At 36.2% G+C, this 71547-nt stretch overlaps 7 protein-coding genes and 1 long non-coding RNA gene across 11 annotated transcripts; 6 read left to right on the forward strand and 2 right to left on the reverse strand.

The window, feature by feature from the left end:
• Positions 1 to 2315: 2315 nt before the first annotated feature.
• On the forward strand, positions 2316 to 4193 carry LOC119080563. The gene is made up of 3 exons (XR_005088333.1): positions 2316 to 2472; positions 3730 to 3904; positions 3970 to 4193. It is a non-coding gene; the product is annotated as an uncharacterized LOC119080563 (long non-coding RNA).
• A 5377-nt stretch (positions 4194 to 9570) lies between these two features.
• Positions 9571 to 12777, forward strand: LOC119080441 (cytochrome P450 4d1-like). The gene is made up of 3 exons (XM_037188804.1): positions 9571 to 10240; positions 10472 to 11202; positions 11776 to 12777. Exons 1-3 carry the CDS (start codon positions 9630 to 9632, stop codon positions 11937 to 11939), a joined length of 1506 nt encoding a protein of 501 aa, XP_037044699.1. The 5' UTR covers positions 9571 to 9629; the 3' UTR covers positions 11940 to 12777.
• Positions 12778 to 15085: 2308 nt separating this feature from the next.
• Positions 15086 to 16736, forward strand: LOC119080456. The gene is made up of 2 exons (XM_037188824.1): positions 15086 to 16417; positions 16496 to 16736. The coding sequence occupies exons 1-2, from the start codon at positions 15200 to 15202 to the stop codon at positions 16619 to 16621; spliced, it is 1344 nt and encodes a 447-aa protein (XP_037044719.1). The 5' UTR covers positions 15086 to 15199; the 3' UTR covers positions 16622 to 16736.
• A 10722-nt stretch (positions 16737 to 27458) lies between these two features.
• Positions 27459 to 29316, reverse strand: LOC119080443. Its single transcript, XM_037188808.1, has 2 exons — positions 29190 to 29316; positions 27459 to 29118 (listed from the first exon to the last, which is right to left on the reverse strand). The coding sequence occupies exon 2, from the start codon at positions 29113 to 29115 to the stop codon at positions 27619 to 27621; it is 1497 nt and encodes a 498-aa protein (XP_037044703.1). The 5' UTR covers positions 29116 to 29118; positions 29190 to 29316; the 3' UTR covers positions 27459 to 27618.
• An 8870-nt stretch (positions 29317 to 38186) lies between these two features.
• On the reverse strand, positions 38187 to 67156 carry LOC119080384 (ubiquitin carboxyl-terminal hydrolase 47). Of its 4 annotated transcripts, none has more exons than XM_037188692.1 (15): positions 66661 to 67156; positions 49769 to 49959; positions 47138 to 49697; positions 46879 to 47066; positions 46301 to 46791; positions 45811 to 46234; positions 45588 to 45755; positions 44939 to 45526; positions 44739 to 44871; positions 44027 to 44672; positions 43646 to 43961; positions 43437 to 43563; positions 43296 to 43366; positions 43094 to 43230; positions 38187 to 41111 (listed from the first exon to the last, which is right to left on the reverse strand). In XM_037188692.1, the coding sequence occupies exons 2-15, from the start codon at positions 49955 to 49957 to the stop codon at positions 40970 to 40972; spliced, it is 6180 nt and encodes a 2059-aa protein (XP_037044587.1). In that variant the 5' UTR covers positions 49958 to 49959; positions 66661 to 67156; the 3' UTR covers positions 38187 to 40969. The 4 variants fall into 4 exon arrangements, with proteins under 4 accessions (XP_037044587.1, XP_037044590.1, XP_037044588.1 ...); XM_037188695.1 differs by having other exon boundaries at positions 67080 to 67123; XM_037188693.1 differs by lacking the exon at positions 66661 to 67156 and adding an exon at positions 54512 to 54894.
• LOC119080505 lies at positions 60564 to 62022 on the forward strand. Its single transcript, XM_037188906.1, has 3 exons — positions 60564 to 60875; positions 61379 to 61770; positions 61828 to 62022. The coding sequence occupies exons 1-3, from the start codon at positions 60565 to 60567 to the stop codon at positions 61983 to 61985; spliced, it is 861 nt and encodes a 286-aa protein (XP_037044801.1). The 5' UTR covers position 60564; the 3' UTR covers positions 61986 to 62022.
• Positions 65442 to 66094, forward strand: LOC119080542. Its single transcript, XM_037188955.1, has 2 exons — positions 65442 to 65782; positions 65942 to 66094. The coding sequence occupies exons 1-2, from the start codon at positions 65472 to 65474 to the stop codon at positions 66075 to 66077; spliced, it is 447 nt and encodes a 148-aa protein (XP_037044850.1). The 5' UTR covers positions 65442 to 65471; the 3' UTR covers positions 66078 to 66094.
• A 1223-nt stretch (positions 67157 to 68379) lies between the features above and the next one.
• LOC119080480 (dnaJ protein homolog 1-like) lies at positions 68380 to 71167 on the forward strand. Its single transcript, XM_037188865.1, has 2 exons — positions 68380 to 68668; positions 69555 to 71167. The coding sequence occupies exon 2, from the start codon at positions 69578 to 69580 to the stop codon at positions 70640 to 70642; it is 1065 nt and encodes a 354-aa protein (XP_037044760.1). The 5' UTR covers positions 68380 to 68668; positions 69555 to 69577; the 3' UTR covers positions 70643 to 71167.
• The last annotated feature ends 380 nt before the right edge of the window (positions 71168 to 71547 follow it).

Consider the following 71547-nt stretch of genomic DNA (forward strand, 5'->3'; position numbering starts at 1 on the left):
AATTTAATAAATAATTTCGTCTGTTCGCATGGGTGAAGCCTTTAAACGCTAAGGTATGGTAACTGTAATAGATTGGAAAATCTATTCAGTATATTCATTTCTGCATCTAATTAATGGTAACCTTAACATTTGTTTACGAGGTGTAAGAACGCTGACCCTTTTCGATCTATCACTGCAATGTTTCTATCATATACATTCCTAACATATAGGGGAACACTAGCCAGAGGCCATTGCTTGTTCACTTATCGTCGATGTCGATAGCAGATAAATAGCGAGTTCGAGTTAAAGTTCGAATTACATCATATTGACTTGAAGTGGTCCAACAGTGATCTCAAAATGAGGGTATTGATGCTAAACAAAGATTGAAATGTAAATAGTAGATTACGTCTTTGGAATTTTGTTGTTTTATCAAGTGTGGCTCGAGGGTCAAAAGCGCGAGGGAAATGCCTCAACCGAAGTCTACCTTGTACTTTTGAGTTTTTCTCCAAAAGTGTAAACTTTGGGAAGGGGTCACGCAGATACAGATACTCGAGTGATAACAAAGTATACGACCTTGAGTAAATAAAGCTGAAGAAGGTGCTTCTTTGGTTCTTATCCATTTTTGTCTGTTGGTGGAGGATCTTATGTAAAATTCATGAACGAAAGTGCAAGGTAAATTGTGTGTGCCAAAACAAAAATTTATCGCTGATTTACAGAACTGTTTACAGCGGCTATAATATAGCCGTAAAAGACATTCGAAAGAAGAGAGCTGTCCTCAGAAAATTCATAAATTGGTGGATTACAGTGTCATCGAGTCTGATAATGAGAATGAGTTGTATCAAACGTTCAAACGCAGTTAAATATAGGGTTCTAATTACTAGTAAGTCGTTTGATCTGACGCAAAGCCGGTCGCATGTTCGAAAAGTCTTCATACTTCATCTGCTTTTTGTTTTCAATTGTTGCTTTTCTGAACTTAATTCTTAGAAATGTAAAATGGCATTGTTTGCTACTGTGTAAAGAAATATATGAGTGGTGTATTCACTTTGGTACATACTGTCTAGAATCTAGACTCTAGAAACTAGATACTATAATAATGAATAGAATATGAACCTGGCTAATGAAATGCCAAAGTTGCGAGTTTCTAGTAGCTGATATAGAAATCGAAATTTGCAGATTCGTCCTGAAAATTCCAATCGTGAGAACAATGAATTCTCTCAGACGTATTTTTGTAACGATGATAAACAAGTAATTCAGAACTTTCTGAATCCAATTCAAATAGAATGCAATCTATATGTCAGCTAATACCAGCGGTACTGGAAATTTAGTAAATACAAATGATTTTATTGTGGAATGAATGCCGAAAGTTCGACGTGGTGAGTTTTTAGGTTTACTTATTATGTACAAATTGGACTTGTGAAGTTGTTCGTGGAAATGCAGAGGAAAGGTGGTTGCAACAAGTTACCCTCTGTATGCCAGCATGTAACCGTAGACCGAAAATCTGCAAAGCGAATGGATGTGTGACAATTGTGAAGTATCCTTACTGCAAGAAATTGGATAAGAAGGTCAATTTTTTTCACAAAGCTAATTCGATGTACCAAATTGCACCTATACACCTAAAGCAGCTTTGTAAAAAAGATCAAAATTTTTAGAAACAATTTTTTCCTCAGAATAACGTTTTTATAAAATAAAAAAACGCCGGAAGGCAACAGTTCTGTTTCAACACTTTCTGAAGAATCTTGAAAATGTATGGGAAATGTCGCTATTTTCACAAGTCGACTATGGGGACGGATCTAGTCAAAGACTAAGCAAAGCAGTTTTGAACTCCTTTTTGGGTCCTGGCACTATGATCAGAAGTCATTTTTTGGGTAACCTTCAGAAAAGGGACACCGTGAATGTTATAAAAATCGATCGAAAGCTTGTTATTTAGTTCTCTACTCGTTTTCAAATCACGATACGCTAAAAATCTTCATAATCGATCATTTTAATTTACCCTGCCTTGAAAAAGAAGATTTTTTTTAGGGAAATTGCATTTTTTTGTAAAGAAAGACAACAAATTTTAGGGAAATTGTAGTTTTATGTTAAAAAACGAAAATTTTTAGGGAAATTGCAATTTTGTGTAAAAAAAAGGAGTTTATCTCCCATTTCTCCCATTGTGTTGATTATCATTATCATAATTTCACCAATACAATATATTGATAGCACATTCCGAAAATTATTTTCACCGAAATTTTACGCTGTTAATGACAGTACATGCGCGTATTGATCTAAAAAAAATTCTAGTGGACACTGAGAACGATCGTGCAGCAACTTTGCTTGATGACGTCAGGTCTATATTTTTTCATGCGTTCATTGAACGAATAGCTGTATTGCTGGTAATTCAACAAAACGATGTAATATACAACGTAGTATTCGATAAATCGTTGCTTAGAACTGTTGTGGTTTTGTTGTGTTGAAGTTTGTCTTTTCTCTAAATGTCAGAAACTAATAACACTGGTAAGTACGATCGAAATAACATCTTTGGTTGCATGATGCCGATGCGATTTTGTATAGTCTGCAAGAAAATTTTCAATTAGATTTTTAGGAGAAAAATGATCTGAACAGAAAAGAATCGAAAATATATTTAGAATCAATGCCACAATGCAATGTTTACATAGATTTTATCATTTTTGCCACAAAATGTGTAGTACACATGAAATGTCTCCAATCTGTGGTGATTTCTGTGAATGAATCATTCTTACTTTTTGTTGTTATTTTAATCAGACGAGAATTTTTTACTTGCTCTTTATTTAATACAACACACACACAAAAATGAGAGATCGTCTATTTTTCCATTTAAAAACCCATGTGCACATTATGGCACGTAAACACACTTTTAAGTTTGATTTTATTTGTTTGCTCTTTTTGGATAGTTGTATGTACGTTTAGTTTCTCTCAATAATTTAATGTGGTTCGGCTGTAGAGAATTGATTCTTTTCGAACAATTAGCATAATAGAAACGGCTAGCTAAATCTATCATCGAGAACAACCACATAAAATACTCAACGTGCTCTAGCTAAGACTGTCTTTTATAGCAAAATATGTTAGGACTAATGAAGTAAAAGATTTTACAACAAATAAGACGCAATTAACAAAAGAAGGAACAAAGATTCAATGATCGTACTCTTACCGTTTGTAAGAACTACTCCACCTTGATCCGATACACTATTTTTGTAGTTTTTGTAGTATAAGTTGTTAGAACCCCGGCACGAGCCTGTTGGGTGAATACAGTTCGTTTAAAGGTCGTTTTAACGACCGAACCGATTTTTTTAAGCAAAGCAAAGGTGAAGACCGAGCGTTTAGTTCCCTCTTCCCTCCCGTGGTACAATTTTTCATTTCAAATTTCCAGTCCACAAGCACACTTCCATTCCATAATTAACACTAATATGTACTCTTATGATACGTTGCTGCAGCGTAAAATTAAAAATATTAAATGTTTGGTGACGGTCGTTTACTCGGTCGGTGGTCGCTACGTTTTTGTCCAGTTCTTCAGTTAGTCCAAGAAACAGGTTAGCCTACCCAACATCCCAACAATGCCACACCAGTTTCCCACACCTTCTTTTACTGAACATTCGTTCCCATTCTTAGCATATCAAAAAAAAAAACAGCTTCGAACTTAATATTTGAAGCTGAAACAATGCTTAGATTCCCGATTTCTTTTTAGATTGAAGTTGAAATTGCCAACAATAAAACCTGCAACATATTTCTTTATAGATGTTATAACAGTCGCACCGAAGCCAACGGGTTTCACTTCGTTACCAAGTGCAGAAACTGTTGATGCTGAACGAAAAAAACGTGAGGAGTCAACGCAAGATTGTCTTGCAGAATGTTGTATGGAAATGTGTACCGAGCCATGCGGTCAAATGTGTGCCGAATTGATTCGTTTCTGGTAAATTGGCCACTATAGTGTCGTATACACCGTTCCGGAATAATACAATCTTGAGTTTATTTTAGGTGTTGCCTCAGATGTTGGTCAGATCTATTGGGGGCATCGAGCAGTGATTCCAGTGCATGTTGTTGCTGCTGTGATGGATGTTCTGGAGGAGAGTGTTGCGGAGATTGTGGTGATTGTAGCGGATGTTGCGACCTGTGTAGTGGCGAGTTATGTACGTGTTGTTGTGAATGATAGAAAATTTATTTTTCGAATAAAATATTTTTCAATATATCCGCTGTTAGTGAGTCTACACACAGTATCGTACAAAGGCGCGAGAGTGTGTCCTACGAAGAAAGAAAGAAATTATCTCAGCCACAACGGTAAAGCAGATAATAAAAATTGTTTCGGTTTTCTCTTCACTGTCATTAATTCTTTTTCTCATCTCCCTGCACAGCTCATCTACTCTGTCTTTCACAGAAAGACTGTTTCTATTTAAAACACTTATAAGTGAAGGATATCGAAGGATACATCAACTAGCAAATTATTGATTTTAGTATCACTCAACTAAATCGACCTGAGAGAGCCAGTAATAGCTTCAACTTTGTTAATCTTTTGATCATAGGGTGTTAATGTGTCCCACTTGACGTTCGTCATTTATCCACATATCAATATCCTATTCTTTCCTATTCTTATGGCAATTATGGCATTAATTAATTGCGGTGGATAGCAATTCAATTTCCTCAGTATCGTATTACTGTTTAGTCATAGATTTAGTCGTCTGGTACACTAAAGTCTCATTTTATGCACCTCTCCCTTATCACATTGTTTCAAATTGAAAGCATCCCCAGAGAAGAGAACGGGAAAAAGCAAATTCAAATAACATTCTGAAAAGTGTCGCCCGTAATTATTTATTTATCATTTTCACGTCTTTCACATAAATATTAAGTGAATGCACAAAGAAAACCGTTAAAAAACATCTTATAATTGTTGAGACGTGAGTGATTTTCTTTTGTTGTTGCGACCGCACACGCCATTTGCACAATTCCTTTCGAAATTTATTCAAAACACACCCGTTTTGTAAAGCGATAAAATTTTCCCGAAATAAATTGTATTTTATGGAAAATGCGATAAGAAAATCTTAATTTTTATTGAATCAGATGATACATAACACGAAATAATATTTCGAATAAATTTCAATTATTTTATACTTTTCGCTGTGCCATGGCATATTTGTATTTTTCAAAAAAAAAAAATCTGAATCTTCTACAACAGAAGAAAATTATGATATTCGACGATGATGGTGGAAAAAATGTATGTTTTTGTCGCAAATAATAACCCTCCTAAATATACACAATAAATACATCTCCCAACCGAAATATTCAAAACTTAACCATTTGATTATGCAAATGATACCAAAAAAGACCCTAAAAATATCGAATTGATTTGACTTGGATTCGACATAGTCAACAAGAAAAACTATGATGAACACTTGCGCCGGGATTTTTTTTTCCCTTAGATGAGGCGAAAATGGTGTGTGGTAAGTGTATTTGGAATGGGTTTGGTGTCGAACGAAAAAAATACGAAATATTTACGACCTTATTGCTCAATTTTCGAATGCCGCATGGTTTATGCAAATAAAAAACGAAATTTCTGCAATAACTTTTTATGACGCGAAAGAAAAGAATCGTTTCTGCTTTCCTGAATTATATTTTAGATGAACCAAGTTTTATACTCCAGTTTGTGATTTGTTGATGATTTGAAATAGACGACGATTTTATTTAGAAATAAAAAATTTTGAAATCTTTTCTAGAACATTTGAATACAATGTTATGATTTATTGGATATTTGTATTAGAGCCTATCTGTGGGATTATATTTTAACCTTCCACAAACATAAAGGATATTTGAGTTATATTGCCGTCACTTCATTTGATGTAAATATTTTCAACAGATTGAGACAAAATCTATTACTTCATTATTTTAACAAGTACAAGTTTGCTATAGCACAACAGTGACAGCCAAAGATACAAAGTTTCAGCCATAGAGGCACCTACTGCCGTAATTTGGATAAAAAACAATTTCCATTGGAAATAACAAAAGAATTTCCAGCAAAATGAGCTCCATCGTAAGAAGGTTGTGAAACAGATTTTTGTTCGTAAAAGCTTGAAAAGAAACATTTCTGAAAGCATAAAATTTGTATGCGAAAGATCTATAGGTTTGAGCAACAGAGCAACTCCACAGCAACATAAACATCGAAAAATCTATTAAAAGGTAAGAGAATCTCCGTCTGAGCAATAATTTTTCCAATTCTAATTCGAGATAGCAGCAGGGACCGTTGAAGAAACTGTTCTTGTGTAGGAACGGGGGATGTCAAGGAGAAATATGCGAATTGCATTAACTCCATCAGGACCGTTTACTTCACCGTTTAGTTCGGGCAGGAACGACATAATGCTAATTTGATATTCATGTATTGGAGAGAACATGAGGGGTATTTTGTAAGAAAGAAAATGTTCGAGAGAAAAAATCATGGAAATAGGAACCTCGTTCCACATTGACTGCAAAATCAAATGTTTCTGTGACAAGCTTCGGGTACTAAAAAGCAGTTGCCGAAGCAAGTTGCTCAAAAATACACAAGTTGTTTTGTTTAGTAACTGCCCATGTGAAAGCTGATTTCCACATCAAAAATTTCCAAAATTTCAAAAAAATTGCCAAAAATTTTCAAAAACTGCGAACGTTCAAAAACCGAATTTTTCCATCATTTCGAACTGTTTTGCCAACTCCTGAACTCAGCCTTGCGTATTAGCTGACTCGCAATTATTTTGTTTGATTCTTGACACCACGAGCTTTCAAATGAAGTCGAGCATGATTAATTAATAAGATGAGAGCGTCAATAATCAAACAAAATCATTGAGAGCCGGCTAAAACACAAGACTGAGCTCTGGAGTTGCCAAATCAGTTCGAAATGATGGAAAAATTCGGTTTTTGGACGTTCGCCGTTTTTGGAAATTTTTGGCAATTTTTTGGAAATTTGGAAAAAATTTCCAAAAAAAAATCCAAAAGTAGGCCCTGTTCCACATAGAATAATGAAAATAAAAAAACGAAAATAGTCCATCATGTAATGGATCATTTTCGCAAGGGACGAATTGCTGTGTAATGATCAATTTTCGCATGGGTTAATTGCTTTTTCACGCACACGATGTGTATTGTAACACTCTTTTTACCGGCCTCGAATGACAATCTACAGTCTACACATCTAGTGCTTAAAAAAGCATATATGCAGTCGGTGTTATAATTGAATATTATGATACTGGAGAATATTGCCAGCATTGTATACTCGTGTATATTACACAAAATACGAGTGCAACGAGTATTTGTGTAATATACAACAGAGTATTTTGCGTGCAATATACTTTGGTATCATATATTCTTTTATTGTATTGCGGAAACGACTAACTTATTGACATATTAATGTAGGCTTCAGGGGCGCCGACTTCTAAGGACAAGCGAGGCTCGGGCACCACTACTCGAATGATGAGCACCACTACATCTTTCCAGTTTTACTTGAAAGAGCACCATTACTCCCAGATTCGCTTGTTGTATGAGCACCACTACTCCCAAACACAAGTCGGCGTCCCTGGTAGGCTTATGAACTCTAGGTAATTAATAATCACGCCAGGCATAGCGCAATATATGACAGAATTATTATTCGGTATAATACTCCGAAAAACAGTGTTTAATGTCGATATATTTACCGCAATGCAATAAATAACTATTGCAACATCGAACTATTTTTTTTTAAATTTACATTTTTGACAAAGACCTTCGTCAAAGTTAAATCTTCTTTTTTCTGTCGCTTACACAACTTTTTAACACAACTGAACTGGGGATCATTTATTGACCCTCCACGTACGATATAAAAAAAAAGTTACCCTATTTGTATAATATAAATATTCTCTTCATTTGGATGCTATATTTGCACCTGAGCAATTTGAAACTGCATAAACATTACCATACTTTCGTTACAATAGCCACTGTTTTAGCTTCACATATCAACAATATTTACATCCGTTGTCGCCAACACATGGCTTACATATGTTCTCTCACCTGTTTATAATTTTATTTATCTTCGTTGATTCTATTTATATCAATGACAACAAAAATTCCGCCTAGTCATCATTTATACCTTTTTGGTTTGATAGACCCATACAAACATTTTTAGACCCGTACGAAGTACTGGGGTCTTATAGGTTTACGCATACGTTTGTAACACGTCGAATTGGACTCCCTGAGTAAGGGGAAACCTATTGTGGTTGTCTAGAGATGCCAAATCCGCGAAAAAAAAATGTCCGTCTGTCCGTCTGTCTGTCTGCACGATAACTTGAGTAAAACGCATCCGATTTTGAAAATTCTTTTTTTTCCCGTTTGGTAATGTCAAAAGACAGGCTAAGTTCGAAGATGAGTGATTTTGGATCGACCCCTCCCCAGCTGTGGCCCAATAAGTGCTTTACGGTTTTTCGAAGATATCTCCGGACATTTAAACGTTAAACTTGTAAGTGATACGTCAAATAAAAGGTATTTACAATACCGATCGACAAAAAAAAAGTTAATGGAAATCGGATGACCGACTCGTGAGTTAGACCCCTTGGTGTGGAACAGGCACAGGGCGGCAAGCAGTTTTTGCTTGTAGGTCGGCCACATTTGAACATATTTCGTCTGTTTTAGCTTTATTAGATAGGTATTGACCGTACCAATCAGGGAAAATTTTTTATGAAATTATGTTCTTTGGAGCGTGAGCTAGGTCTCTTGGAGTGAGCTCTTAACTGGCTACTCGGAAGTACAGTGAACGTGGTGTATTTTGACAATATCTCGAGTAAATTTTGACCGAATTTCATGAATTTTTTTTTTGTTTGAAAGGTATTAACGAATGTAAAGCGTCGGTACTATTTCCGGTCTCCTAACAAAATGGCGGCGGCGGCCATATTGGATTTTAGTAAAACGATATAAAGTGGGAAAAATGATGCTTAGAGAGTTTCTGTTAACATGGAAATAATGTGTTAAGTGTGAGGGGTTTCAGGGATTCCATATATGGACATCTATATATACCTATATACAGCTATATTGAGCTATATACAGGCATATAGAGCTATATAATATCATATTTATCTGTGAAATGTTTATTTACAGTGAAATATAGTTAAATATAGCGGTAAATAGCTGTTTAAATAGGAATTTATGAAATTTGTCTTCGTACGGGGCTGTCTATATTGCCTCCGGCAATTTAGTTGTATATGATAACAAGGCAAAGAGTGGATAATGTAAGTGATTTTAAAGGGAGAATAGTTTTTCAGCAGAGAAGAAAATGAAGTAAGAGAAATGAAGAATTTCACATTAAAGGCTTTTGATACGAATAGGTGTTTCGTACGGGTCGGCGTTAGCTATGTTTTCGACGGGTCTTACAAATTTATCACGTCCAAATAAAATATGAACGTTAGCAAATCGTTTCAAAAAGCAAAATCAATATTTGTCCATTACATCGGGTATTCTTTAAATATTTTGAATCGAATCGACTCTCAGAGTTCCACTAATTACCTTAAGGTAATTGCGTCTGCTGATCGTTTTTTTTTTGTTTTCGTATATAGCAGGTTTTTATATTTGGTTTATCAAAATTTATTTTCGGATTTCAGTTGCTCTCTGTTTTACAACGTGTAAGGTCTGTTATAGTGAAAGTTTATTAAAATAAAATGTTTATATACGTTGTCGTTTGTTCATTGTCACTGATGATTTTATGGTACCATTGGAAGTACAAAACACGCAATGATCAATTGGCTCAAATTCCGTCACCATACAAATACCCTTTGATTCATAACACCCTTGAATTTGTTGGAAAATCACCGAAACAAATATTCGATTGGATGGAAGGCATGAGCCGTAAACTGGGTCCAATTTACCAATTCACCTTTGAACCGTTCGACAATTCAACGATGGTTATTTCCGATCCGAAAATTGTTGAACAAATCTTGACGAGCAACAAGCTGATCGACAAAACTATTGATTATGATCTTATGAAATCGTGGCTCGGAACTGGATTGTTGATATCGTCCGGACATAAGTGGCATCAACGAAGAAAAGTCTTGACTTCTGCATTCCATTTCCAAATTCTCGAAAAATTTGTGGAAATTATGGACGAGCAAGGGAATACATTCGTTCGAAATCTCGAAAAATTTGATGGACAGGAAATTAATGTCGCTACAATGGTCAATCTGTATGCATTGGATGTTATCTGTGAATCTGCGATGGGATGTAAAATCAACGCTCAAAATGATACGTCTGAATATGCGAATGCTGTTAAAGAGTAAGATATCATAACCCATAGAAACTCGCAATAGGGAAGAAGTGCCAGCCCACCAGTTCCAGGACCTGTTCCTCTCTCATATATAAGAAAAAGTTTATGAAAGAACAATAGGGTCGACTACTCATACATGCCTGGGGACTGGTACGCTTACCCTACTAACAATATTCTCACATCATGGAAGAGGCCATGGTAGTTCCACATATCATTCAAGGAGAACAATTATTCTTTCAGAATTGCTGAGATCATCTTTCTTCGATCATTTGATCCAATCAGAAGATTCGATTTAATTTACAAATTTACCGAGATGTACCGACGTGAACAAAAGGCTCTACAGATTCTGCATGAATTTACCGACAGCGTAATTCGATCGCGACGAAACGAGCTGTTTAATAGCAAAACGAAGACAGAGAATACAGCCGAGGATATGGTCGGATCGAAGCGAAAAATGGCGTTATTAGATCTACTTCTTCAGTCAACTGTTGACGGAGAACCATTGAGCGACATAGACATACGAGAAGAAGTTGATACGTTTATGTTTGCCGGACATGACACCACTTCTAGTGCAATTTCGTTTGTGCTCTACAATGTGGCAAAGTATCCGGATGTGCAACGGAAAGTCTATGAAGAAGTTGCCAACCATCTTCAAGATGGCGATCACGATGTCTCACTAAAGGATTTGAATAATTTCCGTTACTTGGATCTAGTCATTAAGGAATCACTGAGGATTTATCCGATAGTACCATACTTCGGTCGGAGGCTTTGCGATGATGTGAAAGTAGACGGCCTTACATTGCCACGTTATTCAAACGTTTACATATCGCCATTTATTATGGGCCGAGACGAGAACATTTTTCCCAATCCAATGAAGTTCGACCCTGAACGTTTTGATCTTGAAACAACTACGGACAAGTGGAATCCGTTCTGTTACGTTCCATTTTCGGCAGGTCCGAGAAATTGTATCGGTAAGAAAATTTATCCATTCTATTTAAACGCTTAGGGCGCCGATTCTCGAGCCTTAATTTAAGAATTTGTAACTTGACAGTTGTCGCATTAAAAGTTAAATGAATCGTATGGATCGTACGGTGACATTAAGCATATGGCACACATTGCAGAATAATGCGCACGCTGGAACTTTAGGCTCCCTGGACTTTACTTAAATAGTCTAGGAATACCTCCAAATAAATTTCTAAAAATCAAAAATTAAATTTTAGATTTTTAGAAATTTATTTGGAGGTATTCCTCGACTCCTTTACTACTTCCCAGGGTACCTAAAGTCGACAAGTCACAGTAACCGGCAGAGTGTTAAGGTTAATGTCAAGTAACGAATTCTTAAATTCACGAGAATCGGCGTCCTGTGGTTTCAGTTAGTGGAAAACATATATGCCTGTCTAAGGCGTACAGTCTGAGCTTAGATGCAAAGTTTCACTAAAGTTTTAGAGTCGTCTCCATAGACTCCCTTAATACCACTGCACTGTATAAGTTGAACACTGGATGATATCGGAGACTCAAGCGAACAAAAATTTTTATTTTCGCAGGTCAAAAATTTGCAAGTTACGAAATGAAGTGCATTATATCGAAAATCGTTCGCAATTTTGAGCTGTCTCTCGGCGACCATTCGGAACTGCCAATATATTCAGAACTTGTGCTGAGGTCAGAGAATGGCATAATTTTAAAAGTCAACAAAAGAAAAAGTGTGTAATTTCTCAAATGTTCACTACTACTACCTTAATAAACATGACATGATTTAAAGTCGAGGTTTTAACTGATAACATTTAAAAGAATAGGTACTACTACTTAAAGATAATAAATGAAATAAAAACTGGTGGAGTTTCTGTATATGACACAATTTAAACCGAGACTTTTAAACATTATAAATTCAAACATCTCCTGTATCCTAACCATACATCAGAGAGATTTAAGAATTCGAAAGCAACATGTTTCGTCATTGTTCTCCATTCGATTTGAAATATTTGCATCATGTAAATTTTTACACATAACATCAGAATCACAAGGATAAAGAATGGAATCGAAAGTTCGAAAACTTCCAGCTACTGTGAAAATTATAGAATCAAACTTTATAAAATAGAACGCATATTGGCTACGCCTTTTAATTTTCCACATGTTCAACTATATAAAAGCATAGGCTCCGCCTTTGTTCGGAGCTTTTTTCAAACCCTCTTCGCATTGTATATTTTCCGGAAAATGTGTAAGATTTGAACATTTTCCATGATTACCAATGTGGTAGTATAATTCGTTGAATGAACGGAAAATATGGCGTTTCATGGTTATATATGTAATAATAACGGTACGTAAAACCGTACCTAAACCATAATGTTCTTCTATTATATTTACATCAAAATTTATTAGTATCTGTAAACTTACTGGTTTATACTATTTTGTTCGGTGAATTTTATTCGGTCGAATGTTCCTTATGTCTTAAAATTTTATGCTCGACTTTCGATTAAAATTAATTGCAAACTGTTTCACAGGAGTTGTAATTTAATAAATAGCCACTCAAATCTTTTATTTTTTTAGAAACGGATCATCGACAAAGACGACGAATATAAGTGGTGAGCTGATTCTCTCACATAAGGAAATGTATAAGACTCGGAACAGGTCATGATCCGAAATTGAAATCGATCTGAATATCTGTCTGAACTGAATTTACCTGAAATCTGAAGACCAATAAAAATTCAGGTAAATCAGGCCAGAAACATTTCAGATATACCTACATACACTACATAGCTTAACTAGTGGAAGGAAAACGGTGTCTGTAGGAAGTGTGAAGCAAACAGACATGACGGACGACCCGAAATTCGATGTTGAAGTGTTTTATGCAACGGTGCATTTTTGGACGTTTTTGAACTGTACAGTTGTATATAATTTTCAATCGAAGGCTTGACATCAAATTCACATGTCTGTAACAGGGCCTATTTTAAGTAATTTTAATTACTAAAAATTACCAAAAAAAATGAGTAATTTTTTGGTAATTTTCAATAATTTTAGTAATTTTTGGTAATTTTTAGTAATTAAAATTACTTAAAATAGGCCCTGGTCTGTAATAACTCTCTCTTCACGATACGAAAATACATTAAAATTGCGACCTAAATAAATGACATTTCGTAAAAAGGGCCAACGCGTTGCAGTACATCCTTTCTTCTATGCACTATCGTCACACATCCCAATATCACGCACACACATACGATCCTTACAAATAAGTAAATTAGTTAAACCTATTCAAACTTAACCTTGTGATATTTCACTTGTTGTATAACCACGTGATCTAATAGTTCAATACTATTGGGGAATCTTTAAATTACGGAGTATGATGCAATGATGCACACATAAATGCATGTGCATAATATTTGTGTAGGTCCTTGCCTGCCATCTGGAACCTCTTAAATGTTTTTTTCTTCTACAAATGATCCTGCGTTGTTTTTTTTTTCATAGCCGGATTAGTAGATTACATTGGGTGTTGTGGAAATAATTCATTACATGGTCAGTTTGTGATACTAGGCGAACTCACAAATGCGTTTTAAGCAACAAGGTATGGCAACTGTTATTAGTGTAGAGCCGAAGGCGAGGTCAGCAACTACACGAGTATGCTATTTTAATGCCTGTCCCATGAAAATAGAAAATGGTTGTTACAAGTACACGAGGACTTTGCATGTGCAAAAAATAAGTATTTTACATAAAAACGGAACAAAACAAAATAAATCTGTTGTTACATTAAAACGTTTACAAACAAATCTAGTACACTTACAAAATCGGCTCACACTTCAAAAATATTGATCACATATTGTGACGACGTCACTACTGTAACATCAGTCACTTCTTATTCGCCTAGTCGGTTGGCCTGTAAAGGCGCAACATTTTTTATAGTACTTCATTATCACTGTACTATTTTTGTGTGTAACAACTTCACATTGATTCATTCCCATGAACTGCAGTGAAGTTTGTTCATGAAAAAAAAAATTCAGTGACAGCAGACTTTTGATGAAGAAATATCTGGTTAAAATAAAAAAAACAAATTGAGCTCACGAGCAAACATCCAAAAAAAGAAAAGTGCTAAATTGTAATTGATTTTACACTTAGTTTCTAAACTCCATTCTCCTATGAGTTGGTGTCAAACGTCATATTAATGCTAGATGCAAAATTTGTGTATTTATGATTTTGTTGATTCTGTTTAGTGTAGTGTTGCGAAAAATAGGTGAAAAATACAAAATTTGAATTGTTCGCTCGTGTTCATTCGAAACATTGAAAACATTTTGCTGGAATAAATATGGCAGACAATTCCAATTCTGTGTTCTGTAAATTATTTTATTGCATTGGCGTGTATAAATCGACATAGACCTTTTAAGTTCGAAAAAAGACTAGTCTGGAGGGATGAATTGACAGCTCACAGCTTTCGCATTCGGTTCACCATATAAACTCCACACTCTTCAAAACAACGCACAAGTATGTACTATTGATCGATGGAAGTAATAGAACATATAACAGCTGACAGCTGTCAATTCATACCTCCAGACCACCTGGTTTTTTTTCGAACTTGAAATGTCTATTAAACACTGTTTTTCGAAGTATTTTGTAATATACACGAGTGTAACACTGACAATATTTACCGGTACCTTAATGTACTATATGAAACAAAGTTTTTGAGATGTATGTAATGGCCATTCCCTTTCTAGGTAAGTAATGACCATTACTTATAAGAACTGTCAAATAAATGCCCCTTCATGTAATGAACAATTTCCGAAGGGAGCAGATGTATGTTTAACAACAACTTTCCATATGTGACAGGCATTTAAGTGGTATATATATTGGTATATGTGTACGAACGAGGACAAAGAATTCAGTCACAAATAACTTTTCATTACACATAGTCGATAAGTTTGATTGTACTGTGCGTGTTACTCATTTTGCCGAAATACTTTTGGTGTAATTATAAACATTAAACCAATGGACATCCAACTATCAGACGACGGTTGCGGAGACGACAATTTCTCACTACACAGACTAAACGATGATTGTCTGCTGAAAATATTCAGTTATCTTTGGAAGGAAGACGCAAGACGTTTATCACAGACATCGAAACGATTGAAAAACTTGTGGGGCTACAGGTTCCGGAAATTTACATTCGATTTCTATTCCGATATGTTGAGCAAGACTACCCCAAGTGGTAGAGTTGTCCTTGATGTGATTTTAATGGAATACGGTGCAGACATCCGATCCTGGCAATTGAGCATTCGACGCAGATTCAAAGAGGATGCGTTTGAGTTGTTACGAAGAGTCAGCAAATTCAGTACGAATTTGAAACAATTAAAATTCCAAGGCGTTACCAGCATGAATTTCTTGGACTTGAATTGCCCGGAATTGACTGAATGCCTGGCGAATGTGGAAACATTGAGCTTTGTGTGCTGTGGAAAGATAGATCGCTCGGATTTTTTTCAGCATTTTCGCAGCTTAAAACAATTATATTTTGAGGAGAGTGGCACAACCAGTTGTAATTTGCAGATCTTGTTCAGAAACAATACCCAAATCGAAATGTTCAATTTCAATGAGAGCCGTTCGTTTCTTGGGGACGGTTCACGTGAAGAAACCTTCAGCAACGGGTTTGGATTGTGCGAATTCGGACCGAAATTCAATAGTTTGTGCTTGGGCCTCAGTCAAGATTCGCCCAATGATGATCTGGAAATGTTAAAAATGTTGCGATTGTCAACTTCACATTTGACAAGATTGAAACTTGACTTGCCTTCGGTCAAACATATTGGCACATTTCTAGCTAAACTTGCTGAACAAGATACTTTGGAGGAACTAGAACTTGTACGGATTGAAGTTAGCTTACAAGAATGTATGGTCCTCCAATCTTTTCGAAATTTGCGACTGTTGGTTTTCTACCCTAAACAACCTAAATTTGTCTTATTCAACGAAGAAGACGAAACGGACTGGGCAAACTTGTTCGAAACTTGGCCCTGGTATCCGGTGCGTTTAGGTATCAGAACCAACATTACAATGACATTGTCCTCTTTTACACAAGTAGTAAATCAAATTCATCTGGACCATTTACATTTGGAAAGCATAACGGGCGAAGGACAACTTTATGTCGAAGAATTTTTAAGGTCGCTGCCACCGAATAGTCCGCCTCGAACCTTTAATCTCGTGCTGCATAAGTTTTGTGTGAGTTTTTAATTTTTCATTACATTACGTTCACACACTGGAGCAATAACCAATCTGTTCTCCATTATTTGATTACAGTTCCTGGTCGAGTGCAGAAGAAAAAAAGTTGTGCATTGCGGTACGTTAGCCAGCAAGGACCTATTGAAAATTGATTTCAACATCGCCCCTCTCCATCAACGAAAGGTGAAATCTTTTGCTTACTAAATGTAAACGTAATGACCATAAGCAAATAAATTTGTAATATCCATTTGATACAAGTATATTCAAGTGACTGTGACTTGATGACCAGTGTGATACGTTCGCGAAAAAAATAAAGCTCAAACATTGAAACGTGCAAGGCAATTTACCACATACAGCAAAGAAGTTCAGTTGTAAGTATATACCAAAGCCAATACCACATTTGCTTAACCGAACGTGGAATCCGACCGTCTCCACGACTCTTTCCTGTTACCTCAACCTTTGATTCTTTGGCAGAAACATCCGGAAGTGCTACATCGAACCCTCATTCCGAGCGGTTTTTAATAATTTCTCACAGATTTCCTAGCCTTTCTGAGGCAATAAAACGAAGAACATCTTTGCTATTATAGGGTCTTAACGTAGAGCGAAATGCAAATCTGAAAAATCATTCCCCCACATCAAAAAGTGCATAAATATTAAAGTCCATGAAACAATATTTTCATAAATTAAATTATAAATCTCTACACATTCCCCCAGCAACTCAATTTTCAGTGGAGATAATTTAATTTATTGAAAATGGAATATTGGTGCGGTGTACTATAGCGGAGTTTTCAATATTGATCCAGAATATGTTTAAAATTTCCACATACAAAGCATTATAAATTATAATTGAGCGGCAATAATGTAACATTGTGTATTCATATCTCTAAAGGTATAACCGTATACGTCTGGTATATTTTATAATGTACGGTACATAATAAAGTTTGGATCGGTTCGTGCTGTAATTATAAAAGTTTTAAAATGAATACAATGAGACTATGGTACGATTGAACATTTTGCGATTTTTCGTATAAATGAGGAGGAGTGACAAATTTATTAACACTTCACGACTATCAATCGCTCCATGTAAACGTTTTTCTAATTTGAAGACTAGACAGATGTACAGCTTGGGTATCACCAGTAGATTAAATTAGATTGCAATTTGGGAGGTTTTCCAAAATATGAAATCCAGATCAGATATCCTTTTTTTCAAACACCCAACCCTTACTCATTCTTTTGTCACTGTAAGTTTTCAGCAGGAAGTCGTTCAGGCGTCTTCAATCCAGGGATGGTAGATTCTCATTGTGTAAATCAAAATACCCAAAGGTGCAATGCCTAAGGCCGGAATAAAGAGGACAATTCTGTACTTCTTTTGAACTAGCAAGTCTATGAGTTATATTTTGAGTAACTCTACGAAGTCACACCATAGGACCCGAAAGTACATAAAATTACCTTTCCAAATGACATCCCACACGACCATGTACGTTTCGCGTACCTCAAAAAACGTCTGTAAGAACAGCGTAAGTTCTCAGTCTTTTTCGGTTGAAAACTTTAACGGCACATATTTCAGTGTGGATGAATTTTAAACTCAATAAGTCCCTATTCGGCTCAATCTCCTAAATTACATGTGATTATCTTTCTAATGACACTGTACGACTCGTGTAAATTGAGAAATTTTTGTTAGAAAATTGCAAGTTTTCGGTTTTTGATTAACTTTCACCAGCCACACAAGCTTCGAAGAATTTTTCGAAAGTGGTTTTCGCTTCTAGGGTCATATACCTTTCTAGGCGCATATAAAGTCCACTGGAAAATGCGTCCGATTTCGGTATGCTGTTTTTCAAAAGAATCCGTCAGTAGGAATCTCCCTCGGTGCGAAATTTCTCGATACCTTTGTGGCACAATCTTTATTTCAGACCAGAAATGTCCAAATGACCTATTTTTCATAAGCGATTTTGTTTTTACTTGTTTGGTCCAACTGTACATGATTTCAGAGAATACACGCTGGTTATGCCATAAACGATGAAAATATTTGCAGAAAAAAGTCCACAATAAAAAAATTGGGAACGTTTAACATTGAGAGCATTTTCCATTCGTTACATCGTCACCTTTAAATAACCGAAATAACAAAACCCAATTCGTCTTCGTTTTGTTCTAGCACAATCTTGTTTCCACGCCATTTCATTTAATTACTCCGCTCTTAACTCGCTAAATCGCAACCACATCAAGTTTAATATTATCATCTTATTTAAACGGTTTGTGGTTCTGACAATGCACAAGAAAATACTTCTTCCGTTTTGTTGGTTTTGTTAAAGTATGTTTTCTCTGGTTGGTGGGGTGGTTGAATTTTAAGTGAAAATATAAATGTAAATTGTCGCTGTGTTCTTCTCAGCAGCAATAAAAGCGTACGTAAAGCAGACGAGTTATCTGGCGTGTAATAAAATGTATACGTTCCGCATCGTATGTTACCAGAAGTTTTACAACTAGTGTGTGAATTTAGAACTACTTTGATTGTCCCAGAAAGGAGAAGATGTATTTTGAATATTTTCCGCATTTTCTTGCAAAGAGAAGGAAAAAATTACAGAAAATTTAAAACAAATTTAACGAAAACCCTTCCAATGTTTTTTTCCTTCCTTTTTCGTGGAAAAGCAATAAAGCGAAAACAATTTTACGCCTAAATTTCTTAACTTGATAAGACTGTTTAATATTCAACGCAACAGAAGAAAATTTAATTTCGCGGTGAGATACGTGATAGATAGAAATGCTAAACGGTGGAATATTTCTTAAGATTTTCCATTGCGATTACAAGTTATTTAATGAATTGTGATACTGTGTTGTTAAGACAGGGAATTATTTGGCTTTACTTTTTGTGTTTATCTGTTTCCTTTTTATTAAAATATTTTTTATTATGACTCTGTACGAGCCGTTTCAGGTCATTTAGATGCATGGTACACCTGATGAACAGATCTAGAGAATGATACTTATATCTTTATTCGAATAGCGAATTCTTCAAACGTGTCTTCAATCTAAAAAATATGACAGAAATGGATTCCTTCCTTCTTCGGCGAAACAAAGTTTTCGACGTTTTACTAGATTCTAAAGATTTTCCAACTAATGGGTAAGAGATCGTGAAGATCTATACTCAAAAAATTTCTGAAATGTCAATTCACCAACGGTATCCCAATTGTTATGCTCACTCTGTTCTATGTAGGAAAGTAACTCTCTTGGCCCTGTCGAAAACTATAGCTAAATGCTCATTTCAAAAAAATCAATTCCAGAGTAAACAGAACCAACCCTTGGTCATGCAATTCTGCCACTGTGCTCTGGAACATAAATCTGTGATAATTTTTCACATTTTCTGCAATTCATTTGGGAAATCGTTACCGATGTCGATTACGAAAAATCGAAATAATTCCATTTCGATTAGACGAACAAAACACATGAGACAAAAGGTCAATTGAAAAGACATTCATCATCGTCTTGAGATTGTTTTATACATCATTCCAACGGGCTGTCATGTGTGTTCGTTCAAATACACAAGCAATGAACATCATGTAGCAGTATAGTACGGTATACAACGATTCGTACTTTTATTATGAAACTCACCGATTCTCGATGTTTTTGCCATGGGAAATTTGAAGAAAAGCAATAACAAATTTATTGAACTTATATGACTCCGTTGAAAATAATTGTCCCATTCGGTCCACACTGAGTATCATCCACTTTTACCTCAGAAATATATCGGAAAAGTCATGTTCCATTTCCACAAAAATATTTATTATGATCCGAAAAGAGCAAAATAACAGCAACAACAACACCAACCGAGAAAAAACATTCAATGAGAAAATATAATCATCGTCTAAAAAATATTCATTCAATCTACCCCAAAAACGTATTTCTGGAACAGATGCATTAGAATCTTTATCATACTTAACCTTCTCTCCATTCTACATTTTGACTCCTTAAAGTACACCAAATACACTATATATATTGCCAGACCCAATAAAAAAGTAACGCCTTTTTCATCTAAACCATAACGAGAATGTCATAATAGAAAAATGATGCGAAAATAAATTTCCATCTAAATCTGTGCTCGCTGTTCATATATATAACATACATACCCCAAGTGTATATCTATAACCGCACTGTTTGCCTTTTAATGTGAAAACCTTCCAGCGTTGTGTGTATATACTATGTACAGATGATCGACTACATAACTATATTTTTTGTATGTTATTGTGAAAATCGGCTTTGGGTCATGTTTGGTGTTATCTTTTTTTACCATTCTTTGAGTATTTCGGTCTGGTTCTGTTGTATATGTAATGAAAGAAGAAGAAAAAAAAAGCGAAAAATATCAACATCAATATGGAAGTAAGAAAAGTAGATATGTTGGTAGTCGGTATGAAAACTATATGCTCGATTTTTTATGCTAAATTTATTGCTCCTTATATGCAACCATATACTTCAACCATAATGTCGTAACCTATTCGAAGACTGAACACTTTCGTAGATTTTTTTTATTCCTGCGACTTGTACGTTTCGAGTGTTGGACCGAGTGAGGTGCAGATAAACATAGAAAAAAAACCTTTGGAAATCATTTTAAATTTTTTTAAGAAAATCCAAAATGTTAGTTCGAGTAAATTGCCTAACATTTGATGGAGTCACTTTGCGAAAAATTTGATAAGCTTTCTCCGGACTGAGTAATTTGTGGAAGTATTTTTTTTCTTCAAACACTTTCACCTTAGGTGTGGACCTCTACGAAATCGCATGAATGGAAAATGTTTTTAGTCAATATTCTCCTTACAACTAATCCGATAAATGTAAAATTATGGTCAAATACTAGTCTGAACAAGATATGGTATCGATATGTTCGAAAAAGTTCTGCTGATTGGCTCCTCGAAAAATTTACGATTTTCAAAGAGGTCGGTAGGACGGCGCGATCCGGCTATCTGCAAACTATAGGCGTGGGTTGTTAACACTAGGCACCTAGATTATAACCATATATGAATCGCTTAGAAAAAGTGGTCGCACAGGCAACAATATCACTTTTTCGAGAAAAAAAAAACACTAAAATGGCACCCCGTGAAACTTCAGTCGCTCTAGCTCTGGATCAAACTCTTGTAGTCGTTTATTCTTCCCTGAACTCTAACCTTTCCATTGTTACCTAACCGGAAACGATCTGACGGCGATAAGTGTAATCTGTAGTCACGTTTCGCACTAAACCCAACCTACGACACCTGGAAAAACTTGAATTTATGATCGGCAATAAAATTATGCTTCTATGAGTTGACCACCTAAACTTAGAGCTTAGAGCATCGATACTTCAATAATATACTTTGTGCAGCAAGAGCAAGGTGCACATCTGCATACCACAGTATACTATTGTCACACTCGGCGCCTACAGCTGCGAGTGGCAACTACACAATATATAAGATGGGTATTACCTAACAAAGCATTTCCATTAAAAGTAATCACGAAGTATTTTATTAATTAACGTCAGGTTGTAAATATTGACCGTTTGGAAGACTGCTTCTTTATGACAAAAAAAAAAATAAAAATAAAAATACTAAAAGAATGTCCTCCATGGTAAAATAACTTCCCGAACCAACTTGTTCATCACATTATTCTTCTCTATATATACGCCTCCAAACACATTTCATAAAATCTCTAATAAGTTCAGAGTCGTGGAAAATTAAATAGCGGATTTTTCCGCAGATTATTTATGTTGTTTATTTTCGGCACTCAACCGGAAAAAAATTTTCGTCACCACAATTTAATATGACGAAAAAAAGAGTGGACTATCTCGGTGCGATGATTCTTCGTTTAGTTATGTGGCTGATGGGTGTATTTATTATGTTTATATATGGCACGGCATTAAAACTAAAAAGCAGATTATTTTTTTATAATAATATTTTTCGTACTCATGCTGGATGGATGAATGAGATTTATAATATTTTTTGTGTCGTCGTTTTATTGAACCCAACTCCATTAACCCTCTTGCACCGAATTATATATAACACGGGATACAGATTAATTTGAAAGTAGATTTATTTTGAAACGAGTAAATAATTGAATTTTTCTGATAAAAAAATAAAATAAAAAAAATGATTTTATTGCTGAACCACGACCCATTACTACGACGACTAAGAGGAAAAAAAAACATATTTCTTTGAGAAACATTTTCAATTCCCAAAACATTTTGCAACGTTTCAATTGAATTTTCCAGTCTATATTTTCAGAGATATGACATGATGGGTCACATAATACGATTTACTATCCATCAATCGTCAATAAAATAAAACATTGACACCTTTTCTGGATACATTTAATGCCGTATATGGAAAAAAGAAATGATATTGGGAAAAGGAAGGGTGACACTATCAATTTGTATGTATGTACGTACGTGGATGGATACAGTGAGGGTTTCATAGTTTGTGCAGATTATACTCAAGATGTAAAGATATAAAGAAGGAGAGTTTGCTGTCATCTTTACTGTTATTTGCAGCGTCGATAAACATAAGTAATGAGCTATAGGTAGGTACCGTTTTATATAGTGAAGATTGTGAAGGCTAGTGAAGTAATAGATTTTTTGTAATAATAGATATTATAGATATAAGGAAGTCTCTCCAACGAAACAATTGAAAATCCTGAAATTAAAAGAAATGACGAGTTTTTTCCGTTCCTCAACAAACTGTGCATATATGGATCTTGCAACGATATCATTATTGTAGATTATGTTATTTCATCTGATTTACTAGGAAAAGTACCAGCTCCGCGGCTTTTATTAGTAGATTATGCACCTTTGTCTAAAATGTTTATTCCCTTGACTGTAAGTCATGGGTTTTACGAAAACAAATACGCCGTACATAACACGTTCACTATGATTAAAAATGTATGGAAATGTGATGAAAAAACGTTAAATGTTAAAATTGTGTGCCCTTTGTTAACACGATAACTTGAGTAAATCTCAACCGATTTTCAAAACTTTTTTTTAATCGACGAAGTATTGAAATCCTCAGGCCAAATTCGAAAATGGGCGGTATCGGTTCAACCACCTGGGAGTAGTTCTCGAAGAAGCCTTTTCTGCTTTTTGCTAACACGACAACTGGAGTAATTCTCAACCGATTTTAAAAACAAAATGTTTAATGGAGAATGGAATCAATTCCTGAGGTTAGGTTCTAAGATAGATTATGTTGGTCTAACGAACAAGCTGATATTGCTAACAGAATTTTTGTACCTATTTCAATAGTATTTTTCTTGTTATGTGACTTTGCTTTGTAAACAAAACCGAATAAATAGAACAAAAATTAACGAGTGTGAAGTTTGCGGCCAGAGCGAAGCGAGGGCCGCAAATGACACGAGTTTAACTGTTATTGAAAACATACGTCATTTTTTACCGGGGCATTTTATATACATAGTTTCGAAGAGTTTCAGTGAAACTAAACAGAATTAAATCATCAATGAGAGATTTATTAGACCGTTCTAGTAGTTCTTCTTCTAAATGCGTTTTTGTGGCAATTCAAAATTACATTTCATTGAAATAAATCAATAAATCATTGTCAATAAAAATACTATTGAGAAGTTCAGACAAACAGTCAAGGGATCTAACCCACCCAACAGGTGGGGCCTAGTTACTAATAAAACATTAGTAATAACCATTTAGGACATAGGTGCATACGCTATTTTATCTGCCGAGAACAGATATTGTGGATTTTGTTCGAAATGCTCAAAATGCGACAATAAATTAAGATTGGCTCACCTAGTTTGTGTATATTACGTAGGTGGAAGCACGGGGTTTCAGGGGGTTTCGAACATTTAGTTTTTTCATGTTGCAGATATTGCAGTGTCAAATTCTGTCCAAGATGTGACATATTTGCAAGGTATTGGCCTTTTTCACAAAGTATAATCAGCGTAGCCTTCGTAAAAAGAATCTTGAATCTGACAAGAGCACGTGTGCCAACGTGTAAAAAACAAATGTTCAAAACCCCCTGCTGAACCGTGGCGATCCTCTTGTCAAACGGACAGTACATAAACAAATTCCATCATTTATACATTTCTTTTGCTCTTTCTCTTACTCTTACATCTGTCAAACGGGCGCAAAATTTTTTCGTCGATATATTGATGCCTTTTTTTCGAGGGGTAACCGACTCGGGAAATTGACTACACACCCTCAAAGGAATTGCCGGAGTATCCGGTAAATAATTGGAATTGATGGAATTGACCGGAATTGATCGGAATTGACCGGAATTGATCGGAATTGATCGGAATTGATAGGAATTGACTGAAAATATGTGGAATTGTAAGGAATTGAAAGTAAATGAGAGTAAATGCTGATAAGTGTGATTATCGGAAAGAAGGACCAGCGAATGCAAAACCACTTTATTTCCTTTTTGTTTTAATTTGAAAAGCTCCCGCACAATAAATAACAGTGTACAGTGTTGATCAGTTCCATTTTAGAACAAGTCCAACGTTCTTTTATGTTCAAAATATGCACACTGAAGGATTCTTCTTCAGAGGATTCTTGTGAGTCAGATGCGGAAGAGTTTGAGCCGCAACAAACAAGTGAATATTCGTCGGGGGAATGTTAGGCTGGGGCATTGCCGATGCGAAACCAAATTTACAAAAAAAAAGCATCACCGACAATATCATCTATTCCATCAACTTTTCAAAAGACTAAAATCTTACGATGTTCAAGTGATCGGAACGAAACAAAAAATTGAGTGCTTTGGCTTTTGCTGACGTGTGATGAACAAATCCATTTCCTGTCGAGGTACGAACAACGTTTTGTGCATCGGACAACTGAAATAGACAAAACACAGCAATTTACTTGAAAACATACACACTTCACATTCACCATATTAAATTTAATAAATGTATAGTCGTGGAAAAGATCATGTAATTCCTTTCCCGCACCATAAATCGTAAAGAAATGAAGTTTTTTTCTTGCCTAGGACATAAATTACGGAATTTTTCTCGTAACTTAGGCCCTCAGCATGAAAAGTTGTATACGCATCTGTTGTGGACGGTTTATTTTAGGCACTTTCGCTTGTCGCCCTCACTTCGTTCGCGCTACAATCCGTGAAATTGGCTAAAATATACCGTCCACAACATATACGTAAATAACTATTCCTGCACGATATATAGTTCGGGAAAAACTGACATTTCTTAATGAAAAATCATGGCAAAATATGTCGTATTTCAGTTGTCGGATGCACAAAAGTTTTTCGTCATTTCCTAGCTTGGTACGAAAAATACTATTTATCTAAAATAAACAATGTGTGCGATGTGAAATCATTTTAAACAAAACTGCAGTCAATTGGACGGTTTAATCTAAATTGAAATTGAAAAATCTCTTCTAAAAGTATGAGTAAAAATTAAAGATTCTAACAAAATGAGTCACAAATGTAGGACAACATAGTTGTTCCAGATTTTATCTTGATATAATCTGACGATTCTTTTTCCAAAATGCTTAAGGGTTTAACTTTGACTTTAAATTTATATCTATTTGAAAGTATCGTGCAATTATATCGAAAATTCGTGGAATTGAAGGAATTGATTGAAATTATAGGAATTGAAGGGCGAATCCGGCAAGTAGTGGTGTTAATCCGTTAATTAAAGAAATAAAAGGAATTAAGAGCAAATAAAAGGAATTGACAGGAAGTACCTTTAGAAATTGAAAGGGTATTGAAAGGGAATTGAAAGGAATTGAACGGAATTGAAAGGAATTGAAAGGAAATAGAGCGAATCCGGCAATTAGACGAGTTGGTCCGGTAATTGAGGTAATTAAGCGGAATTGAAACGAATTAGAAATTGATTTGCCACCATTTTGGCCAGTCGGTTACCCCTCGCTTTTTTTGCATTTTAACCCGACGTACTAATATATCGAGATAAACCAATTTGCCCTAGAGGGACAGCATCAAGATTACCGTTCTAGGCAGATAAAAGTACATAAAATGCTCCCTTGACTGTCTGAACTTCTCAATAATTTGTGTATTGGTCATGATTTATTATTTCAATGAAATGTAATTTTCATGGCCATAAAAATATAATTAGAAGAAGAAATTGCTAGAACGGTCTAAATCTCTCATTAATAATTTTAGCTTCATAACTTCATTTTCTGGTACAGGTCTGTTTTTATGCTCGCCTTAAAGTGTTATTATCTATAAAATGCCCCTCATTTGTTTTTTCTGCAATTTAGTGAAGAAGATGATGACATATTTATTCAATTGGTTTTGGAATACGTTGAGCACCATTACGATGACATCGACATTACTTTCGTTCTTGGTGCTGGAGAAGAAATAATGTTCTGCGGAGAACCCTTTATGAAGGTCATTCACGTAACGACAGCCTTAAATGATACAGGTTATTGGTCTTGGTACGCTGCTATCTATCATAATAAAGACAACCAACGGTTTCCTGTTCATCGCTGTGGAAGGACTGTCATCAGTTTGAATTCAATTCTTACAGCAGCGCACTGTGTATCTCGTTATAATGAACCAATGCAACCGAATCAAATCCTAGTCTCTTTGGGACGATTTTTGGATGGTCATGAGAGTCGCGGACAGTACTTTACTGTACGTTCACTAGTTTATCTTTCCAACAGCCACGTTTCGAATGTACTCATGTTCTTAACGATCCCGTAGGTTCCCGAAGTCATAATTCATCCCGACTTTGAATCGCAATCTCGCTATTTCGCGTGGTTTTCTCTTCAGTTTTGATGCAAACCAAATACTATGGCGCCACCTAATTTCTTTCAATTGAAAAAATTAAATTTTTTTGTGAAAAAATGGTGAGATTTTTCCAATCCTCAACAAACTGACTTTTTAAAATAGGAAAGTACGAATCCCACATTTTTTATAAAGCTGTCTGTTAAAATTCTTCGTACAAAAGAAAAATGGTACGGTCATCGACTATTCCATGTGGAAATGAACCTTCTACTTTCAATTAATAACAAGGGTGGTCAGAAGAATACCGTCTTGTGTAGTCATAGAAGCCATACCAGCCCTTCGTTATATGCAATGAAAACACTACTGATCGTTTTCGTAAATCAATTTATCTGAAAACACTTTGCGTTCGTTGACTTCGTTTTTATTGCACACACAAAAATCTATTTACATAAAATACTCCGACTTATTCAATTCACGTCTCATGTATACTCCTTTGCGTCCATGTAGAATAACCTTTTTGGGCTAAAACGATTTTTGAATCTAAAATGTTGCTCTTCCGATCGAGCACAGATTCCATCGAAATAATCCAATGGTGTACCAAAGTGTATCGTTGCACTTATCGTCTAACGGTTTATTGTTCATTTCTTCACAGTATTTCTTGTACGCGATAATTCCGTCCTCTGACGAACGAGATAATACAGAAAATGGTGCCAAAGTAGCCATACTGAGCGGTTTCCAATTCCCAGCACAGGCGACACATTTACAACAGCACAGCACAGTTGGCAGTTCGGCCTTTCTGTCTTCGCGTGATTTCTCGCTGAAGAACGCATTTTGATAGGCAACGGTAAGCCAATCGCCAGCCTTTATTGGAGTCAAAACAATCCAAACGATTTTCCCATTGTATGGATGCAGGAAAACGGTTGGTGCGCAAGAATGAAGGAATAAATTGTAGCACGATTCGATAGCGCCTCCAAAGAAGTTTATGTACAATCCTGCGTAGCTGTTGACCTCCGATAAAACTCTACTGTCAACGCTTTTGAAAATCTTCATATCGGAACAATCGACCAGATTAACACAATTCCTGAATAAATCGGATGTTACAATTTGCTGTAGTTTCGGATGACGTCGTAAGAATGGTTGGATCTCTGAATACGTCTTATCTGAATGAGAGTTGTCCACATAATCAAATCGTTGGCTCTTACTGAAATGGGAGAGCAATAAATTCTTCTGCGACGAAACGCGCAACGGATCGTTAAGTTGAAAATTGAAAGGTGTAATCAGCCGATTCATTTTGCGAGGAAGAAGCTCTGTGACTTGTTTTGATGAACCATCGCAAATCGATACACACTTCATGATCATTCTCAGTACGGTCGAACCAGTTTTCGGTATGGACAGATTGTCAGTGATGCCACATTCGAATTGATGAAATTCTGCGATTGCTTTTTTCATACACATTACGTTGCAAAACATAACATTAACACATCCAGAACATGGAATTAAATTCATGAACTGATCAGCCAAACAGTAGTTACAACGATAAACTGAACCGGTCGGAATGCGGAATATTGGTTCCGTAATTGCGATAATGTCTCCAGCCTTGAGATCGCGCTTAGTAGACAGAAACGTCCCTCGCTCATGCTTTTTCAGTTCCAAGCAATCGGCCAGGTAAGGGAAATTTGGATTCGGTCGGTAGGATAGTTTGAAGAAATCGTTCCACGCTTCTTCCATCGGTTCACTAATCGAGGCCTTACACTCATTTTCACGGCTTATCAGTTTAGAAAGTCTCTCGTGCGGAAAATTATGTTCCTTCGCCAATTGTATATTCTCCAAGCACGCTTTGTACAGTTTCGTCTTCACAAATACCGCAGAGCGATTCGCATAAGCCAATCCCATCTGTTTACTGTCACCTTCTGCATATCTTAATGCTTCGTTGTACAAGCGCAATGCGTCAAAATATTCTTTTTTGCAGAAGCATTTGTTGCCTTTCTCACGGACTGCGTCCGAAATGGCGTTGTTTTTCTTCGTAGAATCAGACATTTTCTAAACAACAGAAGAATATGGTTGTGCTAGTTGCCAGATTAATTAATTTTGACCGTAGGCGTTAGACTTACTTTCACCGAAGAGCTTCTGAGTCAATTCTTTCAAATGAAATCCTGTACTGGATTTATTGAATCAACCGATATTATTTCACAACCAGCTCGTTCATCGACGAATTATGATGAATGACTAGAGGATGCGTCGTTGTTTCATTCGGTTGTTGAAGCTGTTTCATATGTTATCAATAAAAGTGTAAAACGACCGACAAAAAACCGACGAGCACTATGAGCGTACACATGTCTAGTGCGGCTCATGTCAAAAAGAATGGCGCGAACACGTCGTCTCATATCCGAGATTTTAATATTTTTTATTGAATTTAAGTATTATTGCCTTGTCAGTCTAATGTTCTCACAAGGAATGGTTTAGCTGGTTATGTTAAAGCTGCGATTTTAGAATTAAAAACACTCATGAGTTGTACGACTCGCATAGCTAGATGCAAAAAGGTAGTTCGAACATACTTGAAGAAATCGATCGAGAGATCTTGGTTTGTCCAAATATCTCTTCGGTTGGGACGATGCCTTGATTTAAGTCTCTCAAATATTTATTTACCGATCCTTCTAAAGACGCTTCTCGTCCTCATCCACGAACACGAAGCTTATGTTAAAAATTTGGTCCTCAATTCTTCCGAGCAATTTCAACTCAAGACAGCTCTAATACTTTTTCATAAACACTCTTTATCAAAAAGTGTTTGAAATTAAAAAAGTCTTTGTCAAAATCGTAAAATTTATTATTTCTACAATCAGCTTTTAGGATTAAAATTTATTTGAACGCCTCTAAAATATTTGTTCTTATCTGTTTTCTCACAGTCGAATAAGCTCATTGAATTCAAACCATTTTGTAATGCAATAAGGGATGTGATGGGTAGTGGCATTGGGTGGTGGGTGTCAGTAGATAGGGTGTTAGTCGATGTTTTATTATCATTTCCTTTTGTCTTTCCTATTTGAGAATTTATATTTTACATAATGCTTCATTGGCTCTTCTGGTAGCAAAGTTTTATTCATAATTTTGAACATTTTTATGTTCTATATCTATGGTTCGAGCAAGTGATTCTTCTTTTTTTTCTTCGTCGCTTTACTCTCTACTTTTACATCCGACATTGCCTCGAACATTTCGGATGAACATATACCAAAACGGAATATAAATTTTCTAATTACCTTCCCTTGTATCGCACACAAAAGAAATTTATTTATTATGCCACTTCTGACCCTTGTTATTATTATGTTTTGTGAATCGGTGAAAATAGAAAATCGGCTTATGTATCCAGTAGATACACCGCGTTGAATGCTGTAACTGATACACTCATTGAATGTTGTCTATTTTTAAGCCGGGATTTGTGTGATAACAGTTTTTGATTAATAGCCGACATTAAATAATATAATTCGTAGCATATAGGAAAATGAGAGGAAAATGTCAGCTTAATCGTTATTTTTTACCAATAGAAGGTTGAACTAGGTGCTAGAATATGAAATATTTTTCTGCTTCGATGAGATTTTTTAATTAATTTAGACATTTGACTCAAATTCTTTAAGAATTATCTTTCAATTGTAATTGAAAATTATTTTTCCGGCAGGAAAAGCCGGATATAAAAGCCTAAAGAGTCGAATATCTTTTAAAAAAGTTTGTTGTGTTCTTGTATGGCTTATGGCTTAATTACAATTTTTTTTGTTGGAGTCGTGACCCTGACATCACGAAAAAAAGATCCCGGAAAATTCGTCAATCCATTTTTCTTAAATCTTCGTGTCTTTCGAATGACAAGTACTTCTGATTTCCGTTCGGCCATAATACAAGAGCTTGAGATGTGGTACGGCATTTTTTAAGTTTTTCTAGACCAATAAGAGTTACTGAGTTATAATCTGGTAGAGTTCTAGTGTTTTTAGGTCTTTTTTCCATAGGAAAAAAAGACCTATTGTGGGCACTTCATCTGTCCGTCCGTCCGTCCGTCCGTCCGTCCGTCTGTGTCACAAATAAAATGTGATTGATAAAAGTTAAAATTGCAATGCTACTATGAACAAACCAACACCAGGCAAATCAATTATTATTTGTTATCTGGTAACCAATCGCTCATAGCAGATATAGCAATTTGAAAGTTTGGTAGTTGTTGGTAGTTGGACCCCCAAAATATTTTGCAGCAAAGATGTTTACCGTTTGAGAGCTACGCACCGAATGACGAAATTATTCTGCCTGCTTGCCTTTTTATAACTCAAATATTTGGTAGTTGACTACCACGTTGGTAAATTGCAATGCTACTATGAGCAAACCAACACCAGGCAAATTAATTATTATTTGTTATCTGGTAACCGATCGCTCATAGCAGACATCGCAATTTGAAAGTTTGGTAGTTGTTGCTAGTTGGACCCCCAAAATATTTAGTAGCAAAGATGTTTCTTCCTCGAAAGATGCACACCGACTGATGAAATTATTCTGCCTGCTGGTCTATTTGTAAATCGAGTATTTGGTAGTTGACTACCAAAGTGGTAGTTGACTACCAAAGTGGTAGTTGACTACCAAAGTGGTAGTTGACTACCAAAGTGGTAGTTGACTACCAAAGTGGTAGTTGACTACCAAAGTGGTAGTTGACTACCAAAGTGGTAGTTGACTACCAAAGTGGTAGTTGACTACCAAAGTGGTAGTTGACTACCAAAGTGGTAGTTGACTACCAAAGTGGTAGTTGACTACCAAACTCATACGGAGGTTGTAGAGATGTTTAATGTTTGAAAGCTGCACACCGACTGATGATATTAATCGGCTCGCTTGCTTATTTATAAATCGAAAATTTGCTAGTTGAATACCGAAGTGGTACTTGAATAAATACCAAGCTGGCAATAAACAGAAATCATACTTAATGCTCTTAATCTATACTTAATGCGAGACCCGACCTATTTTCATAATTTATTGCTCGAAAGTAGTGACATTTAGTCTTTAGGAAAGTTTCGATTAGGGATAGGTGGTTGGGAATGATGGTTAGATTCAAAAACGATGGTGAGGTTCAAAAAGAAAAAGAAAAAAGACTCACTAGGCGTTAGCCGGTACTATTCTTGTTTGCACATTTAATCACCTTCATTTATGTTCAAGAATTATGGAAAGTTCCATTTTTTGAACTTTATGACCGACTTTAATTTTGAAAATTTCAATTTATTTTTACGAAACGAGAATGGCATAACTGTTTTATTGTTTTTATTTACTGTTTTAAGGGTAACTAACTCATCCAGAATATTATTATCCTGATGATCCTCCAACTTCTTTGTTCTAAAGATTAGGTATCTACAGATTGTGTAATTTTCAGTGTTATGAGTCAAACAATATGAAGTGCGACGACACCAGCATTATCCAATGAAAAGACCGAAACCTGGTCACCAGCATCACCTGGTTCAACGGAAAAGCAAGCGACACAATTTGTCAATAGGAATGCGAAATTCTAAACATTTTATCGGTCCAATTCGTCAACCGCACACGACTCTTCGCCTGCCGATGATACCGAATAATTACAAACCTAAATGGAAGTGGAGGAAACCACAGTCGCATAGTTCGCCCCGTCAAAGCGTCAAATTTGACACAAAAAAAAAACTGAAGAATTATTCACCATAACGATTAGCCTCAGCGCATTTCTTCAAGAGCAAGATCCGAAAGTGAAATTGTGCCATCGTTGGCTCAAAACAGATTTACTGAACAAAATCAATCAAACGGTGGTGGAGTTATCAAAACTGGCTGTGGAGGCATCTGTTATGATCTATCATCGGTACAGTGAAATCTTTGCTGTCGACGAACGTTTTCGAATAACTGCCAAGCCGGACTTTTCCGTAATGTTTGCTTCGCTCAATTCGGAGGCAAAAGGATACAACAACTTGAACGCGATAACCATGACTGCAAATTATCGTAGATTACGAACTAAACATAACGTCAGCAAAGGCAAATTGTACAATAATGGCAAAAATCGATCAAACGTGATCAGATCGTTGGTCGTCAACTATGAAACGAATCTGAAAAATAATGTTACATGTCACACATACTATCATGTTAGACGCTTTTTCAAAGCCGTAGAACCGGAAATACAATCGTATTCGACGCTGTGTTATTTATTCCGAGAACATGTGCCTGCGGGTGAGGCGGAATCACAACCGAATAATAAACTACTTCAGCACCTACACGAAAAACTGAAAATATACATCCGACGGGGCTATTTTGGAGGATTGGAACGAGCTTGGTGGACGTATATACCGTTCCTAATGCGTCTGCAAAAGTGGCGGTATTCGCAAGGTCTGCGTAACTTCCGCGTTTTCCCGATTATGAAGCAGCGAAGGCACTTCATACCGTACGAAAAAACTTCGTTTCACAAACTGTTGAACAGTCTCCACAAATTCGATTACCAAAAGGTGTTCGTCCGGAACGAAATGGATTATTGATCGGCTTTGTGCGCCTTGCAGAAGTTCGAAACGGAGCATCACAAATTCGCGTGCAATTTTCGCACAGACGGTGTGACCGTGAACATTATGATGCGACGTAAGAAAATTCCGAAAATTGACAATAAGGAATTTCTGCATGCAGTTGGCGAACAGTTCGCAAACAATGAGTTCGAGGACATTGTGGCCGTCGATCCAGGCTGTCGGCTATCATTTGCCGGTATACGAAAAACCGGTTCGGTCGAATCCAATTTCCGTTATGGGAGCACTTCGTACCGCTACGATTCCAGTCAATACCGAATCAATCGGATCTATCGGCGATTCACTAACGATCTGCAGCGAAAACTTCAGTTGGAGCGACAGACTTTGCCGTATAATGCGTCGTCCAAAGCTGACCCCGAGCAATTTATGAATTTCATATTGAAGAATTTCGATAACACAAATGATGTGATGATGGCCAAGTTCCTGGCAAAATTGAATCTACGGCGATACGTGGGCAAACAGCGGGCAATCAAGAAATATGTCAAATTGCTGACACTTGGCCAGGAGCGCATCGATGCAATCGACATGGAGCGAAAACGACTACGGCGCAAAAATCGCAAGAGGAAAAAACTCAATTATCAGACGGCATTGAATTCGACGATGCAGACAGTAAGGAAGAAACGAAACGAAACGACCGATGCAATTGAGCCAGTACGCAAACGAGTTCTACTATTTGTCGGTTCAACCGAAATACATCCTATCATCAAGGGGTACGTTCGGTCGCCGAGTGAAGCCATATTGCGTGAAGCATCAAAGTATGCGGTAATTGTACGTGTCCACGAGCACCGATCGACCATGCTGTGTTCGACGTGCTTCGAACCGTGCATCACTTCGAAGTCGCCACATCGTTGGCAATATTGCCGGCCGTGCAACAAAACCTGGAACCGCGACATTAACGGGTTCCGCAACATATTCTATTTGGGCGTACATTTGGTACAGGGTTCCTTTATATAGATCGTGTGTTTGTGACAGGATAAATGTAATCGTTTTTGTCCCTTAACAACAAATAGAATAACGGAAGACCTACGGATATCGTGGCCCTATATTGTGAAATGTATTGTGGTCATCACAGTATGCCAATGAATTGGATCGCATCGAGTTGCCTCTGACAATTCCTATATATACTGTGTATGTTCAGTGAATAAATTCAATTATATTCCGGCTTCGGTCGAGTCGAGGTTGTTCTTTCTTACTCTGATTTATTAAAAATAAATCAAATTTGAATTAATTAGCGTTTTTCATCAAATTCGTGTTTGACGGAGAAAGTCGTAATAGATTGTAAGAAAGTGTGGATTTTGATATAAATTGATGTTTGAACGATAAAACGCGGACGCCGCTAACTTGAGCTCATCGTTTTGGTATTTGGCATCCACGTAATGGGAAAACGAGTCGAGTAATCGAAATTTATCAATGACACATTTTGGGGAATCGTCCCACAGCAAAGGTGCGACAAGTCTCCCGGTATGTTTGACCAAATATATCGAAAGATCGGCTAATTCTAATTGAATAGAATATAGATTGTTGTGGCACACTATGACATACACCTCGTCCCTCGGCTCCACCTAAATATTCAATTCTTCAAATGACCATCAAATATAAACCAAATATGGAAATCTACTAATTCTTTTTCTATCGATCAAGAAAGGCGACATATATTCTCCACTCTAAGGCTAAGTTCATCTGTTATCCAGTTATCGGTTAATTTAGACTTCCAGTTGCTGTTCGACAATAAATTGTTGTCACAAATACAACATGAGACTTGTTTAAACAGTTTCCAACCCCAAATACCAATTATGTTGTAAATAAATGGAATGATTTTTTCTTCCTTCCTCTCCCCGTCTCCCTCTTTTCCACAAAAAAATATATTTACAATGACAAAATCACGCAGTATATTACTACAAAGGTGTAAGAGTGAAGCCGTTTTGCTTCAGTCGAAACAACCCCATCACCGAAAGACAAATCGCACGCGTCAATGTATTATTGTTTGTTGGTGAATTTCGATAGAAAACGGTAATAAATTGAGTGAATCTAATGGGTGGCACGTGTTGTTGTAATAGATATTTTGTTATTTAATTTCTTGTTCGCAGATATTTTGGCGGGTGTTTAATAGGATTTAGACTCATGGTGTGATTGATACCAACACCACACATATTTGTATGATGATAAATAATGTCATTTTATTTAAGCAGATTATGAAAATATGTAATTAGGTCTATCTCTCTCTTTTGAGTTGTGACGAGAGCGCGGGAAAATCTCAGTGGTCTCAGTTCATTTTACTGCGCCGAAGTCCTTATTAAGAGTATTATCATCTTCTAAGTTGTTCACCAAAAGTAGGACTATGACATATCAGTTATCTATTAATTAACAAAGAGGATGTATCCCTGTCCCTGCTGCTTATTGGCCAACAGTTTTCTTCAAGTTACATATATTTAAGTTATGGAGCCTCGACTATCGATGCCATGAAACCTCAATACATGTGACAAATTGTTAGATATTCGAGGAAACTTGTTCCTTGTGAAGAGGAACATCTTCAGATCGCTTAACTGCACCTTAGGTTACGGCTGACTCTTATTTTGTTGGCTATCAAGCTCGGTCCTGCCATTAAATCTTAATATGTCAAGTAACGGTAAATGGTTTCATTTTAATAATTTATTGTTGCTTTTATTGAGTGTTCGTAAATTTGGTACTGAATAACCTCAAGCCCAACACTCTTTAAAAATCAATAAACCGAACACAATGTCCTTGCGTCGAGAAATCAATTGAATTAGAACCGATATACCTAGAAATGATAAGCCTTCAAACATTTCAAAATCAAATGGAAAATGTGTTTTTAAAGGAACCACTCAGCTTTTCTCCAGAAAACCTAATTTTATTTCCTTTTCTACAGTTTAACTAAAAAAAATTCAATTTCTTTTATGACACAAAATTGCCCTTCCACCTCCCGTATACATTTATAATGAAATCGAATCTTGTGGAAATTATTTTTTTTTATTACTCCATCAACATTACACCAAATGGTAGCCAAGCCATCAAAAGTTGAATTATATCGAATAGAATATTTGGTGAGCCCTCTGGCATTACCGTTATATTTTCACAGACGGCAACGACGACTAAATAAGTTATGTGTTCTGGACGATGTAAGGTAAAGCAAATACAGTAAATGTTTTTTTTAACTGTTAAAACAAAGGATGTAACAGAATCGGGAACTACTCATGATGTAGTGTTTTAAGAAAATATATTTTAGATTTATTTTTGTTTAGCCCTTTTTTTGGTGAAGCAAAGGACATGTGCTTTACTCGAATTTATTTAATTTGATTTTTAATTTGGCAGTAGTTGGATAGTTTAGGCCATTTGTGATCTAGCATAGTAATTAGGTTTGACAAAAACTCACCAGTTTCCAAAGTCAGCTTTCATTTTGAATAGTCTGATGGCAGAAATTTCTGTTTATGTCTTCAAATTATACTCGGAACAGGTGATCTGAACCTGTAAATATCTGAGTCAGAAGTGAGCTGACCTGAATTTATCTAAAATCTTAAAATCAACAAAAAATCAAGTAAATCAGGTCAGGTTTTAGGTATATCTGAAAAAATCCAAATATACCTGAAATCTGACCTGATTTACCTGAACTTTTACTGATTTTCAGGTAAATTCATGTCAGGTAAATTTTTTGGATTCAAGTTCAGTTCCATTCAGATTTGGAAAATCTGAAATAATCTGAACATCAGGTTTTTTAATATTTGCAGTTAGGCGACATGTCCACGTTACTTTCGGTGTAGTAAAGCAACCTAATTTAATTGGGCAGCACATTTATTGTTAAAATAATTTATTCTTCAGCCTGAAATTTTTGACCTTACCAGAGTGGAGTACAGTGAACGACATCTCAAATGTCTCACTGTCAAATTTTTCTGAGAATTTTATTGTGTCATTGCAAATCCACAATGACATTCTCTGAAAAAATGACAGTGAGACATTTGAGATGTCGTTCACTGTACCGAACGAGTTTTTTTTTTTTTTTTAAATCGGCTAAAGCCTCGACTTTAAGTATGGAAAACGTTGTAGAGCTTAAGTGTCTTCAGTAAATTAATTAGATATTAATTAGATTAATCGTGTTTTGAAGAAGCTTTTAAGGCGATCGGACGCATTCAAACTAAAACGTTTTAGTTCGGCTAAAGCCATTTTTCACATTTTTCTTACAAAAAGGTGTTAGCCAAGCTATAACATTTAATTTTCCAGGAATCCAATCGCTAACACAATCAAAAGATGATCTCCTCTAATTAATATATAATTGTTTGCTGAAGATAATTTAGCTCTACACGGTCATCTAAACCCAAACCGAGGCTTTAGCCGATTAAAAAAAATGCATCTGGACATTACCACCAAGTATTTTTTCTCATCCATACCTTTAAAGTAGTAGGATGACATGTGGAATTCTTCATAGGTGTAAGAGTTGATTCATTTTTCGCCATTCGTTGCTCGATGGTTCATCCTTAGAATTTACAACGACGAAATGTCTTCCTCAATAATATTGAAGCGTCTATACGTCCCAAAAGTGAAAAACAAAATATTTTAGAATTGTAAATTATTTCTTTACTTTTCTTCCTTTTAACAGAGCAATTTCATTTCAATTTAAATTTTATATCAACGAATACACACATTACATTCGTCGACCAAAAAAAAATCAATCAATTTTACTGATCTCATTTTTATACACAGAGGTCAAATACGTCAATAAATTATAAAGTAAATAATAAAAAATGTACAAAGGTGATAGGTAATACAATGCACAAAAATTATAGAATGAATTCAACATGTATGGATGATGATGATGATGAACGATCGATGCACGTTTTTGTACATCAAATTAAGTCTAAACAAAATAACGGGCGACAATAAAAATAATAATTTTCTTCCTAAAATTAGACAAAAAAAAACTCTGGTTGATGATAACACTAACAGTAAACATTTTTGTATTGATTATTATCGGTTTGATTCATTTCAATAAATTAGAAACAAAAGAGGAAAGCGTTTTCTCAAAGCAAAATTTAAATGCACTTATTTAAGAAAAAAAAATCATTTTAATTTCACATTTATACAACTGTGCCGTCGCTCCGGTTGTGTTAATTTTGCCGTCAATTTAGAATTAGCATTAGTTAATTCCTCGACACGTGATAACAAATCCTAAAGAGTTGTGAGTTTTCAATATAAAGTCCTAACCGTTTATCGGGTTGTGACGTCTTTTTCAATGCCTTTTACACATAAGTTATACAACGAAGAATAAGTCTGGGTAAACATCAACGTTACACTCGCGGAATTTTGCAAACCGACACATTTTCTGTTTCGTGGAGAAATCAGAAACTCAAGTAAACACAGAAACAGAAAATGTGTCGGTTTTCAGAATGCCGCGAGTGTAGAAAGAAACGATTGAAGTTTCAATCCTTCGAAAGTAAGGATGGTCACCAACATTATCGTTGAATTTTCAGAGTCATTACGGTAGTATGTTATCATTTGTGGCTCTTTTTTTTGTGACAAGAGAAATTTCTTTATAAAACTTGTATCTTAATAAATCTTATGGTTGTTGACAGATCGCTGTAGTTTTATTGCAGACACTTTTTAGTTAGCGATTATGCAAAAATCGGCTCATTATTACACACACGCCATGTTTCGAATAAGTTATAATGTGGTTAACACATCGAAAGCCAAAGTCGATGCTTCTGGACCTATCTAACTTTGCAAAGATACTATCTAGTAGAAGGCTTAGCATGGGATAAGTTCTTAAGAAGTTGAGCATTGACACGAAATTAAGAGAAGGATTTATTTGTGGATTAAGAATAATGAAATATGCTTCCTTGGAGTAGCCACGAACGCATTGAAATCGGGTATATCTCTCAAAGTTATGTACTCGATATAACACCACGATTATAAAACCTATCCTTCTGTACGGGTCTTTTATTCGGAATCAAATATGTGACCCAACAAATGAACAAATGAATTCTTGGATTTTTTTTTGATCTTGCTGTTTGTTTGGGTTGGACGTATTTTAAGATGAAACTAAAGAAATTTGTAAGATTTGCATGTCTAGGTACCACGGTTGCATGGAAATCAACTCCCACAGATGTACTAGAGGCATTGTTTAACTTACCACCTGTACCAACGTTCGTGAACACATTGCAACCAACACAGAATGTGTAATCACACAGAGATTTTTATAAAAACCTCTGCTACCATCCGTGGTACGGCCAAGTTATAGCACAACAAAAGTCTTTAAATTCGATAGGAACTTTGAAATACAAATACCTAATAAAGAAGATTGGTTCAATGGCACTATGTCGCCTAAAGATGAGATCGTATTCCTTTGTGAGTATCCAGCATTCATTAATAATAGAAGGAAATATCTATGTACGACGTAAGAAGAGGCTTACACCCAAGGATCATCCTGAGCTATACAGTTATATATATTATAGCAACAAACAAATAAATCTATTTACCATAGTGAACATAATAAACCCAACGGATGCCTCTCTGCGCGCTTTGCACAATTTAAAAAAAAAAACATTTTCAAGTAATGTTGAGTATAGGAACGTCGGCAAAATTACTTGGATTTGTTATCAGTTAAATTAACGAAATTCAGCGCAAGACAACTTATTCGAACTTACGCTGATCGACACATTTTTCTCAACATAAATCTGCGCTAAATTACCTGTGGATTTTGTCGAAAACTGCGTGATTTGATTGATGAAAATTGCTCGAAATTTATGTTACCGCCATTAAATTTGACACAACCGGGGATCTGCCCAGTACACCGATTATTTTCCATTTTGTTTTTTAAAGCACATTTTAGCCAGAATTGAAATCCTTTACACACATTAACAACTTTTACATTTTTTGTAAAATTATTTTTGTAAAAAATATTCTTTTTTTTTTTTTTGTTTTTTTATCATAATTTAGTAGGATATTCTAAGTGATTTCATACGAATCTATGATCTTTCTCATATACTCACAGACACTCTTATCTCCATTTCACATTCAGTATGTTTCATTATCTTCCATACCATGCAGTTCATGACAATGAACAATGTTCGGACTTCTTATTCTTCATATTTTCAGACTATGACAGGCATATTTCATGTTTCAATTGTTATTTGATTTTATCTACAGAAACTACCTTCTTATCAATAAAAGTTCTTTTGATCGTAATTTCCTTTTTGATCAATGAAACGTCAACTATATGTTTCACTATCTAAAAAAATTTGATTAGCACAGTCTCTCGTAATTTTTCTTCTTTTTTTTAAATAAAATTATTTTCAATTATTAGAAATGCACCATAAGCGCGGTACCTTGACGGGTAACAGTGATTCCTATACATCAATCTTGAGGCCACGCTCTCTTCGTGGCGAATATGTTGAGTATGTGCCACTGGCGCCGGTGCGTAAACGTTCTTTGTTTTTCAATTCACGACTTTCTTCCGGTGTTAGTTGTTTCAGGGGTTCAGTTTTATCTCTGCAATAGAACGGAAGAATGGACAAGCATTAAATGACGAAGTTTCAGTAGAAAGAAGTGATTGGGGAGAATAGTTAGGGCGATTAAGTCAGACGATAAATGTTACATCGAATGTTAAAACAAAATGAAGGAACAGATTTTGTGTCCAACTCTAGTAGAGTCGACTGAGCAAACGAAATAAAAACGAGCCGTCAGAACAGTCGGAGCGTTTGCTGCGACTGAGCCCCGTACAAACCCGTACATCTATTGCGTACGTGACCCTAGTTCGTCCGTCGCCCTACTCTTACCGTAAACCTACTGCGCCCGTAAACGTCGGTAAAGTAAAATTCTTATGAAATGTGTACGTCTTAAAAATTGCGCATAGCGCAATTACGAAGCCCCGTACGACGTTCCTTTTAAATGTAACACAAATTTCGAATTGACCTAAAATTTTAATTTATTGAGTATAAATACACATAGGGCCTCAGTCCGAGGATCCAAATTTATTTTTTTTTTTTCAACTACATTCTATTCGGTGTTCGATTACCTTCCAAATGAAACAAAAAATACGAAAAACGGATGAAATTTGCTCGAGTTATATGTAAAATACACATAGGGCCCTAGTAGCGACCTTAGTCCAAGGACCCAAACTTAATTTTTTTTTCAACAACATTCTATTCGGTGTTCGATTATCTTTCAAATGGAACAAAAATTACGAAAAACGGATGAAATTTACTCGAGTTGTATGTAAAATACGCATAGGGCCCTAGTAGCGGCCTTAGTCCGAGGACCCAAATTTATTTTTTTTTTCAACAACATTCTATTCGGCCTTTGATTACCTTCCAAATGACACAAAAATTACGAAAAACGAATGAAATTTACTCGAGTTCAGTGTAAAATACACATAGGGCCCTAGTAGTGGCCTTAGTCCAAGGACCCAAATTTAATTTTTTTTCAACAACATTCTATTCGGCCTTTGATTACCTTCCAAATGAAACAAAAATTACGAAAAACGGATGAAATTTGCTCGAGCTATATGTAAAATACACATAGGGCCCTAGTAGCGGCCTTAGTCCAAGGACCCAAATTTAATTTTTTTTTCAACAACATTCTATTCGGTGTTCGATTATCTTTCAAATGAAACAAAAATTACGAAAAACGGATGAAATTTACACGAGTTGTATGTAAAATACGCATAGGGCTTTTGCATTCGGCTTTTGATTACCTTCCAAATGACACAAAAATTACGAAAAACGAATGAAATTTACTTGAGTTCTATGTAAAATACACATAGGGCCCTAGTAGCTTTTCACTTCTAAGGCCCTAACTCACGGTCCACTCACCCGATTTTATAAAACTTTTTTTTCCTGGATTGGTATTGACAATACCTATCATTTGCCGTGTCATTTACATTTCCTTCGTTTATTTTGCCATAAATATCACCAAAAGACCTTAAATCACTTAGGTGGCCCTAACTCACGAAGGGCCGACCCGAATATGCCCATCTTCGAACTTAGCCTCACTATTTTGACTATCTTTCAGGGAAAAAAAAAATTTTGAAATCGGATTTGATTTACTCAAGATATCGACGTGACGGACAGACGGACAGACGGACAGACGGCCCAAATTTTTATTGCGGATTCGTTATCTATGAACATAGGCAAACACTTTGCCCTTACCGTCTGCTTCGAATTCCATCAATTACACACGGCATCGTAATCCTATAAGCCCCTTCGTACTTCGTACGGGGCTAAAAACAATACGAAGATCTCAAATATTTTTCCTGCCAGACCCGAACTGGCCATAGTGAACGATTTCACATTTTACGCTACACTGACCCATTGAAACCCATTGAAACACTGTTTTCTTCCAAAGTAACAAAATTGATGGCATCGAGACAATAGACAAGTCGCTGTTGCAAGTGAAACAAAAAAATTCTTCTGGATCTTTGGATTCACAGACAGTGACAGAATCGCAGTCAACTAAATTAAGCTCACACTCACCTAAATATGAAACAGTCACTGTTATGTGCGCTATTCAGTGGCCATTCATCAGCTTTCACTGTCGACGAGTTCCAAGTTAGCGACGTTGTATGCATCGTCAGTACATTCAAATTGTATCGCGGGAACAGACCACTTGTCTGCAAAACGATAGATATTGCGTTAATAAACCGATTGGAAATAACAATTGGTTCAATGAACTTACCATTGCATACTCAATGTTTTCCTCAGCAATGCCAGATATAGAGGATAGAACATTCTTCAGTTCACTGTTTTCTGAGAGACGGAAGGAAACGAAAAGAGTTTTTCACAACAAGCTCGACAATTTTACCATTCACTGCCTTACCTGATATTGTGATTTCTCTAAAGCCCCCTATTGTCATTGTCGATGGGCTCCAGTGCCTGACGAAGAGGCATTTGTCATTAGCATCGGTATATGGTTGTGACGTTTCTTCCAATTCTTGCAGAACCACCTGTGAACACAAGTCAATTTAGAATTATATTCAAATTTTTCTCGTTAACTTGCCATCAAAGCCTGAAGGGTAAAGACCTCACCTCTAAGTTCTCACTTAATCGAATATCATCGCCAAACTTTTGATCGTCCAAATAGATTTCCATTGGTAACCGACGATTTTGATGTCTCAATCGACAGTTGTCGTATTGTATATCGTGTCCTAATGTCGCCAGGTGCGCAATGATTTCGCGCTTCGTCTGGCCAACATTAGCACCATTTCGGAGGATCCAATCACACATGAACGTTAACTGTTCCATGTCGTCCTTGATTTGCGACAATTTTAGATACGAAATTTTGCATTTGTATTCACCCGTTCGAAGTGCTCTACCTAATTCAATGACCAATCGTTCGTTATCACTGGAAAAATGGAAGAACATGTACGTCAGTCGGATGACAAACAGCTAGTGATCGACTATACCAACCTAAATATGTTCAATGATTCAGTCAAACGATGGCATTCCGTTTCAGTATTGGACGTTGTTTTGAAAATTTTGAAATATTCCTTCGGCACCTTGATATATGGCTCCAATGCCCGCTTCAAATTGCCAATGATCATGCCCTTGTCCACCAGAACCTTCAGCAAGCGATTGGTTTTAAAGCTTTCATCGTCTTTGTATGGCTCCTCGAAATAAACGGCCTTAAAGTAGTAGTTCTGCGTCTTGGACACCTCAACCGCATCGTTGTCATCGTCGCAATCGAAGTCATTGTAACGTTTCGAATGATATTCCATGCTGGACATCTGAGTATCCGAACAGGTTGGCGAATTATTTGTGGAAGACACCAAATCGGGCGCTGAATCGACCAGCGTTCGATCGCCATCGCTCAGGCTACTGTCTTCGCTGCAACTTTCCAGTTCGAGTGGCAATGGCACGTGATAGTTTCGATAGTAATCGGAAGTTGTGGTGTGATTTTGTGGGGGTAACGGAGCAGCATGCATTACTGCGTCGACAACGTCACTGGATTCGTTGGGTGGTGGCGGTTTTGGAGATACAGATGCTGTTCTCATTGACGTGGGCGACTGGGTCGGCTTTTCGACATATGATGGAATTGACATTTTTTCGAGAGTTTCTGTTGGATGAACGAAAACAATTTTATTTTTGTTTCAGCTATAGAGTTGAACGTTTAAGTTCATACCTTTGTCGGTGGCAGGCAGTAGGAAAAACAGAGTGATTATGTGTTCGAAACGTTCGACTATTTTTGTCAATTTTTTCTCATCTTCGTGTGATGAAGTCGATATTGCAGCAAATACTCTATCTTGTTTGCCAATCTGGAATGGAAGGATATTGTGGTCAATTTACAACAGCCAGTAGGATTGGTAATAAAGAATCCCTTACCCTGTGGGGAATATCTTCATCAACAATTCGGGCACTGCTGCTATACGACTTCAAAACGGCTACAAGCATTTGGTTAGCATTAAGGCCCAATTTCTCAGCAATCTTAGCCTTATACTCGGTCACCGACCACGACGTTATCGCTCTAAATACAATCGGCAAGTCAACGTCTCCCGTCGCCAAATCAACTTTATGTAATCGCGTCCGAACACCACCGGGCGGATACACTTCGAATTCGGCATCCTTGGAACGAACTTCCAGCAGTAATTCCAGTGGATTCAAGTCGTACAAGATTTTGGACAACATTTCCTTTTCTTTACCCTCGTAGCTACGGATAATGTTTTCATCTGAATGGGAATAACCAACTAAACGACACCGGTCGATGGGTATGAGTTTTTCCAAATTGTAATGGCTGTATGCATCTTCTAAAGTAAACGCCAAATCGGAATCGGATGGCATGTAGATACGTGCGTCCTGCATTCGTTGCGTTTTTGGATTGAAGTAATAAACTTTCAGTTTCAGCATCTCGGTTTCACGGGCTTTGTTTTGGCGTTCGGTTTCTTCTCGTGTTTTCAAATCGTGCAATAATTTCTGAAAATGAAATTTGATTGTTTCAGAGTCAACGCTTTCCGGAAACGTTATCTTTACTCACCTTGATATGAGGCGGAAATTCTTCCACTTTGATGGCAGCATCATTTCTCAACGAATCCTGCTGGCGGTACATTAACATGTAAGCATTGGTGCTAGAATTGTATGCGCTCGAATAATATGTCTTCGCGGATCCACCGCCGAATGAACGTTGAATGTCTTCTTGAGTGGCCTGGAATACACGAATAATGAACGATCGAAACGAACATTTTCAGTCAACAACGTACCGAAGAAACTGTCTGATCGTTGAAGCAGTACCATTCGCCGCTAATAAAGTCCTTGATGTACGCGTAATAATGGCCACCAGATGCACTACCCGAATGAATCATTATGGCAAACAGTTCATAAATGTACGGGCCAGACTCATTCGTCGACGCATGAGATGTTGTATTTGATGTACATGCACTCATGTCAATACCCTCATCATCATCCTGCAAGTCACCATCGTTGTTATTATTCCCGGTAGCAGCGAATGTTGTTCCGTCTTCTTCCAAAGCCGACCCAGAGTCTGTAGTACTGCAATCGTCGCATTTGATTGCACTTTCAATGCTACCGTGTTCCGATGAACAACCATTTGCGTGCTGCACAAAACCAATACTGTCCGATTCTTTCACGAAACTGTTTAGATTGAGCAGCTGCGGGAACGTAACCCTGGTAAAGCAAAATGCAATTTTTTAAGATCGTTGCAATATGCACAAGACATGAATTGGCTCTCACTTGTCGTTCAATTTGATTCGATGCAATGTATTGTAATCGAAATCGAATCGTTTCAGATGCAACGTCAAAATGTATGGGAAACGGGAGAACTTGAGACCTTTGTGTGCGTCACACTTCTTATCACATTTGTCGCAAAAGTATTGATTGTTTCCGTCTAGCGTTTCTGGCTGCACGAATGCACGTAACGCCTCTTCCACACTGCCATAGGCCATATTACTTCCGAACGGCCGCACGGGCAACGGAATATCCAAAAATGTATCTTCTCGCGTTTTCTCCGTACTGCATTCCAAACATTTGACATAATCGATCATTTTGCCTTCATACAAGCGATTGATCAGATCGGCCTGTTTTGTGTTTTTGAACTTTTGTTCGAGTGCGTCGAACATAACACGGCACAGCTCTTGAACGTCGTGCTGATGCCATGCATCGCTACTGGTCCAACCGAAGCTCTTTGTTAAATCTGTAGTCTCAATGGCCACTTTGGAGGAAGTCTGTAATTTGTGTGGTTATTTACTTGGTCGTGTTATGAACATCAGTCAATGTCGTTAAACCTCTAACTCGTTAAACCTGTAACTTACCTGTAGATTTAAGAACAATTTTTGCAGTTGACATGGAATCGATTTCGATTCCTCGTGCCCATCAAATTCCCAATTATATAAAGCGTTTCGGAATTCTGGTGTCATGAATAGTGCTTGAAGTAAACTGTTTAAATAGCAGGTCATAGCCTGATTCACCAAACCGACATATCCATAAGATGGTTTCGGTCCTATGAAATAAGAAAAAGCAAAAATCAGACTAACATTCAATCGGTTGCAATTGTAAAGCAGTGTGACTTACCTGAATATAGTTTGCCAACATAGTCTGTGCTGCTGGATGGAGTGTCACATATTGCCAATGGTATATAGTTATTTGCCGTTTCTGACTTCGATTCAACTGGACTAGCAGATGCACCCAGCGCCAAATCGTCGTCCATTCCTAACATTTGTCTATCTCTTCTGTTTTTGTCCGATAACGGCAGACCCAGCGATAAGTCGTGCTGTTCCTGCGGTGTCGTTGATATGAAAAGCGGAGTCTCGTCGTAGAATTTCTGAGCATTGGCACCCAGTGCGAAATCATCGTCTAATCCCAGCATTGACCTATCCTTGATATCGTCGTCGAACAACGGATCAAAGTCCTTCTTTTCCGTCATGTCTACAGGACCAATGCCGTTCAACTGATTGTTATGGTACTCGTCCATTTTGGGTTCTATTTTCTCTTCTATTGTCTTATTTTCTACGATTTCTTCTAATTCAGTCGGAGTAACTTCACTAACGGACGATTCTACTTTCGGCTCTTCAACGATATTCGATTTTGGTATATCTTCAGCAACATTCGTTTTTGGTATCTCTTCAGCAACATTCGTTTCCGCATCCGTTGTAACTTTTTCTACTTTCTTCTTTGTGACTTTGACTTTAGTGTCTGGAGCAGCATCGGATGCTACTTCTGACTTCTTTTTCAGCACTTTTTTCACTTCTCCAGTTCCATTTTCTGTTGTTGAACCAACGACTTTTTTCACAACTTTTTTCTTTACTTCACCGGTTGGACTTGTCGAATCTTTCACCTTCTTAACCAATTTTTTCTTCACTTCCGTCGTAGCCGCTTCGGTTGGTAGACCGTTAACTTCATCGGCGACTTTATTGTCTACAACTTTCTTTGCTCTCTTCAAAACAACGTCTTTTAACCCAACGACTGGCTTCGTATTGCTTTCAGTTTCACCTGCTAATTTGCTACCAATCTTACTTTTCACAGTTTTCAGGCCAACGTCACCGTTACTTTCAGACTTGCGAACAGTTTTTATTTTAGGAGTAACTTCGGTGTTGTTTGCGTCTACTTTGGTAACAGCTTCAGATTTTGATATGTTTTCTTCCTTTACATCAACTGGAGGTTTCGGTTCAGGAACTGGTGGAACTGGTTCAACCTTTGAAATTTCGTCGCTGGCCAAGGGCTGAGACTCAACTTTAATGTCAGGTTCTTTGATGTGATTTACTTCAGCTTCGATACTTTTTTCTGCAGGAGAGGTTTCTTCATTCAAAATAATTTCCGATTCAGGTCCAACACTAAGTTTCTGGTCGACGACGTCGATAGAAATATCCTCGTTCAGTTGGGCACAAACTTCTGGTTCGAGTTTAGCACTTGTGTCGTCAGTAATTTTGGCTGTGGAGCAAACTTCCGGTTCAGCACTTGTTTCCTTATTTACATGAATCTCTTCTTTGGGTTCGACGACTTCAAGTTTTTTCTTCGCTAATTTTATGGTAAACCGAGCAGGACTAACTTCGGAACGCTGAAACGGTGCTTCTTTTTGGTTTTGATTCAGTTCATTAGTAGTTGAGCCGTTTAATTGGATCTCAAAACGGGCCGGGCTAGTTTCAGATCTTTCATTCAATTTCGTTTGACTTGCGCTCTTAGGTACCTTTTCTTCTTCCTTCTGATTTACTGGGACCTCAACCAAGTTTGAATTTGGTGCGTCACAGGGACTTGATTCTTCTGAATTACTTAAATTTCCGTTCGTCTCATTGCAGATAACTACCGGTTCCGGTTGTGAGACTGTAGAAATGTCGACAGTGGGCTTCGGTGAGTTATCTGATTCAGAGTTCGATTTCTGTTTCGAGCTTTTCTTTCCCACAACAAAATTGAATTGAATCGGACTAGCACTTCGATCTTTACGCAGAGGATGTTTGTCAAATCCGTTTACCGACACTTCTAAATGATTGCTTTTGCTTTCGACCTTTGTTTCTTCTCCATCAATGTCTGTGGACGAACTCCGTCTGTCTGATAATGATAACTGTTCTTCGATAAAACCTGGTTCAACGGCTTCTGTTTGAGAGCTGCTAATTTCAATGTTTTTCTCCTCGAAATGATCGCCGTTTGTTGTGTGTATAGACTTGGTGACAGTGCACTCCTCAGACGTCACTCCGTTTGTAACACCGTTCGGCAGTTCAATAGTAGTTGTATCGGTTTGCTTTTTGACTGTTTTCTTTTTCACTTCTGTAACACCGTTTTCCAATGTAACTGTCGTAGTTTTCTCTGACTTGATTTTAACCGTTTTTGTTCCAGTCTTGACTGTTTTCACTTTTATTATCTTTTTCTTTGCTGGTGCTTCCGCCTTCAAATCGACAGATTGCTCACAAACACTTAGATCGGTCGCAGGGCTTATCGCTTCTTTGTTTACGATTAATTCATCGGCTTTCTTCACCGTATCCGTTTGATCGTCAGCAACAATATTTTTCTGTGAACAGCTCTTTTCCACTTTTTGTTTTGATGCACTTGGCGGTAGCACGAGTATGATATTCCGATGAGCCTTTTTGAAGACGATTCCAACTTCACCGAGAGTTTTGTTTTCTTTTAAACTTAAAGGGATCTGAAAATAAAGATAGATATTTTCAATGACAATTTCTCCCAACCAATTTCATCCTAATATGTTCAACTTACATGGTTTGTTGTGGGTAGGTTCTCTAAAACTAATGAAAATTCGCTAATGTCCAATTGTGTTCTTACATCACTATACAATTTGGCTACGGTATATGATGGACGTACAGTCAGCGAAAGCTTTTTAATTTCTGAATTCTCGATAGTGTTGCGTATCGTGCATATTGTGTAGTCTTCATCTAGTAGAACCATGTCTGGAAAGAGGATATTGTACTGTTAGAATTGCAAAAAAAAAGAAATGTATATGAAGTGGGTGCATGCATCGAACAACATGGGAGGCTTTAAAAAGAGTGCATCGTTTTCAATAAGGCCTTCGACGGTAAAGAAGAAAACGAATTCGTGAACAAGATAAATAAATTATTCTTTGAGCTAGATTATACCTTGGACGTATGTTACTACGATACGCCTTTTTGAAGACGAATCCCAGTTCATCGAGAGTTTTGTTTGAACACATATGTGGATAGAAATACTTTGAGCAAAGATCGATAGAACTTCGTGACAAATATTTAGAAGACAACCATGAGCTCCATTTTTTTACATTTGGACAAAAATGATCTACGATACGCTTGCTGGTAAAAAACAGGTTTTAAGAATGTCCTGGCCAAAAATATACCACTAAATTCTATAAACCTTTGGTAATAGATTTGGTAAGAACTAATGAAGTGTTGCCGCCTGAGGCCAGACCAGGACGCAGTAATCTACAGCTTTTTTTACGATAAATAAGGTGCAACTAGGTAGAGCTTTTTACTTCAATCCTAATTGTTGTACCTAGTCGGAACAGCTTCTATTTCTATAAAGAAAAAAATTGTACAGCTTTTTCCTTCCATACAGTTTCTTGTACCAACTCGGTACAGCTTCTATATCTCTATAGAAAAGAGTTGTACCTACTCGGTACAGCTTTTTCCATCCATCCCGATTGTTGGTCCTACTCGGTACGGCTTATATTTCTCGATAGAAAAGAGTTGTACCAACTCGGTACAGCTTTTTCCTTCCATTCCGATTGTTGTACCTAGCCGCTACAACTTCTATTTTTAGGTAAAACTAGGTTTCCGACTACTGCTGTACCGAGTTGGTACAATTCTTTTCTATAGAGAAATAGAAGCTGTACTGACTAGGTACAACAATCAGGATGGAAGGAAAAAACTGCACCTAGTTGTACCTAATTTATTGTTAAAAAAAGCTGTACTAAACTAACTTCAGGCACATTGAATATTTTCGCATGCATAATCCACAATAGTACGACATTCTAACGGAGACATCAGTCTTTTACTTCTTCTATCCCATATGTTAATTTATGTCAAACATTGAATGACCTTAAACACAAGCAAATATTTTTAAGTTTTGTATGGATTCGAAAGAAAGTTTATTTTTAAAATGAACTAATTTTTTTTTATATCAATACAATGAAGCACGTGGTGATGTCCGAGAAAATGTAATGCTATCGAGAAAAGAAAAATGTGTGAACGAAGAAAAATTATCGAAAATTATTGTCAGTGTGTCGTCGTGTCACCATTAATTTACGTTGGTTCTAAAAAGCCTGTCAGACGTACGTTTGAGTAAGTAAACGTATGAAACATGTATTGAGAATTTTAGAGAAGTACATGAGTTCTCGGATATTTTAGTAATTTAAGTCAACAATTTAGTCTAGTCAAGTTAGTTTAGAAGCTTTGGAATTACACCACTCTCAACGATTTCTATACAAACGCAATGTTACATGTGATTGGTAACCTGGCTCTGATTTATCTTACATTTATTCCGGCCTTCGTTTTAATTCGGAGAAAAAACATTTATTTATGATCTAATGCATACTTTCCACTCCATAAAAGAGCAAAAGCCGGAGCTTGTTTTGGTCACTGTTATGAATAACAGATGATCAGCTGTTTTTGAAAAGGTAAAGTTTCACATACACAATAGCTTTCAATAGACCATCAGAGAGAAAGATTATTGTGTTAATAGTATGACACGAGTGAGGAAAAACTTTGCGATATCCGAACATTGCTTAGTGTACCCCCTCAGAATGGACGTCACTGCCATGTAGAGAGCTGCGTTGTTGGATAGCCTTAATAATTCTTTCTTTTTTCTAATTTAACGGCAGCAATCCGATCACAACACAACGCACCAGAAATTTAAAAATAACTCTTAAAAGTCATTTTGTTTCATTTCGCTATTATAACGAAAAATGTTTCACCCGCTATACACATCCGATGGTCGGTACAATGTAACATTTAGACATTAAAAACGCACACTCAATCATCACCAACAACATTCTCAAACATTAACTATGTGCATTTAATCTCATATATAAAAAAGAACTTTGGTATACTCGGTCGTTAAGTGGCGTTAACGCATGGCTTAAAATTAATAACGATATCGTCTACTACACCATAAGCTTGTTTACTCAGCTCGCTAAAAAAAATGTATCGTAAACAGGAACGGTTTCGACTTAATATTCGAAATATTATCGCTGTACACTAACTGTATGAATATGTACATCATCCTTGACCTACAATTCAACTAAAAGAAATTGTAACACAATAATTATAATGAAATTTATGTGTAAACGACTGAATAGATTAATTTTCTGTTTTTCCACACAAACGTTTTTTAGATTCATTCATTTGCAGCTGCAGAAATTTTCAAGAAAATGATGTTGATAAATCTAAATGAAAACAAGATGCACTTCGCAGCCATTCTTGATTCTTGTAATGTTGTTACTCTGTTCTCACATGACGGTAAAGTTGATTACATTTGCAAAAATAAAGAACGGTTGCAGGTATCCCACCAAAAATTACTGACTTACTAGGTAGTTTATTGTTATGACTTGTGAGTTATAGTCCGACATGTCAAAACAACAAATGAGACAGTTAACGAGACAATTACTGACAGTGGAATTATATCTCTGCGAGTTACAAAAACTGTTTATTAAAAGCTTTTGAGATCGCTGTCTGATTTTAACGTTAAAAACAGTGCACTCAGGCTTGAATAATGACAATTAATGTGTTAGTACTAAGTGAAACAACTACTACACAACTTATGAGCTGTTCCCAGCATATATGAAATCTGTCGTTTTTCATTTTGGGAGTTCAAAAACTTGCGTATTTATTGTTTGTTTGATCAATTCCCTAATGATGGTCGAAATGTGCAATTTTTGCACTTTGGATTTGAATTGCACACGAAATCAGTGACGATTGCTCATTTAAAATAAAAGAATGAGAGGGATGAGAAAAGTTTCATAAAATTAAAAAATGAGAGCAAAGAATACCTCGCATTTTTAGGTGTCAAAAAAAAAAATATAAAACGAACTGACTGAACTGTTTTTATCCACTCGATAAACAATTTGGTGGACAATGAATTTTCTTAAGACAATTCTGAAAGCCAGGGTTGACTAAAAATATATCCGACAGTATAGACCAGTAAAAATATGAAAACCGACCAGTTCTTCTTGACTTGTTATGGGTGAAATTGTTGATTATTCCTCGGTTTACTTTATTTTTTATTTTATCGAGCGCTTATCTAACAAAAATCAGATCATAAGCCACAATATAGATTGTTACTTTTCCATGATTGAAAGTAGTCGAAGGTTGAAGCTAATACGATCGTATTAGCATCCACTGTATCATCTATTTTGTCCATTATTTACATAGCTATCAAACATCCCTTCATTCTACCTTGTTATTTCCAACGGGCTCCTATTAGAAAGGCTCAATTCAGACCTATCTCCGGTATTCGGAACTCCTTCTTTTATATTCTCATCTCGAAATTACAATTACTGTGAAAAGTCTGTTTGTGTTTTTGTTGTTGTAGATAAAGATAGAATAATTAAAACTTCCCGCTTGAGAATGTGACCTAGTTTCCATGGTTGATAGTGTGACTCTTTTACACACAAGTGCCCGTGTCGTTCCAATACGAACACATTTAATTTTTTGATCTGTACCATCCCCAAAATTTCTGATTGCAGTAACGATCTTCCCTTTCATTTCAACGCACAATGAGTTACACAATGAGTGAACAAATATCATTATCATTGTACTCATCACAAGACATTATCTAAACTTCTGTTTCCATTGTCATCGTTTTGATCAATCCGAATTTTCGGAATAAATGAATGAAATGAATGAATTTAAAATTTGGTTCAATAACCCATCCGAATATGACACACTATAAATAATCTCGTACAAGCAATTACAACTACGCTAGACGATTACATTATGTACATAATGTCTCGATGTGTGTCCAATTCAATTATGTATGCGTTTTTTGCAACAAGAAAAAATAAAATCAAACCAACAGGTCAACGCTCGCATTTTGTTGAGCTAAGTAGAAAGACAAATAAACGCCAGGATCACACTTCATATTGTTTTGCTGACAACCAATTTCAGTTACATTTTTGTTTTATCTTTTATCTTTCAATTAAATTTATTATCTCGCACTGTATTAAGCAACTTAGTTGCATAATGTTCGAAATTGCTTCACAAAAATTGTTTTTTTTTAGTCAAAACAACGTCAATTCCGTGCCGAATATTGCACATTTTTAGAATAAAAAAACGTGTGGAATTCTCGTATGTTGACCACAACTACAAGCAAACATTTTAAGATTAGTTAACGAACATACCAAAAATAGATGCGAGATACGGTGTGATGATATAAAATTAACGCTCAATGAAAAAGTGAAATTTTTATTTTGATTCTCTTTTTCCTTTTTTTATTGAAAACCAAATTATTTTACGAGCGAATTCTGTATATTACCTTCAACGTTTGTGTCACTGAGGGTGACCGATCCAGCAAATAGAAAAGATTTAATCCAATACGATTTATTGTGTTAGTTCAGAGTGTGTACGTGATTTTAAGCCAACTTAAATGAATCACTTTTCCATTTTCAAAATTTAAAACGCATTTTTCCGTCAACGGAACAAAATTCACACTTTTCGATTATTTCTCTTTCAATAAATTTATCGGAACACAATTTCTTCACAACGTCTCTCTGACGAATTGCATTATGTGCATGGGGAAAGAAAAATTCAACGAAATTCTTTTGTAAATTGGAAAGAAAGATCACATAAAATCACATCACTTGCGTGTTGAATGCCATGTAAAGGCGAGCCGATACGGTGCGGTACTGACGTGAACTGAGTTTTAAGATCACGGGCAAATCGAAGATGAAAATGCAAAATGTGTTTCGGTTGAAAATTGTACGAAAATACGCCGTCGTTTTTCGTTGAAATTGAGATACGCTTCGTGGTATACAGTAAATAGATGCGTAATCCTGTGATTGTAGCGTATAGGTTTGTAGTTGAGGCATATATGTTTTGTGCATGCAAGTGTAAATATAAAATTGGACATTGCAACTTTTTCCGATCACTTGTCGCTTAGAGAATTATGATTCATTTTTCAACAAACTCCTAATAGGAGCTAAACAAAATAGAAATTAGAAATGTTGGGTTGGATGTATCAGCATTTTATATTTGTAAACATCTTCAACGTTCTATTGACAGAATTAAAATTGAACTGATTACTTCCATCTGAAGATTATATCCAGACAGAGTAGCGACAGATTACTAATTTTAGTCTTTGACGTATGCGGCTAATTATCTGCTTTCGTCACCAACTGCAAACATAACGATAGGCTTTAACCTATGTCTTTATTTTCAAGAAAACTGCATGTTTAAAGAAATGAAGTAGAAGATTTCTCATCTATTTGTTGTAAAAAGTGAGTTTCGATTTTAGAAGATATGAAACTTGGGAGTTTTGAGAGTATAGATAATGTTAAAAACAGGTATGACTCTTCATCCTGCTCGAAAACACTCGGGCGATTGATTGTTAATGTGGCGCTAATTTGTAAAAAGGAAAATGTTGTTGGTTAGTATAATCTTTCCTATGAAAACTTCTTCAGTCTTTTCGACGAAACATTTGCACGATTATTTTCCTAATATTTAAATGGGGACATTCAGAAGGACGTTGCGCGACGTTTGAAAGTTATATAAAGCTCTCGACAGTATCATTATTTTTCCATTACTTTTAAGCTAATTATTCGATGTAGTTAATCTGATACAGATGTCGTTCAAACTCAATAATGAAAAATTAACTCCTGAACTAAGAAACGTACGGCAGAAAATAATTGCCCATATGAATTGTGTGTGTATGTGCGGTAATATATTCGTGTTGATGTTCTGAACTAAAGCGAGCCAAAATACTTTTTATTTTGTAAGTGCTCTCTCTCGAATAAATAAATTAAATCTAAAATAGCCATCGATTGGGTAGCACAGTGCTGAAGAAAAATCTGACTGTACGCAAATACACTACAAGCTTTCGAGCGACGACAACTGAACGACACATATATTGCTGACACAATATTCTTTAATTGTGTTTTTTGGCTATAATTCGTGGTGTGTCGTGTTGATATTTATTTATAATTCATTCTGTATGACCGAGTCAGTTTGTGAAAATCGTTTGGAAAATTATTGAATTGTCAAAATTTATGGAGTTTTACCGATAGCGAGCATGTATGCTCTGTTACAATTAATACTTATTATTAACAAATAAAAGGATAACATTGTTGCAGAGACTGATACATCACACAAATGGAAGAAATCTCTTAATAGCATTGATGAGAATGTTTGTTTGAACTTTTAGCGCAAGATATCTTTATCAATTGTTGACCATTTCATATGCAAACAATTTATGGAAATTATAATCATTGAATTGTTGTTCGGTCAGTTGAAGTATTTTTGTTAAAAATTTAGTAAAAATAACTTCGCTCTAAAAATGGTATCCGCATTGTGTTTATTGTTTTTCTAGATTTACAGTATTTTTCCATTAAACATTGAGATGACTCATCGTACGTTAAAGAGTTTCATGCGATTGGAAACCTTATAGAAAACGGCTAGGTCATCTGCAATCAACAATGACAACAATAGTAAGCGTTGTGATAGATTTTGTACCAATCACTACGACATACTTTACACAAATGAAGTAACAGATTTACTTACTAAGCTACGATTATGTTTGCTTTTTTAACAGGTTAAAGCAACTATTTGTATGACCAGGTTCATGTGGTTGTATTAATAACTGCATCAACCTATTTGCCTAGTCAGCAGTAGGGACTCAAACTTTAGACTAATGTTTATAGTTTTTGCGACGTTATTTTGTTTTGAGTTATTCTCTTGATTGCATTTATGTGATTCTACCAGTTAAACCAGAAATTTTGCAATTATTAAATTAAAGATTTCCTCTGGAGTTAAGGAATTATACCTTGAATTATACTCTCTACTCACGCAGCATTTCTTCGTTGAATGGCTAAAGATAATCTCTGTATTCGACTTAAAATAAAGTGTGGTACCCGTCGACTTTGTGAGTACTTAAAGGAGATGTATGAAGAATCTTTAATGGACGTTGTTGTTGGTAACAACGTGATAAGTAGACGAAATCATTTGAGAAAAAAACCGGTGAAGTTTTATTTAAGTTCCATAAGTAAACAAGACTTTTGACTGAAGTTTTTTTGTACTCAACTAGACCATTTAACAACGCCTCTTGTCACCAAATTGTCGAAGATCATGTTATTCGGCGAACTAAAAAATAAATTGAATCGCAATAGAAATCGAGTAATTATTGTCCAACATCCTGGCCAAAAATTCGAAAAACAATGCAAAACAACATTAAATCTCAAAATAACAATTTAAAGTTGGAAAATTTGATTTTATTACGGCAACCGATTGGAAAAATAGTCGAAAAAGTAATTGGCCGATTGCCCAATAAAGCGACAGTCTTAAAAAAGAATGCGGTTCAATTTGGTGTACGTACACAAAACACAGTAAATTGTACACATAACACAATTAATTGGTTAAGTATTAAAATATCAAATTAGATGAGAAGAGAGACATAATGTGCGGCTTATGTTATGAAAACGGCAAAAATAGATAAGAAACGATCAACATTTACGGTTTAACGACTTCAATGTGTATGTACATAATATATTTGGCACGTGATATGCATTTGTTAAACAATTGAAAAATGAAGAAACCTTCGATGAAATTTTACCGGTAAAAACAACTTCAGTTTCATGTTAGCTGATCTTTCAGGCGAATCCTTTCCTTCTTTTGATCATTTTTTTTTTGAATAGATTGAACCGAAATCTGTTACTTCTTTAGTTTTAACCTGTCACAGACGGCAAGCATAATAACAGTTTTATAATATTCTCAGAGATTCATTTCAGAAATATTTTACTTTATTTGTTTTGAACATGCTTTTGCTATGACCTCATTAGTCAGAGCCGGTCGTTTATTATTGCCCTCGTTGTCGATAACAGATGACAGCCGTCTGTTATCTGTTGTCGTCTGTTGTCACTGCTGTCTGATTAGGGATGGAAATTTTTCTTTAAACTATAATTTAGGGCTACCACTGCTGCCACTAGATCAAATTTGTACGTGTCAGATCATTCTACCTTAATTCTATCAAGGATCTGAAAAAACAGGTTAAGACAGGTTATTTTGACAAATAGATGCTATTTATTGAACATACTCATGTTTGAAATGTCGACTCGAAGAAAAATAGTTTTTATCAGGTTGACATTTCAAACAATCTGTATTGAGTATGTTCAATAAATAGCATCTATTTGTCAAAATTTGTGTGTCACCGCCTTCGTGATCAACTCAGATGTGTCTTAAGGCCAGTTCATACTCGCATAGATTTTTGCGATATCTTGCTCCTCGTTCCCTAAGTAAATTAACATCAACAACATAAACAAACACAACCAACAGCCTGATCACAACAGAAAAATGAGAGCAAATAACAAAAAACGAGAGTAAACAACAAAAACAAAAACAAACAGAGCTACTTCAGCTCTTCCCTCCAAATTTCACGTTAAGTGATTCAAGAGAAAAATCGCTGTTTCGACCTCAGGTGTTAATAGTGGTCCCAGGCCAGCGTGGTCTGGCCATCGTCAGTCGCTCTAAGAACACCCTTCACAAGACAGCAGCAAACGTTTGACTTGAACTGGTATTTTAAAGTTTGCATGAAAACGTTTTGCCATCTACTGATGGGAAAGGACATTTCAATGAAAAGCTACTTCGATAAAACCCATCGTAGCATCAGATAACAGAAGAAATTTTCGCATCTCGCAACCAAAGCCATCAAAAGTTCCAACAAAAATTCCAACAAAAATCTTATCTACGAAATTCTCATCTACGAAATTCTCTCACCTCTGCCTTTCGGCCCTTCGCCTCGTCATCCTTTCTCCGCTGTTGGTGCTGCTGCTTTTCCATCGCCGACGAAGAATTCAGGGACTAAAATCGTTCAAACCACTCAAACGCTAAAATTGCTCAAACCACTCAAACGCTTGATGGAGACAGAGAAAACTTTCTTAAAATACGCACACTAAGCAAATATCCCAAAAAAACAAACAGCCGACACGCACTCTAGATAAACTTGCACGAATCACGAATGGTCAACACACTACGAACGGTCAACGTACCACGAACGGTCAATGCATCATGAATGGTCAATGCATCATGAATGGTCAATGCATCATGAACGGTCGATCAACGTGTTATGAGTGGACGGCAACGTGTTATGAGTGGACGATCAATGCGTTATGACTGGACGGCAAACGCATTACGGATGATCAACGTGTCATGTGTAGTTCTTTCAGAACCTTGAATTCTATAGATTCAATAATGCATACCACATTAACACATGCGCAAGCTGGAACTTTAGACACCCTGGAAAGTAGTAAAGGAGTGAGGGTTACCTTCAAATAAAATTTAAAAAATCTAAAATTAAATTTTTGATTTTTAGAAATTTATTTGGAGGTATTCCTCGATTTCTTTACTACTTTCCAGGGTGTCTAAAGTCGACAAGTCACAGTAACCGGCAAAGTGTTAAATGAAATAATTTTATTTTTGCAACTGAGTTGGATACGTTTTCAAAACTACAAAGAGCTGATAACTCAGCTCTGTTTTTTGTAATGATGAAATTAGTGGAATGTTGAAAGAGAAGAGAAACAATGTTCGATTTCCATCTTTATATTAGTCGACCTAGAACGGATAAGTGAAAGTGGATTGAAACGAATGATAATGCTATTGTCAGAGAAAAAAAAATGGTTTGAATTGAATACCATACTTGTTCCTTGTTCCTTGTTCCTTCACTAACGTCCTTCATCCACTACCTCTAGATCGTGACGGACGATAGCGGAGAAGTAAAACAATACGCCCTTTACCACAATCGTCATATATATGTATATCCCAACCAATCGCTTCGACAACAAGAACAACTATGAACCACCCCACCCCCCAAATACAACACCTTTTAACGACAGTCATAATTCAGTAAGTGCATCAATCTTAACAAGCGGAATGCCATCAGTACGTCGAAATGAGATATTATTTGAAGAGCACTTCACTTATCCGTACATTTTAGGTAAAAAATATTTATGCCACTCAGCATCATAATATGCGAAATTTGCACACTTTAGATGCCTCTGTGGCATAAAACGCTGTATAAATCTCGTTGCAAAGAACTTTATTAGGCTTACAACATGTATTATGACACACGGCCTTTAGCATTGTGTAATAATTACACATCTAGAGCCTAATACTTTGCACTCGATATCATAAATAACTATTTCACCTAGCACTGCAACAAAGATCTTAATTTATAAGATATATTACTTGGAAAACCTATTTTTAACTAAATTTTCTGATTTTCTATCGATATCTGCATCTACCACATTTCTTCGAATTCCAATTCACATATCTAACGGCTATAAAACCAGCAACATTTACTCTGGCTAATCAGTTGTAAAGAAAATGCGTTTCTTTTGTCTAATACTCTGTTTGGTTCAATTTCAAGTGCAAGCCTCCGACTGGTTTAACAGAACCGTTCGAGTGGATCTGATTGTAAACAGCAACGGTAGAGCTTACGATTCACAATATGACTCGCTTGAACTATCGGAGGACCTTTTAAGCAGCGTGATCGCAACAAATGGAGAATATCCTTGGAATATTTATACGATCGCTTGGGGAGATGTTGCACCAGGAAGTCGGCATGGACAAATGTGTTTGAGCACAATTATCAGTAATAACTTTTTCCTTACTGATTTCTTCTGCGTTGGTCTCCAGTAAGTTTTCATCAAGCATTCCGAATAACGTTAACATTTGAGTGGTTCAACTAACGTTTTTCGAAAAATCTTTTTTTTGTTAAAACAAAAAAGAACGACTATTCGAGTTCATTTGAGTGTTCGATCAACGCTAGTCCAGCAGTCGAATTTATATCAATAATCTGTCGCAATTATATTTCGAGCGCAACAACTATAAGGAATTTTATAGATTGTTGGAATTGTTCTCGTCATTCTCGCTAAAATCAGCGATGGGCTGCATGTGAGTCGGTCTTTTGACCTCCGAAATTTGAAAAAACGCCAACATTGGTAATAAATTGATTTTTTGATCAAATGGTCCATGAAAATATTGTTCTTATGAAGTGACAGCAGACCGACTTGCCGACAGCGTCAATCAGTGACAGCACTAAGAAATATTACTCGAATCCACGTTTTATTTCCTTTTAGAAGCATGCATTGCGTCATATTGGTTAAGAATTAAAATATTTTCGCTTATTTTGCTCTAGCTTGAATCCTGTGGCTAATTCTATTGAAACATTTTTTGGTTACGCTCCAATGCTCTCACCACTATTTCCAACAAATTTTGTGCGACATTATTGGTACATCGAACCATCACCTGAAGATAGTCCCAGAATCGTCTTATCAAGATTTCACGAAGCAGTAACGTTCAACCCTAATATACAACCCATCCGATTGCCATCGTCTGAAAACTTCTCTTATGAAGCCTGGTCATCTCATTTATTAGGACATCGATCGGGTCCCGGAAATGTATGGGCACATTTGCAATCAACCCACGCTAGCATTTTGAACAACAGCTTGTGTAACTTTCACGGTATCATCCATGATCATGAAATTTGTGCGACTGACGGTGGTGAACGATTTGATGGTGGTTCGCCTGGTAATCCTTTTATAATAAATATTATTATGCGTAAGTTCGCTAATTTATTTCTATTAGGAGGAGCTTGGATTGTGTACGAATATACTGCTGGTTTTGAGTTCATTCCCGTCGTAATTGGAATAGAGAGATTTCTTAATCAAACCCTATCATTTGCAGCCGCATCTAGAGTATCCTATTTCGTGGAATGGATTGAAACACTTCAACGAGACAATTAAACAGATTTGTTGCAAATAAAAACTCCTTCGTGTTTAATTATTGGTTTCCTATTATTAGTTGTGTCATTGAACAATACGCTCAAGCGGTCTTCAAAAATCATGCGAAAACTTCATGGAAAATAGTTTCAAAATTTTACGATGAATTTGTGAAGACAATTGTTGAAATAGAAACTTTTGATAGTCTTTTTCCCATGGACTTGTTTTGGTGTGTATGCATCTAATACATCTAAAATAGCACCGGAAGTAAAACCAAGTATTAGCATTCGCAAAAAAACTTTTAAAAAAATCCGATAAAATAAACGATTCAACCACTAGCGCTAAAGGAAAGCTGAGATATCTATTACTGGGGAATTTTTTTGGCTTTGATGCCTCACCCTGACTCACAGCTACAACCTATCGACCCGACGATACTTTTATTAGAATCATCTGTCAATTCTTTACAAACTACCATTAGATCGAAACCGGCCGGGTCGTTTCATATCGGGGAAAATTTTCTGAAAAAATCATGAGTTTGAAATTTTCAAATTTTCTTAGAGTCGCTCCGAGCCGGACAGGTCGTTTAAAAAAAACTTCTTCTACGAAATAATCACCTTGAAATTCCCTATCGATAGCACCATAAACGTCCAGAAACAAAAATGGTGTGTCCGATTCAAAACAAAATTTCACCACCACACAGGGCAACAAGAAAGTTGATTATGTTATGTGCTGGCTGAACTAGGTAGCAATTTCTTAGAAATTCGAGAATCGGATTCGAATTGGATTCTTTTTTGGTTTGTTTTATGAAAAATTTAAGTTAATTTATTTAACTCGTCCGCAGACTACTACTTATCCATGAAAGACGGTTCAATCGACGTTTAACTTGCTGCAAAATGTTCCAGACGCAACGAAAGATTGTAATTCAGGTTCAAACAAATTTTGAATTTGGCCCATCCGTCATTGTCCTGTTTTGTTACCGGAAGGGTAATACTAATATTCATCACAGTAACGATTTCACAGTGTATATGTACATAATATATATTTGGCACGGATATTCATTTGTTCAGCAATTGAAAAATAGAGAAACCTTCGATGAAATTTTACCGGTAAACAATTTCAGTTTCATGATTCATGTTAGCTGATCTTTCAGGCGAAACCATTCCTTCTTTTACTCAATTTTTATTTTATTTTTTGTTGAATAGATTGAACCGAAATCTACTATTTTTTAGTTTTAACCTGTCACAGACGGCAAGCATATTAACAGTTTTACTATCTATTCAGAGATTGATTTCAGAAATCTTTTACTTCATTTGTTTTGAACATGCCTTTGCTTTATAGGATCTTATTAGTCAGAGCCTGCCGTTTATTATTGCTGTCGTTGTCGATACTACTGTATGATAAGGGATGAAATTTTTTCTAGACTTCACTAGATCGATTTAGTACGTGAATTTGGTGGCAACCGGGTGCGCGATGAGTAATTCAAATGTTTGGAAGTTCTTCGTTTCTGTTCTGTTAAAGTGCATACAATCAAGACTTGATAAAATTGACTTTAATTCTATAGATTGAATGGTGCACACCACCACAAATAAAATTATTTTATTTTTGCAACTGAGTTGTATACGTTTTCAAAACTACAAAGCGCTGATAGCTCCTTTGTTTTCTGTTATCACGAAATTAGTAGAATGTCGAAAGAAAAGAGAACAATGTTTGTGATAGATTTCGTAATCTTTATAGTCAGCCTATAACGGATATAAGTGGATTGAAACGAATGTTAGATGTCATTATCACAGAAAAGAAATTGTCTGAACTTTGTTTTCCTCCACTAACACCCTTCATCCACTATCTAGACCGTGAGATACGATAGCGGAGTAGTGAACAGACTGTTCAGAACAATCGCTTTATCACTTTATTACAATCGTCGTCCACCTATGTATAGTATACAGTCGTAATAAACAGGAAACCAACCTATCGAAATGAGATAATATTTGAAGAGCACACAATTTAACCAAATATTTTTTATAGAAAATATTTCCGCCGAGCACCGTGTTGTACAATGTACACGAACTTCCCGATAAAGTTTGGTCTGCTGCAACAAAGATCTGCTTTTATTCCCTTGACTGAAAGTCATGGGTCTTACGGATGATAAACACTCTAAAATGTTTGTCACACAATGTTCACTACTATGATTGAAAATACATGAATGTATGACCAAAAACCTTAAATACAGAAAATGTTTGTCACACTTTGTTCATTCCTTGATAACACGATAACTCGAGTAATTTTCAATGGATTTCCAAAAACTTTTTTTTGTTCGACGGGGAATTATATTCCTGAGGTTAAGTTCGAAGATGGGTATTAACGGACGGGTGATCTCTGAGATATTCCCAAAAGAATTTTTGTCTTGTCGCTTGATAACACGATAACTTAATTAATCCTCAAAGGATTTCCAAAAAAAACAGATTATCTGTCTAAATAACAGTCTCCTTATCATACGGAGAAATTTTCGACTTTCCAAGAAAATTTTGTTTGATAAGTACTGAAATAACTCGGGTTAAGTTCGTTAATTGAAAATTTATTTATTCCGAAAAGACTTTTATGTGTCATTTATTGTTGTCTATGCTAGAAAAAAAATCAACGAGTGTGAACTTTGTAATCACACGAGTTTCATACTTTATTCATGATCAAATGAGGCCGAGTTTCAGTAGATTTAATTGTTAAAAAAATCTCATAATTTAGAAAATTTAAACGAACGTGAGCTTTACAGCCAGAGCAAAGCGAGGCCTTCCATAATTTTTTTTAATCGACTAGGACTGAAATTCATGAGGCTTAGGTTAGTAAATGGAAAGTATTGGAGTAACAGACTTTATTTCGAAAAGATTTTTTTGAGTGATTTCGTGGTAGTTGTTTGTATACAAAAAATTGAACAAGTGTGGACTTTGCGGCCAGAGCGAAGCGAGGGCCGTAATCCACACGAGTTTCATTTTTGTTCAATACATAATCAAGAGATCTTTTCACCACCGTTTATAGCAGAAAATCGGACTTTCTGAAAGAAAAAAAATTGGAATATAATAAAGCGAATGCGCAATTTTTAAGAAAATAAGAAGCGCGCAGATTCTCGTGAATTTAAGATAGATAGACAGTTGTCATCTTAAAAGTTACGAATCGTATGGACATTCGCATTAAGGTGACAACTGGAATCTTAAATTCACGAGAATCGACGCCCAGAGTGCAGATTGTCGTATTTTCGTAACTTTAAAGAATTCGTAACTTGACAGTTCTTGTAGGATTTTATACACGCAACCGTCAAGTTACGAATATTTATTCAGTCAGTCAAGGGACCTGACCCACCCATAAGGTGGGGCCTAGTAAGATAAATACTGGGAAAACCTACTTTTAATCAAATTTAGTGATTTTCTATCAATATCCCTATCTCACACATATCTTCGAATTCGCATAGCTAATTGCTATAAAACCAGCAACACTTACTCTGGTTAATCAGTTGTAAAGAAAATGCGTTTCTTTTGTCTAATACTGTGTTTGGCTCAGTTTCAAGTACAAGCCTCCGATTGGTTTAACAGAACCGTTCGAGTGGATCTGATTGTTAACAGCAACGGTAGAGCTTACGATTCACAATACGACTCGCTTGAACTATCGAAGGAACTTTCAAGCGGGTTGATAGCAACAAATGGACAATATCCTTGGAGTATTTATTCGATCGCTTGGGCAGATCTTGGACAAGGGAGTCGTCATGGACAAATGTGTTTGAGCACAATTATCAGTAATAACTTTTTCGTTACTGATTTCCTTTGTGTTGGTCACCGGTAAGTTTTATACCAGACATTTAAGGTTATTTGTCTAACGTTTTTCGATTTTTTTTTTTCTTGTTAAAAACATATTTTAGAAAAGAAGAAGAAATAATCTAGTACATATATACTAGGCGTGTGTTGATCACGAATACAAATTTTCTTGTTTTGTTCTAGCTTAACTACTGTGGCTAACTCTATTGAAACATATTTTGGTTCCACTCCATTGATCTTATTTCTATTACCGACGAATTATGTGCGACATTATTGGTACATCCAACCAAAACCAGAAGATAGTCCCAGACTTGTGTAGCGCTAAAACGAAAGCCGAGATATCTATTACTACCACACAGGGCAACAAGAAAGTTGATTATATTATGTGCTGCCTAGGTAGAGATGGTAGAGATTCGAGACTCGGATTCCAATTGGATTCACTTTTGGTTTGTTTCATGAAAAATTTAACTCGCCCGCAGACTACTTCTTATCCATGCAAGACGGTTCAGTCGAAGTTTATTTAACTTGCTGCAAAATGTTCCAGACGCAACGAAAGATTGTAATTCAGGTTAAAAGTCGTTGTTCTGTTTTGTAATTATTACTAATATTCGTCGATCAAAATCATTGAAAGGAAGTAATCAAATACACACGCTTGTTGACAAAAATCCTATCGAAGTCAATGCCGCGAATTGGAATGGTTTTAAAATTTCGCCGACACTGTTGTTGCGAAGATAATTGGAGTCGTTTCAATTGAATGTGTTTGGTATTTTATCGTTGTCGTTTTATTGCTTAATAGACAAATCGCACGATTAACGCACTGCATTTTTGGTAAAACAAAAACGCTCTACAAATCAGGGTATCTGATGATAAAAGGATTATCAGAACAGTAAAATAATACTTACACCATCAATCTCGTCATTCCGAATGTATAGGCTCGGCAACCAATGGAATTTGTCCACCATAATAATCAGGCTCCCGAGTCATGTATGTTAATTTGTTAATAAAAATCCACAAAGCTTGCAATTAATTTTTGTTAACTTGCACAACATTCATTTGACTCACTTTAAAAGTTTGACTATTGCGACACGATGCAGTTTATATTAAATAACACACTTTAGACACCGCACTACACATACCTTTGTGACAGCAAATACTTCTATATAACACACTGAAGGATTGTCCAGAACTTGTTTTGCCGATTTTTGTTGTTATTTCTGCTTTTATTGCAATTAAATTTGAGTCTGAGCGGAAGCTGTTATTTTTTTCGAACGATTCGCACTGTTATAATCCATAAATATTGCGGAAAGCGTATATAACTTACCGGATAAAATTATTAACAAAAAGTTTCCAGACTTCACTTCCTTCACTCTCTACTTTTATGTACATGTATTGTCTAGTACCTCACTCCGATGCCATTTTGGTTTTTTTTGAAGTGTCAACGATGTGAGCTACATGATTACGAGCGATGCGAACGATACGAAGCACCTCTTTTTGTTCCATCAATTTAAAAACTTTAAAATCCAAACACTACAATGATTCGATTTCGGCGAAATAGGCGGTATTTTTCTGGGACTCATTTATAAATGACTAGTTAGGGCTTGGTGCCTAGGCCTTAAAACCAGTCTCTGATATTTTGGATCTTCCATACCTGGTAAGTGTGGCCAAAATCGAAAAATGGGGTTTCGTAATCCACGGGCATGTATGGGCTCGTTGGAAAGCTGAGGTCGAGTACTCCTGGGGAAAATATTAATTTCAAAAAATTTGATGGTAAACGGCCGAAAATATGACCTCCGGAAATTTTCTCAGAATCTCAGAACCTCTGTGACCGTTGACGATGGCTGTGACCCCAGTAATGCAACTATTTGATTAATTATTATTTGTGATGAATGTGGAGGACCTCCGCATTATTATTCAAATACTTTTGACAGGGTAGGTGACTCCGAGGGGTTATTCACTTCCCTTTAACACTACCATATCGCTATTAAGCATGTTACGATCATAATGACGATTTTTTAAGAGAATTCACAGAGTTATACTCAAGAGGTGGCATGGTTGCGTTCTATTTTTAAGCATGTCGAGAAAATCCCCTGCTTTATTGGTCTCAACATACATTTGATTACCAGTTTTAATTGCTAAAATAGTTGCATTACTTATATAAACTCAAGCAAGTTATACAAATCAAATTAAATACTAAAGAGCTCTTTAGCTAGCAGAAAGGCAATGCAAATGTAGGACAAATATGACCGGTCGACCTATTCATAGCTCTTACAATTTATGATAATAATAAGAAAATTACTGCGGTAACAAAGTCTCTACGTCCTCCGGGCCGTCATTAGACAATACTTTTTATTCCAATATTTTCATTGCATCAGAAAGGCATAAAAGTATTCATTTAGATTACTTATCATTCATAATACTATTCAATCAGCAGCTCACATCACTCTCATGTACCTTTCCAATAAAGAGGTACATGATTATCACTATTACATTCATGTACGCACTCAAAAGTGACATTAGTCGAATATGTGTGTGTTGAATTTTGTAAACGATTGTGACGTTTGGCATGTCATCTCCTCTGGATGCGCCAGCTGTGCCTCAAAACGACCCGAACCTTCCGTAGAAACGACTAGAATGTACTAGAAACATCTAGAATGTACAATTTTATATAAAGGTGTCAGCAGTTGACTCTAGTTCGACATTTTGAAACGCAAATTCATAAGAGAAACACAGATAATAAAAAAACACGTAAACACAGTGAAAATTTGTGAAGAAAATCTGCATTTGGATTCGAATTTATTTTGCTAGATAGATTTTTGATAAACCATTGCAATTGAGAAAGTGAATAGTACCAAGCGAAACAGATAAGAAACGTGAAAGATTTGTGATTATTCTTTGGAAGTACTTTTTCGGGTAAGTCATCGATAAAATCAATCGAGAAAAATTTTACTTCGATCAAATGACTTTGGATCTGGTGAACGAAATTCAAATTGATGTTTTCGATTTTGGTGCTTTCAAGTGCAACCACAATACCAACTTTAGCTGTAAATCGTTGAATATTTAATTTTTCATTTTTTTTTTTCATCTGAAAGTGAGACACGCCAATAAAACGAAAAATATACACAAGTGAATTTTCCAGATTGAATTCGGTTCCATAAACCACACACATAGCACATATATAAAGAGAACCTTGAGTGTTCGGCTATGTTATGTTTTATCTCCTCATAGAGATGTTTTAGTTATTTAAATTTGTACTTTTCAAGTCGTCGTCATCGCACAATTTGATACTATTTTTATCTGCTTTTGATTCGTTAAGAAAATATTTAATTTTTTTCACTGCATAACAAAAGCCACTTTTTTTCTCGCATTCGCAAAATGTTTATTAGAATTTTTGCTCAATAAATAAGTTGAAATGTTTATTTTTCGTTGGAAAGAAATTTTTTAAGGTGGGCTGGAGTTTCAATACAGTTCCATTAGCTTGTTAACTCAAAATCAGATCAATAACCTTGCAGCCACCTTTTCGAACAGTCAGCAATATAAATTTGTTTCAATTCATTTCAATTTCAATGGCAAATTCTGTTAAATCACGTTCGTTTTACGGTATAAAGAGTGCTAGGACATTTGAAGGTCTAAGCTATGTACAATTCTGTTGACACAGTGGCCGGTTTAGTCATTCTAATTGAATATCGCAGCAGGGAAAATCGAAACGAGATCAATTTGAATATAGCTCAATAGTCCAAAACAAAATCGAATTGCCAGTAGTGATCTGACCTCTCCCTGTTTTTTGCTATATTTTCAGATATAACCAAAACTCGCTAAGAAATGGGAAAAGATTACTACAAAATCTTGGGCATTGCCAGAAATGCCACCGATGACGAGATCAAAAAGGCATACAGAAAACTGGCATTGAAATACCATCCCGACAAAAACAAGGCAGCATCAGCCGAGGAACGATTCAAAGAAATTGCCGAAGCGTACGAGGTACTTTCAGACAAGAAGAAACGCGACATCTTCGACAAATATGGTGAAGAAGGTTTAAATGGTGGCATTCCTGGTGGCGGTGGCAATGCGGACGGCGGCCAAAATTTCACATATCAATTCCACGGCGATCCACGAGCCACATTTGCTCAATTCTTCGGCTCGAGCGATCCGTTCGGTGCGTTCTTTAGCGATGATCCGAATCGGTTATTCGGTGGTGGAATGTTCGGTGGACCCGGCATGGACGATGAAAACGATGTATTTTCACACATTAACATGGGTCAGCGACAGGGAATGGGTGGCGGTGCATTCCGATCCCAATCGTTCAATGTGCATCAACCGCAGAATCGAAAAGGACGACAACAGGATCCGCCAATCGAACACGACCTGTACGTAACGCTGGAGGATATCGAGAAGGGATGCGTGAAAAAAATGAAAATCTCCAGAAACATTATGACACCGGACGGCAGTCAACGAAAAGAGGAGAAAGTACTAAACATAACCGTCAAACCGGGCTGGAAGGCCGGCACAAAAATCACATTCCAACGCGAAGGTGATCAAGTTCCCGGTAAAATACCCGCCGACATCATATTCATTATTCGTGACAAACCGCACGTTACATTCAAACGCGAGGGCAGCGACATTCGTTATTCCGCCAAAATTACGCTGAAACAAGCACTTTGTGGTGCGACGATAAGAGTACCGACATTATCCAGCGAAACGATTGCACTAAATACGGCGGGTGAAGTGATCAAACCGAATACAGTGAAGCGGATACAAGGCAAAGGTCTTCCATTCCCGAAGGAACCGTCAAGGAAGGGTGATCTGTTGATTGCATTTGACATCAAATTTCCGGATAATCTCACCGAATCGGCGAAACAGATTTTAGTTGATCTATTGCCCAATTGAACGCAATATTTTGATTTATTCGTCGATTTATTAAGGAAATTTAAATTTCGTGGTTGCCTGGACACCTGACTGGCTGGTGTAGCAAAATAATGTTTAATTTCAGTGACAACAAATTCGGTAAAAAATTGATTTTTGTCCGGGAATTTTTGTCCAAATATGGGGAAATTGACTAACAATTTCGATAAATTTTCAAGTGAAAAATTTAACATTTTTTTGACTTGTAAATACTACGCATTAATCTATCTATAAAGGAAATCAAGAACCTGTTACTGCAATTCATTTTGATTAAATTTTATTGAAATATTTATTTAAATGAGAAAAAACTGGAAAGAAAACATGGATCAGCGGCGCGTGAGCATTAATGAACTTTGATACAAATAGAGAAAACTCAATTTTTGCTCTACAATTTTAAGTTAAAATTGAAAAATTTAATTTTGTTTTGTACAATTTGTGCTGTGATAAATGATCGTGTGTGCGAATGTATGTTGAAGAAATAGTTTTATTATTAAGAAAAGAAACAGAAAATAAAAAGTGCGTTTTAGTACAAAAGAAAAGTTTGTTTTGCATTTAGTATATCTATACCAAACGTCGTAGTTGTACTTCGTGGTATAACTGCAAACCAGATATCACTAATAATGTTGATTCCACTTTTTGACTACGCAGTATGTATCTTACATAACATACTATCTACGCTGCAAAGAAGGCAATTTGGCGGGGTTTGGTGATTCTAGACCGTTTCTACAAAACCGGTATCACTAGCCAATTAAGATCTTGAGGTCCTATCATTATTTGCATTCATGAGGAATCTACACATGGCAAAATTGTTGCCTACATTTCGGGGGAAAATTATTTTTATTTTGATGATAATTTTGGACTCGCATTCTTTAGGAAAAAGTACGACCGTC

Source organism: Bradysia coprophila, unplaced genomic scaffold (genome assembly GCF_014529535.1).
Source record: "Bradysia coprophila strain Holo2 unplaced genomic scaffold, BU_Bcop_v1 contig_350, whole genome shotgun sequence".
Taxonomy (NCBI): domain Eukaryota; kingdom Metazoa; phylum Arthropoda; class Insecta; order Diptera; family Sciaridae; genus Bradysia; species Bradysia coprophila.

Excerpts from the sequence above, each read along its gene's own strand:
- LOC119080441 (XM_037188804.1), top strand. The coding sequence starts at position 9,630 with ATGTTTATATACGTTGTCGTTTGTTCATTGTCACTGATGATTTTATGG. Across the intron at positions 10,241-10,471 it reads TATGCGAATGCTGTTAAAGA|AATTGCTGAGATCATCTTTC; the intron begins GTAAGATATCAT and ends TTATTCTTTCAG. Across the intron at positions 11,203-11,775 it reads AGGTCCGAGAAATTGTATCG|GTCAAAAATTTGCAAGTTAC; the intron begins GTAAGAAAATTT and ends TTATTTTCGCAG.
- LOC119080456 (XM_037188824.1), top strand. The coding sequence starts at position 15,200 with ATGGACATCCAACTATCAGACGACGGTTGCGGAGACGACAATTTCTCA. Across the intron at positions 16,418-16,495 it reads TCGTGCTGCATAAGTTTTGT|TTCCTGGTCGAGTGCAGAAG; the intron begins GTGAGTTTTTAA and ends ATTTGATTACAG.
- LOC119080443 (XM_037188808.1), bottom strand. The coding sequence starts at position 29,115 with ATGTCTGATTCTACGAAGAAAAACAACGCCATTTCGGACGCAGTCCGT.
- LOC119080384 (XM_037188692.1), bottom strand. The coding sequence starts at position 49,957 with ATGGTTCTACTAGATGAAGACTACACAATATGCACGATACGCAACACT. Across the intron at positions 44,673-44,738 it reads ACTGCCTGCCACCGACAAAG|AAACTCTCGAAAAAATGTCA; the intron begins GTATGAACTTAA and ends TTCATCCAACAG. Across the intron at positions 43,367-43,436 it reads TAGAGAAATCACAATATCAG|AAAACAGTGAACTGAAGAAT; the intron begins GTAAGGCAGTGA and ends TCCGTCTCTCAG.
- LOC119080505 (XM_037188906.1), top strand. The coding sequence starts at position 60,565 with ATGCGTTTCTTTTGTCTAATACTCTGTTTGGTTCAATTTCAAGTGCAA. Across the intron at positions 60,876-61,378 it reads TTCTTCTGCGTTGGTCTCCA|CTTGAATCCTGTGGCTAATT; the intron begins GTAAGTTTTCAT and ends ATTTTGCTCTAG. Across the intron at positions 61,771-61,827 it reads ATTTGATGGTGGTTCGCCTG|GAGGAGCTTGGATTGTGTAC; the intron begins GTAATCCTTTTA and ends TATTTCTATTAG.
- LOC119080542 (XM_037188955.1), top strand. The coding sequence starts at position 65,472 with ATGCGTTTCTTTTGTCTAATACTGTGTTTGGCTCAGTTTCAAGTACAA. Across the intron at positions 65,783-65,941 it reads TTCCTTTGTGTTGGTCACCG|CTTAACTACTGTGGCTAACT; the intron begins GTAAGTTTTATA and ends GTTTTGTTCTAG.
- LOC119080480 (XM_037188865.1), top strand. The coding sequence starts at position 69,578 with ATGGGAAAAGATTACTACAAAATCTTGGGCATTGCCAGAAATGCCACC.